The sequence below is a fragment of the Scomber scombrus genome, chromosome 11 (genome assembly GCF_963691925.1).
Source record: "Scomber scombrus chromosome 11, fScoSco1.1, whole genome shotgun sequence".
Classification (NCBI taxonomy): domain Eukaryota; kingdom Metazoa; phylum Chordata; class Actinopteri; order Scombriformes; family Scombridae; genus Scomber; species Scomber scombrus.
In genome coordinates this window covers 30,249,174-30,321,262 of record NC_084980.1, presented here as the reverse complement: position 1 = coordinate 30,321,262, position 72,089 = coordinate 30,249,174, and the positions used below count along the sequence as shown (strand labels likewise).

The following is a 72,089-nucleotide window of genomic DNA, read 5'->3' as shown; positions in this document are numbered from 1 at the left end:
TTGAGGTACTTGTACTTTACTATAGTACAGTTAGAGGTACTTGTACTTTACTGTAGTACAGTTTGAAGTACTTGTACTTTACTATAGTACAGTTAGAGGTACTTGTACTTTACTGTAGTACAGTTTGAGGTACTTGTACTTTACTATAGTACAGTTTGAGGTACTTGTACTTTACTGCAGTACAGTTTGAGGTACTTGTACTTTACTATAGTACAGTTTGAAGTACTTGTACTTTACTATTGTACAGTTTGAGGTACTTGTACTTTACTGTAGTACAGTTTGAAGTACTAGTACTTTACTGCAGTACAGTTTGAGGTACTTGTACTTTACTGCAGTACAGTTTGAGGTACTTGTACTTTACTACAGTACAGTTTGAGGTACTTGTACTTTACTGCAGTACAGTTTGAAGTACTTGTACTTTACTATAGTACAGTTAGAGGTACTTGTACTTTACTGTAGTACAGTTTGAGGTACTTGTACTTTACTATAGTACAGTTTGAGGTACTTGTACTTTACTGTAGTACAGTTTGAGGTACTTGTACTTTACTATAGTACAGTTTGAGGTACTTGTACTTTACTGTAGTACAGTTTGAGGTACTTGTACTTTACTGCAGTACAGTTTGAGGTACTTGTACTTTACTGCAGTACAGTTTGAGGTACTTGTACTTTACTATAGTACAGTTTGAGGTACTTGTACTTTACTGCAGTACAGTTTGAGGTACTTGTACTTTACTATAGTACAGTTTGAAGTACTTGTACTTTACTATTGTACAGTTTGAGGTACTTGTACTTTACTGTAGTACAGTTTGAAGTACTTGTACTTTACTGTAGTACAGTTTGAGGTACTTGTACTTTACTGTAGTACAGTTTGAGGTACTTGTACTTTACTGCAGTACAGTTTGAGGTACATGTACTTTACTGTAGTACAGTTTGAGGTACTTGTACTTTACTATAGTACAGTTTGAGGTACTTGTACTTTACTATAGTACAGTTTGAGGTACTTGTACTTTACTATAGTACAGTTTGAGGTACTTGTACTTTACTGCAGTACAGTTTGAAGTACTTGTACTTTACTATAGTACAGTTAGAGGTACTTGTACTTTACTGTAGTACAGTTTGAGGTACTTGTACTTTACTATAGTACAGTTTGAGGTACTTGTACTTTACTGTAGTACAGTTTGAGGTACTTGTACTTTACTATAGTACAGTTTGAGGTACTTGTACTTTACTGTAGTACAGTTTGAGGTACTTGTACTTTACTATAGTACAGTTTGAGGTACTTGTACTTTACTGCAGTACAGTTTGAGGTACTTGTACTTTACTGCAGTACAGTTTGAGGTACTTGTACTTTACTACAGTACAGTTTGAGGTACTTGTACTTTACTGCAGTATTTCCATGTGTTTAAAAAACAACACATTGTTAAAGATGAAACCAAACAGCAGTGTGTAGTCAGCTCACATTTCAGATGTCTATGAGTTGTTAACAGCTCCACCAAATAGTGATTTTTCCCTCTAAACTTCTCACATGCTTTCATTTCAATAAATGTTCAAATGATCCAATATTTCAGCAAAAATCAAAGATTAGAGAAAAAGTCCCAAAACTGAAAACACATTTGTGTATCAGAACTTAGTTTTTTCTTCTTTCCTCTCCCATTAATCATCTCACCACCCCTCACATGTATCTGCTGACCCTTTGGAGGGGCCCCACCCCTAGGTTGGGAACCACTGGACTAAACTAGCTAACTGTATATAAAGTAGTGTAAACTAGCTCCACCTCCAGCAGCTACAACAGTAACATGCTGCTCTAACACTGATGCTAAGCTATTAATAATCTAATGATGTCATAATAATAATATATCAGTCAGAGGACCAAACCACTACTTTACTGTAATACTGCATACTACATCACTATAATACTGCAGTACTTTTACTGTAATACTGCATACTACAACACTCATAATACTGCAGTACTGTTACTGTAATACTGCATACTACATCACTCATAATACTGCAGTACTGTTACTGTAATACTGCATACTACATCGCTCATAATACTGCAGTACTTTTACTGTAATACTGCATACTACATCACTCATAATACTGCAGTACTTTTACTGTAATACTGCATACTACATCACTCATAATACTGCAGTACTTTTACTGTAATACTGCATACTACATCACTCATAATACTGCAGTACTTTTACTGTAATACTGCATACTACATCACTCATAATACTGCAGTACTTTACTGTAATACTGCATACTACATCACTCATAATACTGCAGTACTTTTACTGTAATACTGCATACTACATCGCTCATAATACTGCAGTACTTTTACTGTAATACTGCATACTACATCACTCATAATACTGCAGTACTTTTACTGTAATACTGCATACTACATCACTCATAATACTGCAGTACTTTTACTGTAATACTGCATACTACATCACTCATAATACTGCAGTACTTTTACTGTAATACTGCATACTACATCACTCATAATACTGCAGTACTTTACTGTAATACTGCATACTACATCACTCATAATACTGCAGTACTTTTACTGTAATACTGCATACTACATCACTCATAATACTGCAGTACTTTTACTGTAATACTGCATACTACATCACTCATAATACTGCAGTACTTTTACTGTAATACTGCATACTACATCACTATAATACTGCAGTACTTTTACTGTAATACTGCATACTACATCACTCATAATACTGCAGTACTTTTACTGTAATACTGCATACTACATCACTCATAATACTGCAGTACTTTTACTGTAATACTGCATACTACATCACTCATAATACTGCAGTACTTTTACTGTAATACTGCATACTACATCACTCATAATACTGCAGTACTTTTACTGTAATACTGCATACTACATCACTCATAATACTGCAGTACTTACCCTAAAACCAAAGTAAAGAAATGAGAATGGTCCTCAGTACAATGAATGTTTGAAATCAAAATGGTCCTCAGAACGATAGACAAACAGGTACACACACACACACACACAAACAGAAGGAGTAAGTGGATGCGTTTCATTGGTAGTCCCATCCTCCCATCAGACGTAGCAGCAGACGTCACATGGAGGCCACTTGCAGAGCAGATGGAGAGTGGGCGAGGGAGAAGCGGGGGATTTAAAAGGAACACATTTGCTCTCGTAGTCAGTAATTAACGATGGATAATCGGCCACAGATGTGTGCAGCACTTCACTGGGCTTTGCAGATACTTCAAATAACTAATGATGCATTCAAGGAGGCATCAGGATATCCATCAGAGGATTTAGTAAGCAGACAATTTTAGAAAAGTCTCAGAAAAGTAGCATCAATCCTGTAAGTAATTGTTATACAGTAAAATAAACCTGGTTGGTATGTGTGTATTAGCTCCAGTCTCAGGAGGTTAAGAGTAGGCTTAAGACTTTCTTTTGTGATAAAGTTTATAGTTAGGGCTCCAGCTCCTAGTTTATGCTGCTATATGCTTAGACTGGGACATGGGACTCCCACTATGCACTTTGTTTTTAGTTTTTATTATTAGTGGGGGGGGTTTTGTTTTTAATTTTATTCTTTAATGTTTCCATGATCTAATGTATTGACCGAGTATGTCAACAAAAAGAAGGAATCAGACTCCACTTGTCAGTAGCTGTCAAGAACTTTAATGATAATACTAACTATGTGTTAATAATAAAATGTTTAATGCAAAGATGAAGCTCGAAGTCCGATTAGAAGATCTTTTCTCCTGATTATGAGATTCTGACTCTTGTTATTATGAGAAAAGTTCATGTTTTTTGTGATATCACTATTTGATAATATAGAGGCACTGCTTGATTTAATTTGATTTGAGACAATAACTGATATTAATTTCACTGACAAATGTGGATGGTGTTAATATCATTATTGTTATTATTAATATTTATATTCAACATTGTGCTGATTCTGAACATTCTGCATACTTGGGACGCAGCAGCTCTCTCTCTGAGATCTTTGACAGACGAGTTTTACAGAAGGAACAGTCAATCTTTGTTTTTAATTGTATTCTTTAATGTTTCCATGTCATTTACTGTTATTGGGTTTCATTTTTATCTTTCAAATTGTATGTTTTTTGTTTCCAATTTTTATTGTTAAATGTTTGTTTTTATGTAAAGCACATTGAGTTATGGGTATGAGAGGCGCTATATAAATAAAGCATCTCCTCCTCCCTCCCTCTATCCATCTATATCCATTTACATTCATGTATTACTAATGCATTCACTAACTATCATTTTTTCCCTGTAGTTCTCTGTGTTCTCACATCTAACAGGTGGCCCGGGGGCGTCGACGTTGGGACCTCTGGGATGTTCGGAGCTCAGTTCATTACAGCAGACAGCTGTCACACTCACCGCTGTGGGTTATATGAAAAGGTCAGAGGTCATCACCAGACCCATGTCTTCATTTATGAGGCCCTGTTGTCCAAGTTGCAGAGTTATTTAACATCGTTCACTGAGCTCAGAGCTTCATAACACTTGTGAATGTTTTAAAGGAAAGGTTCACAATGTTTCAGGAGAGACGATGATTAATACGATCATCATTTATTAGACGTGAGAAGACGTTACATAGACACAGAATCACAATAAGACATTCATTCACTTCACAATCATCATTCACACTCAGACACACAGCTTAAAGGACAGTTCACAGTGTTTTCAGTGTGTCTTAAAGCAGCAGTAAGGTTTCCATATGAACAGTGAAGAGATTTTTCCGCTCTGTAATCATTCCTCCTGTTCATACTGACTAATAAAAGATGAATGGGACTGTATCACAATGTGTCCACACAGTCATTATAAAGTATCTGATCAGCTTCTATTGAGCTTCATCAGTGTGAGTTAGTCATATCAAGTGATATCTGACACATTTACAGTCTTTTTAGCATCAGATTCCCTCTTAGTGTTTCCCTGTTGAGCTGTGGTGGAAGTATAGTAACAAAAAGACTTTGATACTAACAACACTGTAACGTTGAAACATAGAAGATGAAGATTTGACTCATTCAGACGACTGAAGCTTCATATTAGCTTCAGATCAACTTTTAAATCCATGTTTCCACAGAAGGAGGACTGTGGGTTTAGTCCTCCATCACTTCCATTGTAAACATGATGAAGGGATCTTCTAATGGTCAGTATGAACAGGAGGAATCATTACAGACAGATAAACAACTTTAATGTTCATTTAGGCTCCACCATCACAGATATCTGGCTGCTTCATGCAGTAGAAGTTGGTGTTTGATGCATTGTGTTGTTGCAGCCACTGGAGGGCAGCACTGTACAAGTTCCTGACAGCAACAGCACACAGAGGGGTTTAAAGGTCAAAGAACCAATCAAAACGCAGAGAGTCTCAGCTTTTTTCAGTCCTCGGTATCAAGATAATATCCATGACAACACAGAACAACAAATCAAGACAAAAGAAACTGTGCTGTTAGAAATATTAGACTAGAAGTTATCAGAATCTAATGTATTGACCGAGTATGTCAACAAAAAGAAGGAATCAGACTCCACTTGTCAGTAGCTGTCAAGAACTTTAATGATAATACTAACTATGTGTTAATAATAAAATGTTTAATGCAAAGATGCAGCTCGAAGTCCGATTAGATCTTTCCTCCTAATTATGAGATTCTGACTCTTGTTATTATGAGAAAAGTTCATGTTTTTTGTGATATCACTATTTGATAAGAAAGATTTAATTTGCTTTTATTTCCTCCTTGATTTGAGACAATAACTGATATTAATGTCACTGACAAATGTGGATGGTGTTAATATCATTATTATTATTATTATTAATATTTCAACATTGTGCTGATTCTGAACATTCTGCATACTTGGGACGCAGCAGCTCTCTCTCTCTCTCTGAGATCTTTGACAGACGAGTTTTACAGAAGGAACGATCAATCTTGTGCAGCTCTGATCACTTTTGGAGGATTTCATTCCTCTGCAGTCTAGATGGAGATATAGGCTACCTAGAGCATGAACAAATAGGTACACATTTTCCTTTTTTCTACGTGCAATCAATGCAACTAACCCCTAAATGCACTGCTCTTGTGGCACGACACATTCCTCTTTTTATTTTCTATTTATACACATCATACATATCAGTAATCACCTTTGACCAGGTGCAATGAGATTGATCAATACAATTTAGAGAGTATTTACACTTTATCTATCAAGAATAACTCACATTGTCACAATCATTTCATGGAAAGAGGTAAAAAAATATTTGATTCCAACTTTATGGGCGACTGTGTAGATGACAGGTTTCACTCCTTTTATACTCTACTTTTTGATACTTCTACTTTTATTCTGATCGTGATCGTTTCTTATCAAGTTTGGTTGTGCTGTACGCTGCGATGATGTTCTATGTCACTGTTTATTTATTTACTATTGTTGTGTTAGTTGCTTTTTGTACTGTCACTGGGACAATAAAGCTCCGAACTGAACGACTTCTAAGTTTTAGGGATTACTCAGACAAAACATTCTGAATGTTGAGGCTCTCATAGCGTTGTTTATAGAGAAAAAGCTGTACTGTACTCTACCTGCTCAGCACCAAACAGCAGACAGACACAGTTATCTGTAGACTAGCTGGTGAACATAGTGGAGCATTTAGATGTTTCCCTCAGGAGTTGGTAGAGAGTAAAAACAGAGCTAACAGAGAATATTGGACTTTACATTCAGCAGCTGGACAGGAACACGATGAACTAATGAATGATGATGTTGATCAGTAACTGCTGGATGTGGAAATAGTGACTAGTCAACAAAACATAGTTAATGCAGGTTAAAACGATCAGAAACTACTTTTTATAATGATGATGGATCCACAACAGTCATGAACTTTCCAGTTTAAATAATGTGCACCACTTGCTCAACTGTTTTTAAAAGAAAAACATTCAATTCAAGTGCTGTGAAGTGACCTTTGAAACCACAGAAAACATCTGGATAACTGTGACAGACGACTGTTGATTCCACATTAAATAAACAAGGTTGTGGGATTATCGTTATAAAGGACAAACCAATATCCGCCCACACACACACACACACACACACACACACACACACACACACACACACACACACACACACACACACACACACACACACACACACACACACACACACACACACACACACACACAGACTTTGACATGCACTGATAAACACCACAATGATTACTCTGTCTTTTAAAGTCTTCTTTTATTTATAACATAACTTTTCAGCAGCAGGGACATAAACGTCTTTGACCTTTTAGACAGCAGCAAAAACTAAACTGAGCTGAATTAAAACAGCTGCTTTCTGAACTTCTCGAGGTGATACAGCAAAAACAATGGAGAGGTAATGCTGCGGATTTATATTTCCTCACAACATAATGAGAAAAGATTGTTAACCTCATTCATTTCACTTGGACATCAGTCTCCTTATTTCTCTCCCTTTCTTGTGGTTTTATCATAATCAGGAAGAACTTGTGTTTATTGGCGTGTAGAGTCTCTGAATGTCCTCTTTGCCTGAACTCTTTCATGATGAAAACACTGTAGAGATTTCAGACTGCATGTTCTTGTCTTCATATGTGAGGTAGCATTCACTGGTGTTCAGTTTACTTCCTCATACAGTCACTGACCTTTACACATAAAGCCACAGACAGTTATTTAGACTGAAAACAACATTTTTAACATAAGGTTTCGGACACATTTAAATGTTGACTGGCTTCAAAACCTCTCTGCTCAGTTTCTGTATCACCTCGAGTGTTTCTGAAACTTATTTATGAAGACAGTGACTGTGGTTCTGGAGCTTACTTTAATTTGTGTGTGTCATTTTAGTTTTTCCTCTAAAATTGGAGTGAAACAGGTTCATTAACATATTTGACAAGTTGTAAAAATGTTGATATTGAATATCCCTCCCATCGACCGTGCAACTTCTGTCCTCCCGGGTCAAAATTGACCCAGTTTGGTTTGACTGTTTCTAAAGCATAAGGTTTAAATTATCACCCAGTCATTTTACCCAACTTCATTCCAACTTATCACCACAGGTTTTACACATATTATGTGGAAATTATGGCCAATAGGCCTCATTTAAATGAAACAACCTATTTTTTCTTAGTTTTTCAAAATATGATATTTACTGATATTTCAGTAAAATCTCTGCTGGTAGAAACTGCAGCAGTTTGAAAAAATATGAAAAGAAATGGCACAATATAGATTACAACAGTAGTGTTTTAGGGTTGTTTTCTCAGCACAACACAACTGAAGCTCTAAAACACATTAAGAAGGCAAGAAACTCCACCAGGTAACTTTTAACAGGACACACCTGTTAAAGCGATGGTTCAGCCGAATGGCTTAGTACAGGTGCTAACGGACCCACCAGTGTATCTCGTACATTACTCCACTAATAATGCCTGGATTGTTATCAAACTTCTACAGTAGTACAAATAGGGTCTTTACTCATAAATCCATGCATTGGAAAGTTTGTAAGTACACCAGGAGTTTATTAAAATAACACTTACCTGATGGCTTTTACTCTGCTGCTACTGCTAAAGCTGTAAACATCGTTGAAATCTCGCGCGATCACTGAAATCCCGTGTGTTCCCCCACACACCACACGGGATTTCAGATGTTTACAGCTTTAGCAGAAAAAAAAAACCCGGAGCGGGTGGTTAGATAGACGTCATGGTGCACATGACGCTAGGTGGGAATTACACCGAACCATCTCTTTAACTTAAACCAGCTGTGACGACCTCATGAAGCTGCTTCAGATATTATCAAATCATTTCCACATTAAAGTTGTTTTCAGTGTTAAAAACTGTCTGTGTTTGTCTGTGCAGGTGAAACCGGAACAGCTTGATACCTGCCTCACATCTGAAGAAGGAAACACACAGTTTGACACTTCTACACTGATTTAATTATGAAAAGGTCGAGGTGGATTTCTAAAAAGGACATTTTGGACATTTTGATGCCTGGAATCAGCACATCCAGGAGCGTTCCCTACTCTCCCTCCTCTGGGCGAGGTTGCCACACACCTGAAATGCCACTTGGTTGAGTTGTATGAATTGTTCTGTCTGGACTCTAACTTGGGACCAGTTTGCAATGGGATTTAAATTCAGGAACAACGCTACTCCCTGGAATTCTTCCACGGACCAAGAGGGTCGCTGTTCTGTTACAAGATATTATTAGATTAAGAAATCCTGAATAAAGAAACACAGATCACACGTTGGATGTTTCGAGTCACTGTTTTTTTACTTCATCAGTTTCTAAAACAGGTTCTTTTGCATCATGGTAATGACAGCCTGATGCCCTCGCCTTCAGAGCAGAACTCTGTTGAGAGAAAAACAAACATAAAGCCACCAGCTGTGTTGGATATCACAGATTGTGTGTTTCAGTCAGCACAGAGGTTTAAAGTCACCTGTCTTGGGGTCATAGTGGAAGTCTGGTTCTCCGGTGAAGCCGAGGCAGCTCGCCTGTTTCTTGAAATGTTCCAGATCCGAGTCCTTCATGGTTGATTCTCGTGCTGGAAATAAAAAAACAAAAACAGAAGATGAATGAACATGTCACATTGAGACTCATGATTTTCTCTCCTTCTCCTGTTACTTCTTACAAAACACATAAAAGACACGGCTGGTGATCTCATCTGGAAAGGGGCTGTCGAGCTTCATCAAGCTGAGGAGCTTGCCGAGGTTTCTGGCCGTTATGTTGATGGCGAAGCTGAAACAGTCAGAGCCAATCTGCAGCACTTGGGAGGTCGAGGTGACGTTATGCACTGAAGACAGAAACAACCACAGTTTCATTTTAGCTGCTAATATATTTGAAACACAACAAACCAACACTGTAAACAGGATGTACAGCAGACGTCAAAGGACCTGAAAAATGAGAACCATATACACTCAACGAGCTCTTAAAATAAAAAGGAACACCTGTGAAATCTAAGGCAGTCAAATACCACGGCTCTGCCATCAATTCTACTTTCATGAAGCTTATACATTCTCAGTTTTTTTTTTATATTGTTGTAAATGTGATCATTGTTATTTGCCTCATTAACATAAACAAGTGCAGCAAAATATTAGGAACACTTCAATATGCCAAGTGCTCATGTGGGAATGTCGGATCTCTTTAAATTCAATTAGAGAGTACGGTCTAGACCTGCTCTGTGTGTAAAGTGCCTTGATTGATTGATGATGCACTCTGGTACACCACCACCCACTATGACCTCAATAATAATCATAAAGTAGAATGATCACCTTTTTGACGATATCAACAAAGACTAAAAATGCTTCATAAAAGTAGAATGTATGGCAGAGATGTTGTATTGGATTGCATTAGATTTCACAGGTGTTCCTAATAAAGTGCTCACTGAGTGTATCAGAGTCATTAATACAAGCCTACCAATGAAACTCCAGGTCTGTGTCATGTGACTCCAGAATGACAGAGGGGCGTTTTCTAGTCTGGCGCCTCTATCAGCAGTAACACCCTGCATGTGGTCAAGTTACTACTATACTACCTGACCTCCCTGCTAGCTTCTCTGACTAACACACATGTAGAAACTGCAGTTTCATGTCAGATCAGGTAACTCACTGTCCGTAGTTAGGGTGTCGCCTTGGATGTTTGCTTTGGTTATTATGCCAGAGCAGGTCCCATTTCTGAAAATAAAAAGTCAAAGGATGAGGTGATTCTGACTCATAAGAAAATGTATACAAGTATTATTTGTTCTTAATTAAGACATAAGTCTAATTCACAGTCATTAAATGTTCTAAACTCACAGTCTGTTCTCATGAGCCATTAAAACACTGCTGACATCATCCGGTGACGGACTGATTTTCACCCAGGAGCTGCCAGTCACTTTCAGGACGGAGCCATGTGCTTCATTATCAGCGAAGCCCATGATGAAGTTCAACCTGCCGTATATCTGCACACAAACATGCAGTCAGTCAGTGACAACAGACACAAATAACTCATTAATGGAGCTGAACATGAACATGTTACTGAATACATATATTACTGTTTTTAATTCTTTGAAATCAATATTTGTTTTAATATTTAGTAAATAAATCATGACGTGGGCTTATGTGGAGCACACATGGGCTTAAATGGTGTCACAGTACCAATGAAACCAATGAAACCAATGAAACCAATGCCAGATTTTCATCAAATATCTTTATTTTATATTCCAAAAGTCATTGAAATAGTTACATTACATTTTAAATAGAGTAACTCTGTAATCTATTACATTTCCAAAATAACCTTCACAACTCTGAACATGCAGAAATCAGCCAGATATTGTGAATCAGAGGAGGGTTTACCACGCTGGGGTCGCTCAGGGACAGAGGCTTGACCAAACCTTGGCACTCTTCAGGTGTCGGAGCCGAGCTGCTCAGGTACAACCCTGCAAACAGGAAATGAACGCTTAACCACAGATTCATGGTGACGAAAGACGAGCAGGAGACCAAAGTAATGAAGCCAGAGCCACATTCAGCCTTTATAAACGCTGCTGGTGACTACGGGGTTTCCTGCATTTGCACAAAGGGAACTGTTTGTTGCCAGTTTCCAGCATTGTGCAAGAAACGTTTGTAAGATTTCATGTCCATCAATCATTTACTGAAATGTTGAATCAGCAGCAAACCAACAGCATCTGGTTTAACCCGGTAGGGTAGGTACAATAAAATGTATCCCCTTGGGAGAAATGTAAAAATGACACAGCAGTAGCCCTGTAATGGTGAAAGTGAACAAAAAATAAAGTCACAGGGATCAAAGGTCCAAATGCTGCACTAATGTGACAAATGACAGTGAACGCAGAAAAGTGAGGACATGAAAAGGTTTGGACGAATTAAATTACATCAAATCAGTGGACAATTATCTTTCAACAGTGTATAATATTGAACACACTGATCATCCAACAAACAGTGATGGAATACATTCACATAAATAGTTTTATTTTATTTTGCCAGAATCACATCTATCATATAAATAAAAAATAAGACATATGCATAATTTCTCTGTGGCATAATGCAGTACTTTGAGGTATTTGTACTTTAACTTATACTTCACTACAATTTAGAGCAAATTATTGCAGGCCCACATTTTACATCCTCCACACTAAAGTCCAGTTCATTTCGGAGCAATATGAAGCTCAGTTATTACTGCTACAAACGTTTACCTCACAATTTGACATGTCGCCCATTTTTAACATCAAGATCTGATATTGTGACTGTCTGAAAGTAAGGAAAAGCATAATAGGTCCCTTTAAACCCAGACACCAACAGTCAGTCGCTTCACCCCTCACCTACAGATGTGTTGGTACTCTTCCAGCTCAAAATAAACTTAATTCCTCCTAAAAACAATCCAGTTAAGATCAGTTGTCTCGTCTATACCTGAATCCCTTTGGTATGTCACAGAGTAAAGCAAAGGAAGTGTGAAAAGATCAATTTCTGCTTATTCTACAAAGATATTCTCAACTGGCTGGGACAAGTTTGTTGGTCCCCTCCCCTAGAAAAGAAATAACTAGATAACAGTGATTTTCTTGACTTATTGTAACACACGTCTTCAGTCATTCAGCCTGAACCTGGACCACAGAAAGTAAAGGAAGCAGGTTAAAAGTAAAGGCTTGTAAGACCGTCTCTGTGTAACTGAAAACAACAGCAGACCCTAAAACAACTGTTAGTGACATCAGCAACAACCTCCAGAGGGCAGGAGTGAAGCTATCAGAATCTACTGTTCGCAGAAGACTTCATGAACAGAAGTATAGACGCTACACCAGAAGATGCAAACTACTCATTAGCAAAAAGAATAGGAAGGCCAGGATGGATTTTGCCAAAAAAGTACAGAGACAAGCCTCAAAACGTCTGGGACAAAGTTTTATGGACTGATGAGACAAAGATTAACCTTTACCAAAGTGATGGAAAGGCTAAAGTTTGGAGAAAGAACGGATCTGCTCATGATGCATGGCTTCTTCTGGGACTGGCTCATTAATCTTCATTGATGATGTAACACAGCAAAATGAACTCAGAAGTCTACAGAAACATTTTGTCTGTCAATTTAAAGAAAGATGCAAACAAACTGATTGGGAGATCCTTCATCATGCAGCAAGATAATGACCCAAAAAACACTGCAAAAACAACAAAGGAGTTCATCAGGGGCAAGAAGTGGAAGGTTTTAGACTGGCCAACTCAATCTCCAGACTTAAACCCTATAGAGCATGTATTTTACCTGCTAAAGTAATTGCAAGCAAAGGATTTGCAGCTAAATATTAAGTCTTATTCACTTTAATCTATTTTAAGTCTATCTCTTCCAATACTTTTGCTCACCTAAAAATGTGGTGTCCCGTTACAAATAATGCTATCTCTAAGTTGTGTATCAGATTCAGATGTGAATACCTGGAAATAAAAGCTGAAATGTTGATCTCTTGTCTCATATTCATCTTTTGATGTCAAACCCAAATGTTTTTAGTCTACAGCAAAAATAAAGAAATTGGCCTCACTGTTCCAATACTTTTGGATGGGACTGTAAGAACATAAAAACATGAATATACATGTATATAGAACAGACATTAAACATTGGTACATTACAACAATGCCATCCTAAAGAAGGATTTTTAATGCTGACTCAGCTGTCGACAGTAATCTCTACAGGAAATGCACTCCACAGTTTGGAGGTCCTGACAACAAAAGCCTGATCCTCTCTGGTCACCAAACTGGACCTGGAACCAGCTAGAAGTAACTGGTCAGATTATCTAAGACCACGTTCAGGCTCAGAGGATGTTGAGAGGTCTGAAGATCTTCCACATTCACACAGGCGGACCTTCATCTGTCCACAGTGATGAACACAAACATCTCTACTTTCACTGGCAGTGGAAATGAGCAAAGGAGAGGAAGGAAACAGCTGCAGGCTGCATCTGTACTGATATCCAACATCAAGAGTGCCCTCTAGTGGAGGCTCCTGTTAACCTTCAGCCATCACTGCAGGTTGTTATAAACTGTTTCAAGTCCAACTGAAATCTTATTTAATCATCTGTCTTTATGATAATGGTCATATCGTCGTTTTCATAGAAAAAGCTTTACATTTTAAAAAAGCCACTGTACTTTACCTGCTCAGCACCAAACAGACAAACAGACCCAGTTATCTGTAAACTAGCTGGTGAACATAGTGGAGCATTTAGATGTTTCCCTCAGGAGTTGGTAGAGAGTAAAAACAGAGCTAACAGAGAGAATATTAGACTTTACATTCAACAGATGGACAGAAGCACGATGAACTAATGAATGATGATGTTGATCAGTAACTGCTGGATGTGGAAATAAGCAGCTATATGTTAACCAGTTCAACATGTTAACTTAAATCTGATTATATGACAGAGTCACGCCCGCCGATAGGGGGGGACAAACGGGTCTGTTGTCCCGGGCCAAGGGTAGGGGGGGGGCCCAGAACTGGGCCCACATTAAATTATGGAATAATTTTTTCAAAATAGGCCTATTTGTGGAAAAAATTGTTAATAAATTTGTAATATTTGAGTTACATAAAAGCTTTTAATTGTTTTCTTCCTAATTGCTCTTGAAATAGTGGTCAAGAACCCCCCCACCCCCAACACAAAAATGGTTTGGCCACTGATCAAAATTTGATGTTGTCATTTGAAGTTCAGTACGCTAAAAATGTCCGGTCAGCCCAAGTCCGGTGCTCAGAAAGGGAAAGAAAAGAGAAGAAGAGAAGAAAAAGAAAATAGAGGTCTTAGAGATTTTTCTAAACAAATATTTTAAAAAAGGTGGTGACGGTGAAGCTGGAACTAGTAAAGTCAACGTAGAGCAAGGTAAGAAACAGCTCAGCCAACGTTTACCGGCAGCCTTGTAACGTTACCTAACTGGCCAGCTCTAATGTTAACGTCCATTAGCTTGTATAAAAGCCTGACACACAACACGTTATCTCTGACAGAAACAGTTGAGTTTGGTAGCTCCGTCAGAGAGGAGAGAGATCCAGCTGCAGTCAGGTGACAGAGAGAGTGATGCGGGAGAGCTGCCCCGCAACGGAGGGACAGAGTCAGGCTACCGGTGAGAGAGAAGAGAGAGTCACAGTGGAGCGGGAGGGGCTCGCCGCCCCCCGCAGAGAGTCTGAGCAGGATGGATCAGAGACTGATCAGACATTTAATTTCAGCGATCCTGCATTATGGCCCATTAAAATGACCGAGTCTGATAGAGTAGGAGTAGGAAGAGCAGAGGAGAGGCAGTGTCGGTTAGACTTAAACTACATGTAGTTGAACTACATAGCTTAACTACAATTAGCTGTAACTTGCTGGTATTTAAACTACATTCATATGTTGTGCTGCGTCAAGTATTTCAACTACTTTTTGGGTCATTTTTTGCAGTTAAACTCAATTTACGAACTACAATTTTGGTCAATAATATGAAATATTATTATTTTATTTTTTTAAGATTTTGTTGGCATGGACGCCTTTATTTAGCAGCGTATGGCATGTGCTCTAACCACTCGACCACCTGCACATGAAATATTTTTTATAAAAAAAAGACCTATATAATATAAATGTTGTTTAAAATTTTTTTTGGAAAAAATGCATGAATCATGTCATGACATGCCAACATTGTTGTTCAAGACACACTGATCTAGAATATGTCTACCTCTTTGGGTTTTTTATTACATTTTTTGTAGACTGATTTACATTTCTGATTGTGGGTATTGGGGTAGGATTTTCATTTTCTCTTTATATTACCCAACATGTCTATAGATTACCCAACATGTCTATAGATTACCCAACATGTCTATAGATGACCCAACATGTCTATAGATTACCCAACATGTCTATAGATTACCCAACATGTCTATAGATGACCCAACATGTCTATAGATTACCCAACATGTCTATAGATTACATGTCTATGGTGAACCTACAGTATGTTGACCAGCTTTTTTTCTTTAAAAAAATTAAACTGAGTTGAGAGGCATATTCCTGCTGGAATGTGAATTTTAAGGCTATTATATTTAGTTTCATATACACCACATGTTGATTTATTTAACGCTGAGTTAAATGAGTATAATGAGTATAAGTAGTTGCTAAAGCTACTTTTTTTTAGCTGTAGCTTTACAAACTACATTTCTCCAGGAGTAGAAATGTAGTTTGTTCAAACTACTGCCAGGCTGAACTACATGTAGTTTTACAAGCTATGCTTGCAAAGTAGCTTCCCCAATGCTGAGGAGAGGAGAGGAAGAGCAGAGGAGAGAAGAGGAGAGGAAGAGCAAGGGAAAAGGATAGATCCGGGTGCATGGGGGCCCATCTAAGATTATCTCGTCCCGAGCCCAGGCAAGACTGTCAGCTGGCCTAGTTACATTACAACATTGGCACCCAACTACAACGCTGTGGGCTGAGAGGGCACAACATAATCTGCGACCCCACCCACCCTTGTAATGACCTGTTCAACTCCCTGCCAAGTGGACTGTATCAATGAACTGAATGCTTCAAACCTCACTCACTAGCACCTTATTACACTGAACAAAAATATAAACACAACACTTTTGTTTTTGCTCCCATTTTTCATGAGCTGAACTCAAAGATTAAAACATTGCCTAAATCTGTGTTAGTGAGCACTTCTCCTCTGCAGAGATAATCCATCCCACCTCACAGGTGTGACATATCAACATGCTGATTAGACAGCAGGAATATTGCACAGGTGTGTGTTAGGCTGGCAGCAATCAAAGGCCACTCTGACATGTGCAGTTTGGCTTTATTGAGGGGTCAGAAAACCAGTCAGTATCTGGTGTGACCACCATTTGCCTAACCCATCTCCTTCACATAGAGTTGATCAGGTTGTTGATTGTGGCCTGTTCCTGCCAATATCCAACACTTCACACAGACATTGAAGAGGAGTGGACCAACATTCCACAGGCCAATGTTTTAGATCTTTGAGTTCAGCTCATGAAAAATGGGAGCAAAAACAAAATGTTTGCATTTATATTTTTGTTCAGTGTATTACACTATGCAATGGCACCTTACCAGTATGTCATAGACAGTATATGAACCTGGAAAAGAAACTGCACTGACTGACTTTACCAATAATAAACTGGACTGAGAAGGAATGAACTGGAATGGGTTTTTTTTGTTTAATTTTCACTCTTTGTACAGTACTGCCTTTACAACACTTATTGCTAATTTCGTTGTACATTGCTCTACTATGTATGATGACAATAAACAGTATTTAAGAATTTGGTGGGTTGGAGCAGCACATATGGTTTACTTTATTTTGTCATAATAGTATGGTGAAAATAAATTAAATATGATAGAGTATGTGTTTCAGGTAATATTCCTGTAAATTCTTTAATCAATTTTGTTGTGCATTTAATGTTTCATACACTATCAACATTTTTTATATATTTAGAGTGGAGTGATGGGTATTTATCTTTGTTATGTGTGTCTTGTTTAAGAGCATAATAAAGAAGGGAGGCTCACACGGAAACAGCTTAAATAAATGAATAATTTATGAACAATGGCTAAACTGAACACAATCAAAACCCAAATAAAACCAAACCGAATACCTGAAAGGCACCATTCTTCCAGGAGGAAGAGAGAGAGAGCCATCCAACCTTCCCACCAGACATTTCCACCGATCAGTGCACTGCCTTCCTGAGGCCTGCACTATGAAGCTGGATTTTCTCTTATCAAGGTAACTTCAGGGTTAACCCTGGGTTTTCCATCCTACGACGCTGGTTCACTTCTTACTGAGGTAAATCACCATGGTAACTTAAGCTGAGCGGCTAACCTGCTCCGGAGAAGGTTATGTTCTGGATAAGAGATCAACGAGTATAAAACCACCGCCTCTTGGAAAATGGCCTGCCCATTCTTAGAAGATCCTGTCGACATTGGCGCACGGATCGTGAGAGGAGCGCTTAGAAGAAAAGAGTTTTTAGGAATAGATGCAATTTTTTAATAGACCAAAATATATTTTTTTTAAATAATCCTTGAGTCACATGAGGGATATTATTCTGTATATTATACAGTTGGTTTTACATCCTGAGATCAAAGGGTCAGGGAGCATAATAACTTTATTTATTTATTGTAATTGTAAAAAATTGACGAAAAGATATATTTGTAAAATAATCCTTGAGGCACATGAGGATATTAGTTTGTAATACATTTGGTTTGACATCATTCACTGAAATGGTTGAAGCGCATAATAGGTTTGTATTTTGAATGTTGAATATTAAAATAAACTTAATGTCGCAACGAAAGGAAGGGCACTGAGGAAGTGCTCTGCCTGACGCATCTGTGCCGTAATAAAGTGAAATTGAGTGATCAGAGTGCTGTCCGTTTATATTGTCCGATAAATTAATATTGTATAATCTCACAAATGTACGCATTAACAGAGTCGGCAATGTTCTGCCAGCATTCCTTCCTGGCTTTTGCTGCAGCAACAGTGTTGCTTTTGGCCTGATGATGTGTTTGAATTCTTCATATTTGTGAAGAATAATTGTCTGCTCCTCCATGGTAAAGTAGGATGCTCTGCAGGGTTTCTCCATGTTTGCGATTGGTCAGACGCTGCAAACACCTTTAACCCTTTTATGTGAACGCGCACTGATCAAGATTGGAAAACCCAGGGTTGAATTACCGAGTTGATAACCAGCTTCGTAGTACAGTTTATCAGGATTGCGAATGTCTGAGTAACTCAACCCAGGTAACGGAGAGATATCCAGGGTATGTTAATCCAGCTTCATAGTACAGGCCTCTGGACTTCTTCAACTCTAAAATCAACACCATTCACCAATAACTGGCCTCATCCACCTCCTCCAACGATCCAACCTGGATGATCACCACTGGCCAATCTCTCATCAGCTCCCTCTCCGATTTCACCCCAGTATCAGAACACACCATCTCTGAACTCATCCGCAAAGCCAAAGCCACCACCTGTCAGCTTGATCCTCTTCCCACCTCCCTTGTCAAAGCCTGTCTGCCATCCATTTCGCCCTTGATCACCAACATAATCAACTCCTCCCTCACCACTGGCACTGAAACCCCACTCTCAAACTGGCTGCTATCACACTCATCCTGAAAAAACCCAGTGCTGACCCAACAGACCTTAACCTTTACCGGCCCATCTCCAACCTTCCCTTCATCTCCAAAACACTTTCAATCCGGTTTCCGTCCAAAACACAGCACTGAAACAGCCCTGGGCAAAATCACTAACAACCTCCTCTGTGCAGCTGACTCTGGACTACTTACCATTCTCATCCTCAGTGCAGCATTCGACACCATCTCCCAGGATTACAGCCACACCCGCACCCTCCGCTCAACCTCTGCTGGTCTATTAACCATCCCCACATCACGCCTCAGAACTATGGAACTCCCTCCCCCCACACATAAGACAGTCAGACTCAGGGACGGACTGGCCATCTGGCATACCGGGCATTTTCCCGGTGGGCCGACGTGCTATTTGGGCCGACAGTCCCGACACTTTAAAAAAAATGTATATTGGTCTGACCGGCCCATAAAACCAGTAGTAGCGGCCCGATTGACACTGGGCTGGCCCAATCACATTGTTAAACACTTTCGCTTTGGTCCTGCCTGCGTATTGAATTCGGCAAAAAAAAGTTATTTTTAAGATTATTTCTTTAAATCTTTAACTCACTTGCTTTTATTTTGAAAGCGCAATACAGCGTCTTGTCACCAAGCCCCAGAAGCGGGAAACACAGGCAGCGGCCTGCAGCTGGCGACAGGACACAGGTTAAGATAAAAAGACAGCAGCAGCTCAGTTTAAGTGATTTCTTTCTCATGGGGAAGGAAAGAAAGAAAGGAAATGTGAGTTGGTAATAATTTTGTCCAGAAGGATAATTATATGTTCTGTCTAACTTTAGGCTTGTTGATGTTAAGCTGATGTTGTGATTCAACAACTAGTACACTCTGCTAGGTAAACGTTGTTACTATTAACGTTACTAGCCAACGTTGGCTGGCGAAAATATGGCAGACTTTCTAAAAGCGATTTGACATTAAATACAGTATGGTTGTAAAAGAACATGATTTTTCTATGAACGTAGCTCATGTAACTTGAAAACAAGTAATGTTACACATCTCCCACAACTAGAAAGGAGTTAGTGTTTTTCGCTTGTTCTTGACATTCCCATCATCATTCCCGAAAAGGTGTGCGTTATCGAATGTAGTGGGCCGATCTGGTCCAAAATGCCAGGGCCGATTTTTTTTTTTTCACAACATTCAAATCCAAACTCAAAACACACCTGTTCTAACTTTGACACTGTGCACTACACTTGTTTTTAGGTTGATGTCTGGTTTTAATAATGTTCGTTGTTTTATTCTCTGTTTTACTCTCTGTAGGGTGACCTTGGGTGACTTGAAAGGCGCCATCAAATAAAATGTATTATTATTATTATTATTATTATTATTATCTTGGAATAACCAGGCTTATAAAGGCTCCATCAGAGGGAATCTGTACGGAGGAAAGCAGAGGCAGGCCAACACAGATACTGTCATAAGGCCTAAGCCTGTCACAATCATAGACTGTTAACAAAGTATTGGACATAGCCACCATGATGTCACTCATTGGTTTGTGGACTCCTGTTTTGAAGTCTTGTGTTTGCATATTGACTGTCACCATCTTAGATTTCTGGAGCCAGAAGTGACCATATTTGGATCAAAGAGTAGAGCTCAACTCAACTTTATTTATAAAGCACTTTAAAACAACCACAGCTGTCTCTGTGCTGTACACAAATAAATAAAACAACACAGGAACATAAAACAATTAACAAGAAATAAATACTAAAATAATTGTTTATTGTTTTTAAAACTAATTAAAAACAATAAAACAACTAAAAACAAACCATAAAACACTAAAACAGGAGCAGAGTCTCATGCATAGTTTTAAGACGAGTTTTAAAAACGGACAGTGAGGAGGCTTGTCTAATGTTAAAAGGAAGCTCGTTCCATCATTTTGGAGCAGCAACAGAAAATGCTCTGTCCCCTCTGAGCTTCCGCTTTGACCTCGGTACCTCCAGGAGCAGCAGATCAGCTGACCTGATGCACCGAGCAGGAGCGCGGTGTGGAAGGAACTCAGAGAGGTAAAGCGGGGCCAGACCATTTAAAGATTTACAACAAATAAAAAAAATAAAAGAATCTTAAAATGGACTCTAAAATGCACAGGCAGCCAGTGGAGGGAAGCTAGGATGGGAGTAATGTGCTCTCTCTTACGTACTGAGCTGAGAGAAGTAGAGAGAATGTTATCTTCCATTGTTAAATGTGTTTCGGCGGGAATACATTTATTAAAAGCTACTTTGCAAGCGTAGCTTGTAAAACTACATGTAGTTCAGCCTGGCAGTAGTTTGTAAAGCTACAGCTAAAAAAAAGTAGCTTTAGCAACTACTTATACTCATTATACTCATTTAACTCAGCGTTAAATAAATCAACATGTGGTGTATATGAAACTAAATATAATAGCCTACAAAAAATTCACATTCCAGCAGAAATATGCCTCTCAACTCAGTTTTATTTTTTTAAAGAAAAAAAGCTGGTCAACATACTGTAGGTTCACCATAGACACGTTGGGTAATCTATAGATATGTTGGGTCATCTATAGACATGTTGGGTAATATATAGACATGTTGGGTAATCTATAGACATGTTGGGTAAAGAGATAAATATATAATTATATAAACACAAAAGTAGAATTTCACTGTTTATTTTACAAAATCTTTGATTTATGGTTGATCAGAAGAGCCTTATGTGTTAGAAATCAAATGTTTTTATAGTTGTTGCAACTATCGTGCAGCATTGTACAGTCTGCCTGCAGTGAGAATGAAGGACCTGTGGAAGCGCTCCTTCTTACACTTGGGGTGTTTGAGTCTGTCCCTGAAGGAGCTGCTTAAGGCCTCACAGTTTGATGCAGAGACATAGACCTTCAGGTTCTGTCAGTCCCACTTCTTAGGAGCTTCTGGTTAGAGTATTGTAGTGTTACCTCATGTAGTTTTAGTCCAGACCTCCTTTAAATATAATGACTGTACCATCATCACACAGCCATGTCTGCTCCATCATCTGTAAATCTTTACACTAATAGCAGGAATGACACACACAATGTCCCATTAACAGTCTTTATTGGACTAAAGCTGCTTCTCAAACATATGCTCACATACAAGTTATAAACTCCATCCAGGCTTTTAAACACATCTACATCACTGCAACAGACCAACACACACAACTTACATGTTACTGTAATGTTCTTGTTCTTATTTCCTCCCAATCATTCTAAATAATGGGAATATTTACACCAAGTGAATGCTGCCCTTCTGAGCTGCCGTACATGCGAGCAGTGATAGAACCGTAGCACGTAGCACCTGGCTACTGGTGTTGGTGATAGCCTTGTTACAAGGCAACCGTACATGTAAGAGTAGAAAGGAATGCGTTTGGTTATTAACAATGACTAATAATTATCATAAGAAATAAAATAAAAAAATCCATACTAATGTTTAATATGGGGCACCACTGGGAAAAAAACGGAACTATAACCAAACTGTCTGATTAGCCTTAATCAGTCATAAAAGTAGAAAAAGGGAAGGTGTGAACTCTGAGCTCTGACTATTTTGATCAGCCACTTAGATAAATAAATAGCCATTTATTGTCCCCATAGGCAAGGCAGTTTTATTTATATAGCGCATTTCATACACAGTGGCATGATGCTTTACATAAAACAAACATTTAACAGAAAATTAAAAAAAACAAAACATGGAATTTGAGAAATAAAAATAAAACCCAATCATAGTAAACACATACATACCCCCCCCCCGCCCCAACACACACACACACACACACACACACACACACACACACACACACACACACACTGTAGCACTATATATATATATATATATATATATATATATACATATATATATATATATATACATATATATATATATATATATATACATATATATATATATACATATATATGTATATATATATATATATTTACATATATATATGTAAATATATACATATATATGTATATATATATATATATATATATATATGTATATATATATATATATATATATGTATATATATATATATATATATGTATATATACATATATATGTATATATTTACATATATATATGTAAATATATACATATATATGTATATATATATATATATATATATATATATATATATATGTATATATATATATATATATATATATATATGTATATATATATATATACATATATATATATATATATATATACATATATATATATATATATATATATATATATATATATATGTATATATATAGATATACATTCAGGAGGGCTGGGTCCATATGAGGTTATTGAGTGCTGAGATGGCAGACGGGACCAAGCTCTTGCTGAAGCGTGCCCATCTCCATCTCAGAGTCCTGTATCTGCAACCACACGGGAGCAGCGTGAAGTGATGGTAGACAGGGTGATCTGGGTCGTTAGTTATTGCTTCCACTTACAAGCTGAGTGCTGTTTCCCCTTCTGCACATTTCATACGTGCTCATTGTACACACTCTATGGTCACACCATTTCTGAGAAATCAGGCTGATTCTCTGCAGCAGCTACTTCCTCCTCATAAAGAATAAAGAGAACGTGATGTTTGTCACAGAGAATATAAAGATAGAAACCACAGAGCGCTCTGAAACATTTCTGCAGTATACAAACAGGAAGCTGCTGCAGCAGTTTCTTCCCACAGTAATGATTTACATGTTTGAGTGTTGTAAGTTATTTGATTATTTTACAAAAGGTTTATTTTAGAAGAAATAACACTTCCCACCAGGTAGGTTGTATTGGTGCATTAATGCTGGATATCTTTGAGTTTTGGACTGTTTGTTGGACAAAACAAGACCTTTGACGATGTCATCCTGTCCCTCAGTGATACTTTCCACCACTACTGGTGTAAATGTCATTAGTTTTGCAGGTCATAAACCAAAGTACTGGCATATTAAAGTTTTGACCAGATGATGGTATGAGATAAAAAGGCAGAGGATCAAATGTATTATAATTCATCCTGAGAGAAACATGAATGTGTGAAAGTAATTTCTTGACAACCCATCAAAGTGTTGTTGAACTATTTCCTAGAATAAGTGAAAACTGTGTGCTCAAGGTAAAGTCAGAGGATTCATGAATTTCTGTACAACATTTTCAAACCAGTTGAAACTCTTTTCTCACCTCTGACCTCTGTCTGAAGAAGAAGACCACAAGCTGAATGCTGTTTCCTCTTCTGCACATTTCAAACGTGATCAATATACACAGTTTATGGTCACACCATTTCTGAGAAATCACCCCAGTTCAGTCCAGCAGTTACATCCTCATCTGAAAGGTGGAGTTTGTCCCTCAGAGAGAATATAAAGGTAGAAAGCACAGAGCGCTCTCAGAGCATCACAAACCTTTCTGCTGTAAGTACACTGATTCTGTTTTATTGTTGTTTTTCCAGATTAGAGCTGCAGGGTCTCTAAACTCATTCAGGTCAACATGATCTTAGTGAAGTGAAAGATCAAGATATTCATGACTGTGTGTGAGAGCACTGTGGCTGCAGATGTTTCAGAGAGATAAAGAGAGTTTCTTGCTGCTGTTATAACCAAACTGATGATGTGAATCTCCTTTGTTGGACGTCACTGTACAGCTGCAGAAACACAAAGAACAGCTTCAACCTGCAGGAAACTCAAACCAAACATAAATCAGGTAAGACCTCCAGTAAAATCATTAGAAACACTTGTCTCTCTCTCCTGTCTCTGTTCTACTTTTTTACTAGTTTAGTATTTTATCTTTCCATGAATGTATATTTAGTAAATACTATCAAACTTTATAAGATGTGGATGCAATTTATAAAAATTATAATTTACCTACGACTATAAGATTTAGAGGCATCAGCTAAATGTTTTTCACAGCATCTAAACTGAATGAGAGTCTCTATTGTGTTTTACCATATATGGTCACTCACTCACTCACTCACTTACTCACACTCACACACACACACACACACACACACACCCGCGCACGCACACACACACAGGTTTCCATATTGGCAACTTTTAGATAATCAAATGTGGGGACCACACAACAAATAACATACAGTATTATTGTATTTGTTAAAAAAAACTGTTTAATCTACAACTAAGTAGAATCAAAAGATACAGTAATACATTATTACTGTATCAGTACTACAGTTCTACTGTGTCTTTAAATTAAATGGTTATTGTAATAGTAGTATTACCACAGATTTTGATGTTTGACTTATTCTTATATATTTTCTTCGGTTTGATAGGAATATTGGTGTGATTGTGAGTATTAACAGATGATGCAGTGAACAGATATATCCATTCATGTACATAGGATTGAAAGAGCAGTGAATTATTTCCTGGATATGTGCTTACCTACATATCATACATTCTTTAACTTACAGTCAACCACCCAGCCTTAAGTAACTGCTACCCAATAAAGCTACTGCTAACAACTAATTGAAATTCAAGACAGTCAACTCAAATAGCAGAATTCAAGTTTTAATGAGTAACTGACATTTGTGGCTATTATTGGCGCTTCAGAGCCAAACAGTGTCATGCAAAATGTTCATGATTTTTAAAAGGTAGGAAATTTGTGTTACCAAAAGTGAAAACCCCTTTGTGATTCCTCATGTTGTTTAAGTCCAGACTTCCTTTAAATATCATGACTGTACCATCATCACGCAGCCAAGTCTGGCCCATAATCAGCAAGACACAACAGTTAATGTTCTTATCAACATTTTGGCTCCATAGGATAAATCCATCTACCGTAAAACCTGGTGTATAAGTCTCAGTCTATTTTGAGGGTTGTCATGCTGGGAAAACACTTTTCTATTAAAGACTGGTTTATTTGAATGCACCAGTAGTTATTCATTCATAAACACATATGTTTATACTCCAAAACTTTCTCAATTTACTTTTATTCATTTCTTTTTTTTTCAACTGAACTGGACCGCTATGTTAACTCATAGCGGGTTCAGGTTAGGTTTTAAAAGAACATATTAACTTACATATTTAATACAGTCTTGCTGTGTGTTTACATACTGTATCTAATACTCAATTTAAGAGAATTTAAGGCTCTTAAGACTAAACCTAGCCACTGCCACTACGAGCAATCACGATGCATCATGTTGAACTCTCGAGTTAACACGGTCACTTGTTAACCTAAACATGGCCTAACGTTCAACATAGCATACTCGCTGTGCACAAATAGACTACTGTACCCGAGTCGCACCTCAACATCAGTTTGGTCTGTAAATACTGAAACATCACAGCAGCTAGTGTCTGAAATACTTCTGATCAACACACAATCATTATAACGTACAACATACAGCGGTAACGGCTCTATTTTCATTAGCTGCTGAGACAGCTGGATCATGCAGCGCGTGCTTGATATTGCTATTTGTAGGACGTTATAGTTCATAAGTGTAGACGCTCACATCGTTGTGTTTAAAGTTATGGTTATTTTCATAGTTATTGTTCTTAGTGTGGATGGGAAAGTGAGGTGCGTCTTATACACCGTCTTATACACCCACTGAACACTGTTCACGCACTCTTTCTACCGATACTTCAGACGACAACATGTCTTCTATGACTGAAGTAGTTTGTTAGTTAGTTTGATGAATACATTTTATGAAAATCGACATTGTCTTCTCATCTATTATTTACTGTAGAAATTCAGAATGTATTACTTGATGATCGGCTGAAACCGACTTCCGATTCATATGCTGTTGTCCATTTTTTCCAGTTCACACTGAGCAATGGATGTTGACGCCATGGAGACGATGGAGGTGGCAGCTCTCGGCCGACCTTTCAGCCTCGGGATGCTGTATGACTGCCGTAAAGACTCACTCATCCCCGGTAAACACTCACATGTAGAAATATTTAATGCATCACAACAACCAAAATATTCTGGACACTGAAACTTGTTGGTACACTGCTTTGGAAGAAAAAGGTTTATTTTGTCCAGTGTGTGATCTGTGAGGAATAGAAAATGAAGATCTTTTGTCTTTTGTTTAGTGTTATAAAGGATAAAAGTGAGCTGTTGGAGATGAGAGACTCATATTTTCTGAGATGGATGTTTGAAACAGAGACTTTTAAATCATCAACTTATTTAGTGAATGCAGTGGAGATGAGGAGTAAAAACATATATTAGCAAGGATGCGGTACAGCTGCACCGTGGCCTCTGGAGCTGTTTGCTGCCTCTCTAATAAACGATGTGATCCAACCAGGAGAACCGCGGCACGTTTCAGCAGCGGCTCTTTGTGCCGCAGCGCTATGAATCCACAGCAGGTCTTTTTGACGGAAGTCGTTTCAAAGTTTCATCAAACTCAACAGAGCAGATTGCAACAGACAGGAAGTCACACAATCAGCAACACGTGCAGACTCCAGATTGTATTTCAGCAACAAACTCAAATAAAAAACAAAAATGACCAAATCAACTAAATTTGAGCAAGTTAACAAAATCAGACATCAGTTTAGTTGTGCTGCTACTACAGTAATTACGGTAGCCCAAAGGTGCTCGTTTGGATTTAACTGGGTTGCTGTAATTACTGTATTAACAGTACAACATAATTTAGAAGATGGATTGCTTGCCCAGAGTACTTTCTGCTCTGCTGCTGTGACGCTCCCGGTGGGGTAGAACACCAGTCAGACGACGGAGCAAAACCTTGGTGCAGCCGTACCGCAGCATAGCTGCTTTCAGTGGAAACCAAGGGTAAGACGTAAAGCACAACCAATTACTGTTTATTGTTAGTTGATCACCTGGACTGATTTGTGATCAGCAGTGATCAGTTATCTGTTGTACGACATCTTTTAAAAGGGTTTTATATTCACATAAGGGATCAGACAGGAAGTGACAGAACACTGATTCATTCATAAAGGAAGCTGATGTTGATTTTTGCTTCTTCTTTTGCAGGCATCACATTGTGGGACCTTAACGATCTGAAAAATGATCTACGAGAAAAACCTCAGCACTACAACAATTTTGACATAGTTGCATCTGAATCAATTGCAGATAAATCTTCAGCATTAAACGTTGAAGCCTCCCTGAAGGCAAGTTTCTTATGTGGACTAGTAGAGGTTGGAGGATCTGCCAAATACCTGAAAGATAGTAAAACATCCAAAAATCAGGCCAGAGTAACACTGAACTACCAAGCAACCACAAAGATGCAGCAACTGTCAATGAATCAACTTGGAAAAGTCAAGCATCAAAATGTCTTTGATAAAGGAATAGCAACACATGTAGTCACAGCTATCCTTTATGGGGCACAAGCCTTCTTTGTCTTTGACCGTGAGGTTTCTGATGAAGAAAGTCATCAAGACATTCAGGGCAACATGAAGGTGATGATCAAGAACGTCCCCAGCCTCGCAATAGGGGCAGAAGGGTCCCTCAAAATTGATAAAAAGGACACTGAAAAGGTGGAGAAGTTCTCCTGCAAATTTCATGGAGACTTTTTACTGAAGAAAACTCCAACAACCTTTCAGGATGCCGTACAAGTCTACCAAAGCCTGCCACAACTGCTGGGAGCCAATGGAGAAAATGCTGTACCAGTGAAAGTCTGGCTGCTGCCACTTGAGTTTTTAGATTCTAAAGCTGCTAAACTCGTCCGTCAAATAAGTTTAGGATTAGTGCAGAAATGTCAGAGTGTCCTGGAGGACTTCACTGAGCTGGAAATGAGATGCAATGATGCAATAAGAACCACCACTGCACAGCAGTTCCCACAGATTGGTGAAAAATGTAAGACTTTTGCAGATTTTTGCCTAAAATTAAAGCTTGAACTCAAACAAAACTTGGCAAAGATACTTCCATCAATCCGGGGAGGAGGGGAAGAAGAGGCTGTGCTGGCAGATATCCTGAAGAAGAGACATTCTTCTCCTTTCAACAACACAAGCCTGAACAAGTGGATGGACTGTAAAGAGAAAGAAATCCGCATCTTAAAATGTTACACCAAAATGATGAAAAACACCAAGATTGTCCCATCTCAAGGTGTGCTTGAAGAGGAAACTCTGATTGCAGAACATGCTGTGTGTTTTGTTTTCACCTCACTGGGCAGTGCTGAACCGTACCTCTCAGCTTTATCAAACTACTTAGAAGAAAAACCCAAACCAGACAACCTTCAAGATCCACGTTGTCATGACATAGAGAAAGAACAATGGTACGCCTCTAAAGAAGTATCAGATGTAATGAGGATCAAAGCAAAGCTGTTCAGTGATTTTGCAGAGGCCAACAAAGAGAATAAGAACATAAAGTTCCTGACAGTGGGTTTAACAAATGAGACACAGAAAGGTTCAAGCATCTACGTTTATAAAGACGTCTTTACTGTCAGTGAGATCTTTGAGCCGCCTTCAAAGCCTGAAACAGTGACAGCAGGTGATGTAACCCACAACAGTGTGACACTGAAGATCTCTACACCAAGATTTGGAGCAGAGAACATCACCTCCTACTCTGTGGAGTATTGTGTCAGTGGAGAGGATGGATGGAAACAAACAACAGCAGCAAAAGCTGAAGAAGTCACAATGAGCAGTCTAACTCCTAACACAGAGTATATGTTCAGATGCAGAGCAGTGACCTCAGTAGGTGTTGGACCAGCTGGTGAAGTCAGTGGTCCCATTAAAACTTTACCTTGCAGCCCTCCTGGAAAACCTCAAGTTGAAACAAACTCAAGTGAGATATCAGTTAGCTGGGAGAAACCTGCAGAGATTGGACAAGATGTCCACATTTTGAGCTACATTGTGGAGTACGCCCAAACAGACAAAGAGGTGAAAGACGAAGATCTCCAGTGGAACCAAACGGTGTCAAGAGCTGAAAAGGGGATAATTTCAGGTCTTCAGTCAGAGACAGAATATGCAGTCAGGGTCAGGTGTGACTGTGGTGAAGCTGGTAGAAGCAAAGGAAGCATCACTGTGAATGTCTGCACAACAAAACATGGATTGAAACACTTCCCTAAATTCCAGAAACGGAGGTCTTTTCAAGGGCTGATTGATTTTGTGAAAGAAAAAAGCACACTGCTGAAACCACAGACAGGGTCTCTCCCTGTTTATAAAATTCCCCTCAAAGAGGAACAAATCAATGTTCCTGGGTGCAAGCGTTTAAGTTTTGGGAACGAATCAACCAAACCTAATCGTACCATCATGGTTCTCGGAGCAACTGGTGCTGGGAAGTCAACTCTGATCAATGGAATGATTAATTATATTTTAGGTGTTGAATGGGAGGATTCATTTCGGTTTAAGTTAGTTGATGAGGGTCAGTCGAAATCACAAGCTGAAATTCAGACTTCTGAAGTCACTGTGTACAAAATCAACCACCAGGGAGGCTTTAAAATTGAGCACTCTCTGACTATTGTGGACACTCCAGACTTTGGAGATACAAGAGGAATAGAAAGAGACAGAATGATCACAGAGCAGATACATAATCTCTTCACTGCTCAGTCTGGTGTCAGTGAAATTGATGCTGTGTGTTTCGTAGCTCAAGCTGCTTTAGCACGACTCACACCAATACAGAAGTATGTCTTTGATTCTGTACTTTCAATCTTTGGCAAAGATGTGGCAGAAAACATCAGAGTTCTGGTGACATTTGCAGACAGCCAACGTCCACCAGTTCTAGAGGCAATCAATAAAGCAGGTGTCCCATGTCCTAAAGCAAAAGACGGGCTGCCTGTTCACTTCAAATTCAATAACTCAGTGTTATTTGCAAACAACAAATCATTTGCAGCAAACAGCTCAGATGATGAAGATGATGAAGATGGAAGATTTGATCAGATGTTTTGGGACATGGGGACAAAAAGTATGAAGAGGTTTTTTGTTGCTCTGAATGTCATAGAAACCAAAAGCTTGACAATGACGAAGGAAGTCCTCAGAGAAAGAAAGCAGCTCGAGGTTTCAGTTGAAAATTTGCAGCAGCAGGTTAAAGTTGGGTTAGCCAAGCTTGAGGAGATAAAAGAGACGACTGAAAAACTGAGAGATCATGAGGCAGAGATCAACAGGAATGAGAATTTTGAGTTTGAAGTCACCGTCACAAAGCCTGTTCAAGTAGATAGTTCTGGTACTAGAAACTACATGACCAACTGTCAGCAGTGTCGCCAAACCTGCCACCAAAATTGTCCCTATGGAAATGATGCAGATAAATATAAATGCCCTGTAATGGGACGAGATGGACGCTGTACTGTGTGCCCTGGCAAATGTCATTGGTCTTCACATTTTAATCAGAAGTACAGATGGGAGTATAAGGAGGTGACAGAAAAGCGAACAGTGAATGAGATGAAAGAAAAGTACCTAAAAGCCTCAGAGGCTAAGGTGACTGTTTGGGATTTGATTAATAAATTGAAGGCTGAATATGAATGTGTGCAGGAAAAGGTGAAGAAATTGATGGAGGAGTCTACAAAGTGTTTAAACAGACTCAGAGAGATAGCACTGAAGCCAAATCCTCTCTCCACTCCAGAGTACATTGACATGCTTATTGAGGGAGAGAAATCTGAGGGCAAACCAGGATGGATGCAACGAGTTCGGGCCCTGATTGACATGAGAGAAAAAGAAGAGTTAAAGGCTAAATTAGAGAGAGGAGAGAAACTCCTCAGATAATTATGCCTGAAACACCATTTGTATCATATTTGATGAACGAGTTTCAGAGACCTTTACATCATCAACAAGTGGATCTTCAGAGTAATGCAGGAAACAGTGATCCCTTATTTCAAGCTGGCTGCCGCTGAGTTGTGTCACATGACTTAACCACACTTTTTACTATTTTTTAGTCTCCTTCATATTCTAAGATGAGCATTTGCTGGATTAAAGCAGCATAAAAACATTTGTTTATAATGTTGAAAATGTTTGAATCAAATATGATACTGTTTTAGTATCAAATTAAACCAATTAAAGATGAAAATGTCATCTCTTCACAGTGGAGTTATGTTATTGATGAATAGATTGACTCTCTTGTTTAGTATAGAAGAAGAACGTGTACTTTCCTCGTACACACTGAAACACCAAGCTGCTGTTTTAGATTCAAACAGTCTGGAGAACGTCTCAGAAAAGCTCAGTTTTGGGTGAGAAAAATGCAGTTTTAGTCTGAACTGAGGGCTGAAACACAGAGAAAAAGATGTGTTTACAAATGAACCGACGCAGTGTGGACGTACTCTGATTCAATGATACATCTCACATATATACACAACACCAGATGAACAGTCACAACTACACCTGCTGGTTTCTCATGCTTCATATCTGAAATATTAAATCACCTTGTTGCTTTGACATGTTCTATTAAATAGTTGATGATTTAAACTAGTTCTTAATCGGACAGTATCACATATATATTGTGCATGAAGTTATATAAGCAGCTATATATGATATGTACTCATGAATGATGTTTTTATAGATTGACTCTCAGTTTTATTCCTGTTTGATTGTATTGATTGTTGAAGATTTTTTAAGGACAAAGAGTTGTGATACATTTTCTCCAGTTGTTCTTTTCCTCTTATATTGATTGCAGCTCTATTATGTATGAAGTGTTTTATCTGTTTGTCTCGTTTTAGTCGTGTCAGGACTGCAGGTGCAAATTAACTATTGAGCACATTTACATTGACTTTACATTGTTAAAATGTCAATGTTTACACTGACTCTGTGTTTTTATGGCTGCACCACTATAACTTTTATCAGTTTTTCCTGATTTTATTTGAGTTTAAATTTTTCTGGAATTGTTTTTATCTCATTAAAAAATGCCTATGCCTTTGCCAGCATCTTTGTCAATTATTTTAAAAATGTGTTCTCTTTTTAATTATTTTATTCAATTATTTCATGATTTGTCTGTTTGTTATAATTTGGATTTTGTAAACTGAAGTGCTAAATATAAACTTCATTATTATTGTTACTCTTATAAATGAGGAAATATACATCAAGCACACTTTCCTTATTTGGTTTCTACTGTATATTTCATAATCTTTGTTTTCTTTGTATTTTGTGATTATTGAAATCGTGATAATTGAAAAATTCCCTCAAATACAACCTGTAACTGTTTTTTATTCTTGAATGAATTAAGAGAAATAAAGCAATAAAATGTTAACATATTTGAATGCTTTCATTGCGTCTGTACACATTATTTTAATTGTCCATTTTATCTTTAAATTTAAGAAATACAGCTTTCATTGACGTGTAAATATCAGTGTCGGCTGACTCAGTGATCTCTTTTAATCTTCTTAAAACTTTTTTTCCTGATTTTATTTGAGTTTTGATTTTCCTTGAATTGATTTTATCTCATTTAAATAAGTGTTGTTTATTCTTGCCTTTCTGTTATATTGATTGTTGTTAATTTCTCCTCTTTTAAAACTGAATTATTTCATGATTTTTAAAAATTTGCTGCCATGTTTGTTTTGAAATTTGGATTTTGAGATCTGAAGTGCTTTGTAAATAAAGTTCACTACTATTATTATTATTATTATACATGAGGAGATGAAAGATTAAATATGAATTTAAAGCTGGATATACAGGATTTTCTACTGTATATTTCATTATCTATACACTTCTATCGATATACATATTTTGTTTTTGCAATTATGAAAAATTCCCTAAAAAACTAATAAAGACATAACAACAGCACATCTAATAAACATGTTGATCATGTTTTCCATTATAGTTTATAATGTTGGCATGGTAACATTTACTAATTACAGCACTAGACACACATTACAGGTATATAAAACCAAAGTAGGTTAAGCAACTGACTGGATGATGGCACAAGATCATCAGCCAACAATTGACTATTCAACACTTTAACAGCTGCTGTATAAAATCTGATCAGAAGCCAGAATGAATCCTGATAACAAGAAGAAAAGTTGCTTCTTCTTCTTACTGTTACCATCAGCAGTCCCACAGGAGAAGTTCAGTCCTGACAGCTGAGAGGTTTCAGGTGGACGCGGTGAGAAACATGAACTTATCAGCTCCTCCACAGTCTGATCAGCTGGTCGGCTCTAAATGATGCTCGAGTCACTTCTGCAGGAACAAATCTAACAGCTTTTATATAAATATAAAAATAAATATATAAATATCATGTAAGACAACAGCTGCTAATTCAACTTCTGCTTACACTGAAAAACTTAATGACCGAAAAAAAGGAACACGTGTGTGTATGTGTCTGTATATATGTGTGTGTGTTTAAACAAGATGTTTAAAGTCCGTGTAAAGTAAGAATAAATATGTGTTCTGAGTTTGACATACCACAGAAAAGTGTGTTGTTAACCACCCTGCCAAATTTGAATGATTAAAAAAATTAGGCTTCAAAGTTGTGTAATAGTCTGCCTATTTCTCTTCTCCCAAACGCTGTGGGAGTGGCTGCCGAGTCCGCTGAAGCCCCGCCCCCTACCAAGTGTCACCTGTCAATCAAAGTCACCACCTCTACCAGAAACATGGACGCTAGGTCTGAGAGCTTTCTGTTGCTAACTCAGCTGCTAACTCGGTGGCTAGCTCGGCGGCTACTGTGGCTTGGCGGCTGTAGTAGTACTGTGCGCTGAATGTATTTATACCGACAGCAGCAGGGGTGGGTTTATGCTCCGGTGTGTAACCGTGCTATTGGCTAACACCGCCGTAACGCGGCGGTGATTTTCAGACCCGCCCATTAAATCCAGACACAGAAATCTTAAAACACAGTTTGTGAAGCCTAGCTCCACAATTGAAATCTAAATGGTTGAAATGCTTTTTAACCTTTTATAGAAATACATTTATGACCTATTTAATGTGTTTAGAAGAAAATGTCTGAATTCACTTTACACAGTCTTTAAAGAACGATCACCTTAACTGTAACTACATCCAGCATAAATCACATCAGGCAACTTTTTCACAGCAGACGTTCAGACTTGTCAGAGCAGGAAAACACAGCTGAAAATATAAAGGACAAGACTTGGACCCTGACGAACCCCATAACCAACTACTGACATTATCAGTGTGTCTAGTTCTTTCAGCCTCTAGTGGTCACTGCAACAGATGTTAAAAACCCTCCCTAGAGCACCAAATGTGGATTCATTTGCTACTGAGAAATGAATAGTCCCCAACAAATGCCCGATTTATCCCTATTGTATATGTACGTATTCATTAGAAAACTATGAGTATCACCAACCTCCTTCTACCACACTGATTCATTGATTCTGATTGGTTTTACTTAATCGCACTGTTAAACCATTTGCTGATTTATTGTCCAATAGTTTAACTTGTTAGCAAACAGCTGTTTATTTCCACATGCAGCAGTTACTGATCAACATTTTCATTCATTAATTAATTATCCATAAACCATGACGGTCTGACAGTGAGTCAGCATGTTACCAGGACCCTGAAACTGAAAAATGTAATGATTCACGGCTTCGCTTTTCCTGTTAAATGTCTTTCATGATAAAAGTCGGTAGTTTTGATACCTGACTACATGTTTGGTTCACTCCTGAATCCTCCAGCAGGCTGCTTCCAGGAACGGTTCGTTCTGTCAGTGTGTAATCTTGTTAAAGTATCTATGCCATATATTTCTGATGGTTAATCTGTCCTTCACTGCTGATTCCTGTAGTTTTTAGTGTGTAATGCATTTGATAGCGTCGTTTTCATAGAAAAAGCTGTAAAAAAAAAAAAAAACTGTACTCTACCTGCTCACTGTACTCAGCATCTTACTGGCACCAACAGGCGTATGAGGAGCTTTATTCTTTTCTTTCTATGGATGATTTTAAAGATACAATAGACAATTAAAATAATGTGTACAGTCACAGTGAAAACATCCAAATATGTTGTTAACATGTTTTATTTCTTTATTTGTTTTAATTCATTCAGTAATAAAAAGGAAAAGGTTTATAAAACAGTTTCAGGTTGTATTTGAGGGAATTTTTCATAATCACAAAAAAAAAAACAAGGATAATGATTTATATAAAGTAGAAAACAAATATAGAAAGTCTGCTTTAAATTCATATTTACTCTTCAGTCTCCTCATTTATAATAATGATAGTAATAATGATAATTAACTTTATCTATAGAGCACTTCAGCAAAAGAAAATCACAACATAATTAAGTATTAAAAGAAAACAAATAAAACAATTTGATGAGTAAAAATAATTTCAATGTAGGAAAAAGGCAAAAATAGAAAAAACATATTTAAATTAGATAAAAGCAATTCAAGAAAAATTTAAACTCAAATAAAATCAGGAAAAACTCTCCAATCTGTCAGGTTAAATTTCAGGAAATACGTTTAAAATAATGAACAAGACATCTAAACTTTCTCTATATTATATAATGGTATTCACACATAATAGAGCTGCAATCACTATAAGAGGAAAAGAACAACTGGAGAAAATGTATCACAACTCTTTGTCCTTAAACAATCTTCAACAATCAATACAATCAAACAGGAATAAAACTGAGTCAATCTATAAAAGCATCATTCATGAGTACATATCATATATAGCTGCTTATATAACTTCATGCACAATATATATGTGATACTGTCAGATTAAGAACTAGTTTAAATCATCAACTATTTAATGTAATAGAACATGTCAAAGCAACAAGGTGATTTAATATTTCAGATATGAAGCATGAGAAACCATCAAAGTCCATGTCTTCTTCTTTCAGAGGCAGTTTGTAAAGTGAAGAGAATTTATGCTTCACTTCCACGTTTGAGGATTTCTGCGAGTTGAGTAAATTTAGTTGTGCAGACATTCAGTGATGCTTCCTTTGCTTCTACCAGCTTCTCCACATTCACATCTAACCCTGACAGCATATTCTGTCTCTGACTGAAGACCTGAAATTATCCCCTTTTCAGCTCTTGACACCATTTGGTTCCACTGGAGATCTTCTTCTTTCACCTCTTTGTCTGTTTGGGCGTACTCCACAATGTAACTCAAAATGTGGACATCTTGTCCAATCTCTGCAGGTTTCTCCCAGCTAACTGATATCTCACCTGAGTTTGTTTCAACTTGAGGTTTTCCAGGAGGGCTGCAAGGTAAAGTTTTAATGGGACCGCTGACTTCACGAGTTCAGCTGTTGCTGATAGTTATTGTGTATTTGCTCTTCTTTCTCTTCATGGATTTATTGATTATTTGATTTTATTGCTCTCTCTGCCATTTGGAATAAGACTCGAGAAAAAACAATTGGCCTGATTTCAGAAGTAACGACATTATATCAGAATTCTGAGAACATTTTGCATGAATAAAAAATTCTGCTGAGAAGTTGAGAAGTTGGCTTAATCAAAGCAAATATGTCACATCTGTTTAGTTTCATTTTGGTTTGAGACATTTGGAAATAGTTGTGTCTTTAAGTAATGTAAATTATATTGTTGTTAGTTTGTTTTAAATGTTTCATCAAAACTCAAAAATAGATGAAAGAAACACACCAGATTGCCTACAGAGAGGTTACCTTAGTTTGCCATGTCCACAGGTAAAGGTAGAGTCAGATGACTCAACTTTAACAAAGATAAAATTTGGACCCACAATCTTTAGGATTGATCTGATAACAAAATGAAACACACAGCAGGTCAAACATAAGAAAAAAAAGAATGCTATATATTCTTAACAGACAATCAATGAAAAGGCATTTGTATCTTTCAGGACATTCACCATATGCTAATTACACTACTTTACGTTCATCAAGGTATCTTGAATTATTTCTTTCCATTAAACATGAGATAATTATCTCATTGATTCAGAAAAGCATTTCTTCCATAGCTTTTTCCAGTTTGAACATTTATATTTCTCATCTTCTCAGGAAGCTTGCTGACCTGAGAACAATAATCTTTCGTTCATACTTTTACTTTTTTATTCTTTTGTCACCAGTTCCTCCTGCTGCGCATTTGTTCTTCTTTCTCTTAGGATTCGTTGTTTCTCCTTGTGAATCACTCTGTCTGTCTCCTGGAACATTTCATTGGTGTAATGATTTTTTCCATTATTCTCTGTTGTATTTCTGATCTTCTTGAGCAGCTCGCTGACCTGAGAACGATCCTCCAGGTTATTATTGAAGGCGTGATACTGACCGTCACATTTGGTCAAAAGTTCTTGCAGATCTTTGTTGTCCTTCAAGAACTCCTCGATAGGTTTCTCTTTGAGCAGATCACCACCAGTAAAGAGAACCATGCAGTATTTGTCGACTTCCTTACCAAAGATTTCCTGAATCTTCTGCAGCGTCTGCTTGTCTTCCTCTGTGAATCTGTCCAGTTTGATGACAATCAGGACAATATGAGGTCCAGGAGAAGCATAAGCAATGCACTGGGCAAGAATATCTTCCTCTGTTTTATCTTCATTGTTTTTGGTGTCAGTCAAGTCTGGAGTGTTGATAACAGCAACCTTTTGTCTGTCCACCTTACCATCAGCCTTTCCACAGCATTCTGTCATTCAACAAAAAATACCCTGAATCCTGAACCATGAATGTTTGCAGTCCAACGCAGAGTTGGACTGCACACGTTCAAAGCACTTTCTTCCTATAATGATATTTCCTGTTATACTTTTCTCAGCTCCACTGGTCCCCACCATCACAATCCTAATCTGATCGTTATTGCTGTAGATTGTTGACCTGGAAACTGAAAGAAAAGACAAACAATCAGTGCTATGTGTGTTCATAAAGTGTGTTCAATAAGTCCACATCAGTTATGACAATTATGGCTGGAAAAGTCTGGCTCAGGTTAAACCCTGTTTAAAAAAAGAAGAATCTATTTCTGGGAAATCAGACATTTATCCAGATGAAAGTACTACTTGTTTGTTTTGGCACTTTCAAACCAGTGTGTTTCCCCTGTAATCCAACAGATCCAGACATATGCCTGAAGTTACACTAGTTACTTACCGTTTATTGATATTAGCTACTTGTAAGGTAAAAAAAAAAAATGTTAAGTTGCAATTGTGAAAAGTACTATAAAGCACTATTCACTTGACTTGCCAAACCATAAAACATAATTATTTTTAGCACTGATTTTAACGGTTTCAACATTACTGCAGATGGAGGCAGCATACTGGAATATTCTCCTATAGGCAGTTCTGTAGTGCATGGACAATCGACCCATGTGGTTGTTTAATGATAAGGATGTGTTGGTCAGCAGAACCGGTAACAGCTGTTTTACATTGATTAATGTGGGACTCTTGTCCACTCTCAGCAAGTTTCTCTCATCTAACTAATATCTCACCTGAGTTTGCTGGTCCAACACCTACTGAGGTCACTGCTCTGCATCTAAACATATACTCTGTGTTAGGAGTTAGACCGCTCACTGTGACTTCTTCAGCTTTTGCTGCTGTTGTTTGTTTACATCCATCCTCTCCACTGACACAGTACTCTACACTGTAGGAGGTGATGTTCTCTGCTCCAAATCTTGGTGGAGAGAACTTCAGTGTCACACTGTTGTGGGTTACATCACCTGCTGTCACTGTTTCAGGCTTTGAAGGCGGCTCAAAGTTCTCACTGACAGTAAAGCCGTCTTTATGAAGGTAGATGGTTGAACCTTTCTGTGTCTCATTTGTTAAACCCACTGTCAGGAACTGTATGTTCTTATTCTCTTTGTTGGCCTCTGCAAAATCACTGAACAGCTTTGCTTTGTGTCTCATTGCATCTGATACTTCTTTAGAGGCGTACCATTGTTCCTTCTCTATGTCATGACAACGTGGATCTTCAGGGTCGTCTGGTTTGGGTTTTTCTTCTAAGTAGTTTGATAAAGCTGAGAGGTACGGTTCAGCACTTCCCAGTGAGGTGAAAACAAAACACACAGCAAGTTCTGCACTCAGAGTCTCTTTGTACAGATGACTCTGAGATGGGACAATCTGGGTGTTTTCCATGTTGTCGGTGAAAGACTGTAAAGTTAAGATTTCTCTCTCTTTACAGTCCATCCACTTGTTCAGGCTTGTGTTGTTGAAAGGAGAAGAATGTCTCTTCTTCAGGATCTCTGCCAGCACAGCCTCCTCTTCCCCTCCTCCCCGGATTAATGGAAGTATCTTTGCCAACTTTTGTTGGAATTCCAGTTTGAACTCAGAAAAAACTTCTTTAAAAGTTTTAAGTTTTTTACCAATCTGTGGGAACTGCTGTGCAGTGGTGGTTCTTATTGCATCATTGCATCTCATTTCCAGCTCAGTGAAGTCCTCCAGGACACTCTGGCATTCCTGCACTAATCCTAAACTTATCTGACGGACGAGTTGTGCAGCTTTAGAATCTAAAGTCGCAAGTGGCATCAGCCAGACCTTCATTGGTACAGCATTTTCTCCATTGGTTCCCAGCAGTTGTGGCAGGCTTTGGTAGACTTGTACAGCATCCTGAAAGGTTGTTGGAGTTTTCTTCAGCAAAAAGTCTCCATGGAATTTGCAGGAGAACTTCTTCACCTTTTCAATATCATTGTTCTCCATTTGGAGGGACCCTTCCCCCTCTATTTTGATGAGAGGGATTTTCTTGATCATCACCTTCAAGTTTCCCTGAATGTCTTGATGACTTTCTTCATCAGAAACCTCACGGTCAAAGACAAAGAAGGCTTGTGCCCCATAAAGGATAGCTGTGACTACATGTGTTGCTATTCCTTTATTAAAGACATTTTGATGTTTGACTTTTCCAAGTTGATTCATTGACAGTTGCTGCATCTTTGTGGTTGCTTGGTAGTTCAGTGTTACTCTGGCCTGATTTTTGGATGTTTTACTATCTTTCAGGTATTTGGCAGATCCTCCAACCTCTACTAGTCCACCTAAGAAACTTGCCTTCAGGGATGCTTCAACGTTTAATGCTGAAGATTTATCTGCAATTGATTCAGATGCAACTATGTCAAAATTGTTATTGCACTGAGGTTTTTCTTGTATATCATTTTTCAAATCATCATGGTCCCAAAATGTCATGCCTGCAAAAGAAGAAATAAAAAATCAAGCTCACAAGTTCTTCGGTAATCAAGTGGTATGCCATGTACTTACAAATCATGTCAAATCATTAATCAATGTTCTGCCATTTCATGTCCCATCCCTTATAGGATTATAAGACACTTTTAAAAGATGTACAGCAGAGAACTGGTCACCAGGTGATCCAATATTAAAACCCAGCAATAATTGTTCACACCTTACGTCTTATTAATACAAGGGTTTGTTCCTGAACACCAGTGCATTAACTATAAATAAGTTGACAATTCAAAGTTCTCTTTTTCAAACAACCATCTCAGACGATGTGAGTCTCTCATATCCAACAACTCACTTTTATCCTTTATATCACTACACAAAAGACAAAATATAATTTTCTATTTCTCACAGACCACACACTGGACAAAATCCACTCTTTTTCTTCCAAAGCAGTGTAACAACAAATTTCAGTGTCCAGAATATTTTGGTTGTGGTGATGCATTAAATATTTTTACATGTGAATGTTTACCAGGGATGAGTGAGTCATTACGGCAGTCATACAGCATCCCGAGGCTGAAAGGCCGGCCGAGCGCCGCCACCTCCATCGTCTGCTTGTCGTCAGCAGCCATTGCTCAGTGTGAACTGGAAAACATGGTCAACAGCTTGTTAGTTCTTCTTGTTGTTTGTCACCTTGTAATGTGGCTTCAACACAGACGTACTGTAGAACCTATCAACACTAAACCATAGACATACACTTATAGGATAAATATTCTTTGAGATATCCCAGATACAGAGAATTTTAGAACATTAAATGTTCTGCATATAATATCTCAAAAAATACTAAATAGATTGACATTTGTTTTACAGAAATTTGAGTTACCTAGAGAATGATCCCGAATCCTCTGACTTTTCCTCTAGAACAAAGTTTTCACTTATTGTGAGAAATATTACTTTAACTGTTAGATGGTCAAAGCAAATCTGATAAATAGGTAGGACTAAGACAATTAAGAGCTTTATATGCCAAAAAAAGATCAATTTTGAAGCAAACAGGTAGCCAGTGTAGACACTGGTGTAAGGTTTGCCATCTTTCTGGTCTTCATCAGCACACATGCAGCTGAGTTCTGAATTAATTGTAGTTGAGCTATATTCTTTATTAGGAGACCAGAAAGCAGAGCATTTCAGAAATCAATTCTGCAGGTCATAAAATCGTGCATTAATTTTTCGATATTGCCTTGAGAGGAACGGCCGTACTCTGACAGTGTTTTTCAAATGATGAAATGCATTCCTGGTGACAATTCTAATTTGGGGGGGGGGGGGGGGGGGGGGTTGTCTGTGTTGGTGTGTTTGTATTTGTGTGAGACAGAGAGAGACCGAGAGAGAGAGAGAGCAAGAGAGCGAGAGAGAGAGAGAGAGAGAGAGAGAGAGAGAGAGAGAGAGAGAGAGAGAGAGAGAGAGAGAGAGAGAGAGAGAGAGAGAGAGACCGAGAGAGAGAGAGAGCAAGAGAGAGAGAGAGAGAGAGAGAGAGAGAGAGAGAGTGCCTGTGTGTGTTAAATAATACCAGAGTCCTGATGGGTTCGGCTACCCACGAGTACGTGACAAGTGTTTTGGTTCTATTTGAAGGAGGTTTGGTCGGGTATGTTCAGATGCCATTTCAAGCACAGCGGGTATGGGATGGTGCAGATTTACAAAACAGGACCTGTACAGGACTCTGAATACTTGTCCCCAAACTAAAGTATAATTTCCCATGGTATAAAAGTTGGTTGTATCTGAAATATAAAGTGGTCTTATTTGTAATATATTGATGGTGGTATCTTCTTTCTAAACCGCTCAGAGAGTGGTGTACCCCAGAGAGGGGTAATTTTTTCATCTGTCCCCAAAGTATCCCTAAACAAGTTTGTGTGTGTGTGTGTGTGTGTGTGTGTGTGTGTGTGTGTGTGTGTGTGTGTGTGTGTGTGTGTGTGTGTGTGTATGACCATATATGGTAAAACACAGTAGAGAATATAGGCAAAGTTCTTTCTTGTTCATTCAGTTTAGATGCTATGAAAAACATTACCTGCTGCTTCTGAATCTAAACAATTGAAATATAGATTATAGATCATCAGTCTCTACTGACACAGTATGAACTTTCCTAGATAAACAAACACGTTTTTATGATGTTACATCCTTCATTTAACAAGCTGGGTTGTAACAGATAAAAAACTGAACTCTTTTTTTTAAAGGTAGAACAGAAGCTGTAGATATAACCATAAGTAGAATATTAGTATATTATAAACTGCAGACTGAACATTGTTGGATATAACATAGACCCACCAATAAACCTTTTCACTAATAATCAATACATTTCAGTTAAATATCCTAACCTATCCTAAATTAATAAGATTGATTAAAAAACTCTGTATGAGTACAATTATTGATTATAATTATCCAACTGATCAAATCACTCAAGTGTTAATCATGTTTAAGCTTTCTCCTTATTATGCATCAACAAGTGTTTCTAATGATTTTACTGGAGGTCTTACCTGATTTACGTTTGGTTTGAGTTTCCTGCAGGTTGAAGCTGTTCTTTGTGTTTCTGCAGCTGTACAGTGACGTCCAACAAAGGAGATTCACATCATCAGTTTGGTTATAACAGCAGCAAGAAACTCTCTTTATCTCTCTGAAACATCTGCAGCCACAGTGCTCTTACACACCTGGAGAATATCTTGATCAGAACTCATCAATAACACAAGTGCTGATCATGTTTAAGCTCTCTCCTCATTTTTCTTTCACTTCACTAAGATCATGTTGACCTGAATGAGTTTAGAGACCCTGCAGCTCTAATCTGGAAAAACAACAATAAATCAGAATCAGTGTACTTACAGCAGAAAGGTTTGTGATGGTCTGAGAACGCTCTGTGCTTTCTACCTTTATATTCTCTCTGAGGGACAAACTCCACCTTTCAGATGAGGATGTAACTGCTGGACTGAACTGGGGTGATTTCTCAGAAATGGTGTGACCATAAACTGTGTATATTAATCACGTTTGAAATGTGCAGAAAGGGAAACAGCATTCAGCTTGTGGTCTTCTTCTTCAGACAGAGGTCAGAGGTGAGAAAAGAGTTTCACCTTTTTTAACTCTCCTTTTTCATCCATGACACCAAGGATGTAGGTGTGGTTTTAACATTTGGTTTTTTGTCATATAAAAATATGCACAGTGGTATATAGACATGCTCTCTATGTCACACACACATGTATGTACATGCACATGAACACGTCTTCACCTCTCATTTACTGGCACTCATTGGTAACAAACAGCTCTGAGGTTAACAGCATCACGTTTTTCTTGATGGACACGACACACTGTGATGTTAAGACACATTTGAGAGATATTTGACCTGAGCCAGATTCCAGCTTCAACAGAGGCCACAGGGATAACTGACAACAGCCTCGTGAGTTTCAAACTCATCAAACTCTAACCTAAGCAGCATTGTTTTTAACATATCTGCAGCTTCACTGCTGGACTTGTACTATAAACTGAAATCCAGACTAGCTATCTAACTGTTTGATGGATAGTCAAGAAATGTGTTTCACATATTCATCGTCCCCTCAGGATGAACTGTAATAACTTTGATCCTCTCACTTTTTATCTAGTGACATCATGCAGTCACAATTTGAATGTGTCCAACACTTTAATTCATGACCAAATACTAGCAAAACTAATAATATTTGTACCAGCAGTGGTGGTAAGTTGCTGAGGGACACAGTGACATCATCAAATGTTTTGTCCAACAAAAAGTCCAAAACTCAGATATCCAGCACAAACCATCCCATCTGGGTGGTTGGTGTTTTTTATATTTTCTTAATTTTATAACAATTTCTTTTTTTTAAATAATCAAATAACTTACAACTCTCACAAACATGTAGATCATTATAGTGTGGGACGAAATGTTGCAGCAGTTGTTTGTTTGCTGCAGAAACGTTTGTGATGTTCTCATAGTGCTCTGTGGTTTTTATTTTTATATTCTGTCTGATTAACATCACGTTCTCTTTATTCATAAAGAGAAGCAAGTAGCTGCTTGTGAGAATCGGGGTGATTTCACAGAAATGTGTGACCAGTATGATGTTTGAAACGTGCAGAAAGGGAAAACCACACTGAGCTGACTATACTTCTTTACCCAAGAGAAAATAATATATACTTATTGTATATGTTATATATTTTAGTGTACTTTAAAAATATATATATATTAAAAAAAACATTACTTAAGTTGCACTTTAAAAAACATTAGTGATAAACTTTAGAAAAATATATATTCATATGATTAAAAGTACATTTTAAAATGAAGTACACTTTTAACAAATGTACTTAATTACAGTTTAGGCGGGTGCACAAAATAAGGTGTCTGGGGGGGTCCTCCACCATAAAAATGAAAAGATTTTTGAATTCCATATCCTGTATTTTATACATACTTTTAGGGACTATGGTGATATAAAATCCAGAAAATAATTAAACTAGTCAAAATGATATATTCTGCCAGAAAGTATATTAGCACCTAACCCTAACCCTAACCCTAACCCAAACCCTGTTTCCCTGTTGAGCTGTGGTGGAAGTATAGTAACACAAAGACTTTTCTACTAAAAACACTGGAACGTTGAAACATAGAAGATGAAGATTTGACTCATTTGGACGACTGAAGATTCATATTAGCTTCAGATCAACTTTTAAATACATGTTTACACAGAAGGAGGACTGTGGATTTAGTCGGTCCGGGGGTGGGGTCGATCGGTCTAATAAACGGCTACGCGGTTACGCTTTGCTCTCACACGTGCTGCATTTATAGTCACACAAACACAAACACACACACACACAGTAACTCTGTAGTGCACGCTCTTGCTCGCTCACTCCAGATTCCGGGAGATTGTGTCTCATTTATTGTGTACTCTCATGGTACAACCAAGAACCTGAAATGAGGCCAACGTGGAAGTAACTTAAAACTGCATTCTATCAAAAGGCCACCAGGGGGCGACCGTTTTGGTGTCAAAAGGACTTCCGTCTCTATACATGTCAATGGAGAATTCACCAACTTCTCACTTGATTTCTAACCTCAGTAAACGTTTTCAAAATGTGTTTATGGTCTCAATCGCTAGTTTAAAGCCTTCTTCAATGCAGTATGATGTTCATTTGGGACATTTTGGCCTCCCTGATTTTATATTTGACGATAAAGCAGGGTATGCATTAGGGCGTGGCTATGTTGTGATTGACAGGTTGATTGGTTCACAGGTTCAGGAGGGCGCCTCATGCCCATATAAGTAGAATCCCTGTTTTTATTTTTCCCAGCATGCACCTGAAATTGTCAAGATGGCGCTGCCCAGATCCGAAACTATTGGCTTCCAAGCAGCAGTCCACAAACCAATGGGTGTCAATATTGAGCAGCACATATCCTACAGACAACCATTAAAAAAAAAAAGGTACTGACAAATAATGTAAAATGTGTCTTAAAAAACATAGTGTTGTTAGTTCACATTTATTTTCTTGTATATAATCAGATTTCTGTGGGAAAAAAAATATTGGTTACACCAATGTCACTGGGTTCGTCACGTTATTGACCCTAATATAGTTCTACAGTGATGACTTTTAGTAGCTTGTGTTATGTGTGGTCTCAATAAGCCCTTATAATACTATCATATATTCAGTTTAGCCGGGGTTCATCTAAATCACAGTTTAGCTCATCAAGTGCTAAGTGCCACAGCAGTAGCCCCCAGAAAAAACTAACATAGACAGGCTTTAATACTACAGTTGTGACAGTTTGTTTTGTGTTGTTGTTGTTGTTGTTTTCTTGTGTGTTGAGATTTCAAACCAGAAGAGAAGAGCAGCTTCTATATTACCTGACGGAGGATCACAACAGCATTTCAGTGTTTCATGAGAAACTCATCACAGTGAAAAAAAACATTTATTTAATGTGAAGCAGAAAGCTAAATAACTAATTTTAACATGGTTTTCATTTAATTATGAGACTGTAAATGAACAAAACTGACTTTAACTAACTTTTAACATCATCAGAAGCTAAATGTACTTATTGTTTAGTGTTAGTCCAGCTATTGAAAGTACTGTCTGGTTGATTCTGATGACAGATATTTGGTTAGCCTTTGGTTTATGTTTGGATCACACATTTGGCCTTTCAGTAGCTTTAAACTCCAACGAAAAGATTGTCACACTGTGTGATATACTTAAATCATTTATAGCAGTGGTCTCCAACCCTGCTCCTGGAGAGCTACTGCCCTGCATGTTTTAGGTATCTCCTCACTCTAACACACCTGATTCTAATAATCAACTCGTTATCAAGCCCTTTGACGAGCCTCAGCTGCTTGATAACGAGTTAGAGTGAGGAGATACGTAAAACATGCAGGGCAGTAGCTCTCCAGGAGCAGGGTTGGAGACCACTGATTTATAGTATGATTTCTTTACTGTTTAAAAATCTGCTCTACCAAATAGTTGAATTGCTCTCATGTGTTTTTTTTATGGCAGCAAAGTGGTAATACATAACTGGAATAAGCTATGATAGCCTTAACATGTGTGTATATAATGCCTTTCCCAACATAAGGAGTTAAAAGTTCACAAATATAGGTAGGCGCTGCTTAAAAAACAAGCAGTAAAATCTTAAAATCAATTCTAAAACTCACAGGTAACCAGTGAAGGGCAGCAGGGATTGGTGTGATGTGGTCTCTTCTCCTAGAACCTGTTAAAAACCTGGCTGCAGCGTTCTGAAACAGCTGCAATCTTTTGATGTTTCACCTACTGATGCTGATGTTCAGTCTAGTGGTGATGAAAGCGTGGATTACCTTTTCTAAGTCTGCTGTTAAAAGAAAAGACCTGTGTATCAAAAGACAGGACGGTGTCAGATATAACACCCAAGTTGTGAGCCTCTGTACGGATGTGATTGGATAAAGCACCCAGACTAGAGACATGACACGTGAAACATCCAGGCTTTAACGGAACATAACATTGGGTGTCATCTGCATAGCAATTGAAGTTACTAACTAATACTTAAGGTTTTCATGGGCATCAGCAGTGTCAATCATTCAGTGAAAGTTCATGGACTTCGAGACAAAGGTTAGCAACATGTCAAAGACAGCTCTCACAGTTTCAGTCAGTCTTCTTGAATGATTTGACTGTTTATACACAAATTCAAATATAGGGTCAACACAAGGCCACTGATTAAACCAAAAAGACCTCTGAAAGTCACAGAACTAAGTTAGAGATGTTCTAAAACTGTTACATTGGATGATGTACATTATTGGTTCAGATAAGAGACAATTTCCTACTTAAGACCGGATGCTATTTTTTTTATAGTAAGGCAAAACTAAAAAATCTTGAGGTTATATTTAATGATGCATTCAGAATCTTGCTGAAGCCTCCAATGTGGACGAGTGCAAGTCATATGTTTGTTTCTAAAAATGTCCCCAAGTTTCATGCTCTGGTAAGATTTTTAATATACAAATGTATGGTTCAGTTCAATGAAAAATCAAAAAAATGAAATTATAATGGCATTAACTCAGCCTTCACACAGTGACACAAGGTACTCCTCCTTTTTTCGGAAGCACTGGAATACATGTGTGTATGTCCTTTAACCAGTACTTTCATGACTCTGTATATACTGGCTTGTCCTTGAATTATAAGCTTTTTTACCTCATCAAAGTGCTTATTTCTCAGTTTTATTAGATATGTCATGGATGCTCCCTCCATGTCTTGTGCTTCCTAGTGTTTCTCTTTCCCCAATGTTTCTGTTCCATTCCCTGTTAGTCTCTGGTTGCTGGCTCCAGCTTCTTTCACCTGGGTGTATTTTCACTCTCAGTCAGCAATCATACTCACCTGCTCCTCATTAACTCATCAAGCTGCAGTATATCTTCCCCAGATCTTCAGCTACTTGAAACCATATTTTTTTCGACTTACCTTTGTGGGTCATGTGCATGTCGTCCACCAGTAACCAGAGCAGTTTCCCCCTGTTTGCAGTGTTTGTGCTAAACTAAGCTAAACACATAGTGGACCTGTCTATGTACTGACATTTTTATATTTTTAATTTCTTTCACCGACACATTTAGTTTTCTTGCTTTGACTCATTTCTATAAAACACTTCTGCAGCTCTGCTCTGTTGTTACTTTAGTGACGTAGAAATAAAATTTACCAAGAAAGTCAGACTTCTTCATGCATCACATTTATTGTTTCACAAAACATTCAAGCTTCATACATGAAGACAGCCATATGTTACATGGTGACAAATTGTAATTAAGCACATTAACCACAAAGAAAACAAAGCTAATGAAATATTCTGGAGAAAAAAAATATAAAAGTCTCATTTAAAAATATAATAATATAAACACTTCAATCTCTTTTGTTGTGCTGTTTCCAATCTGTCAGGTTAAATATCAGGAAATAAGTTTAAAATAATGAACAAGACATCTAAACTTTCTCTATTTAATATAATGGTGCAGCCATAAAAACACAGAGTCAGTGTAAACATTGACACTTTAACAATGTAAAGTCAATGTAAATGTGCTCAATAGTTAATTTGCACCTGCAGTCCTGACACGACTAAAACGAGACAAACAGATAAAACACTTCATACATAATAGAGCTGCAATCAATATAAGAGGAAAAGAACAACTGGAGAAAATGTATCACAACTCTTTGTCCTTAAACAATCTTCAACAATCAATACAATCAAACAGGAATAAAACTGAGAGTCAATCTATAAAAACATCATTCATGAGTACATATCATATATAGCTGCTTATATAACTTCATGCACAATATATATGTGATACTGTCCGATTAAGAACTATTTAAATCATTAGACATTTTAATGTTTACTTGATTAAATTAGATATTAAATCTATAAAAAGGAAAACATATTATTAAATGCACAATAATGATGATGATTTAGGAGTAAGGAGATGACATTTTAATCTTTAATTGGTTTAATATGATACTAAAAGAGTGAAATTACCAGAAATACAAACTGTATCATATTTGATATAAAAACAATTACACAATGTTTTTATGCTGCTTCAATCCAGCAAATTCTCATCTAAGAATATAAGTAAAAAATATTAGTAATATGCAGTTTGGTAAGTCATGTGACACAGCAGGCAGCCATGAATTTGGTAATAAGGGACCTCTGCTTCCTGCATTGCTCTGATGATCCACTAGAGGGCAGCTAACATGAGCCCTTATTTATCTGAGGAGTTTCTCTCCTCTCTCTACTTTAGCCTTTAACTCTTTTTCTCTCATGTCCATCAGGTCCTGAACTCGTTTATTCCATCCTGGTTTGCCCTCAGATTTCTCTCCCTCAATAAGCATGGCAATGTACTCTGGAGTGGAGAGAGGATTTGGCTTCAGTGCTATCTCTTTGAGTCTGTTCAAACACTTTGCAGACTCCTCCATCAACTTCTCCACTTCTACCTGCACAAGATCATATTCAGCCTTCAGTTTTTCAATCAAAGCCTGAGCAAATGTCTTAGCCTTTGTGGCTTTTAGGTATTTTTCTTTCAGCTCTTCCACTGTTTGCTTTTCTTTAACCTCCTTATACTCCCATCTGTACTTCTGTTTAACATGTGTATCCGTCTTACATTGGCTTGGGCAGGTAGTACATGGTTGTGGCATTGTGAAAAAAAAATCACCAATCACTTCAAAAAATGAAGCTAAACCATCCTCTGGATATTGTGAAGAACCCCAGCAGGTACGTTGACACTGCTGACAATTGATGGCGTACTTTCCAGAAATACCTACTTGAACAGGCTTTGTGACGGTGACTTCAAACTCAAAATCCTTATTTCTGCTGATCTCTGCCTCATGCTCTTTCAGTTTTTCAGACGTCTCTTTTATCTCCTCAAGCTTGGCTAACCCAACTTTAACCTGCTGCTGTAAATTTTCAACTGAAAGCTCGAGCTGCTTTCTTTCTCTGAGGACTTCCTTCGTCATTGTCAAGCTTTTGGTTTCTATCTCATTCAAAACAAGACAAAACCTTTTCATACTTTTTGTCCCCATATTCCAAAACATCTGATCAAATCTTCCATCTTCATCATCTTCATCATCTGAGCTGTTTGCTGCAGATGTTTTTTTGTCTGTAAATAACGCAGAGTTATTGAATTTGAAGTGAACTGGCAGCCCGTCTTTAGTTTTAGGACATGGGACACCTGATTCACTGATTGCCTCTAGAACTGGTGGAGGCTGACCGTCTGCAAATGTCACCAGAACTCTGATGTTTTCTGCCACATCTTTGCCAAAGATGGAAAGCACAAAATCAAACATATACTTCTGTGATGCTGTGAGTTGTTCTGAGGCGGCAGGAACTACAAAACAGACAGCATCAATTTCACTGACAAACTCAGCAGAGAGGAGATTATGTAGCTGGTTGGTGATCTCTTTGTCTCTTTCATTGTCACTTGTATCCCTAAAGCCTGGAGTGTCCACAATAGTCACAGAGAAGGGGATTTTAAACCCGTCTTGGTGGTTGATTTTGTACACAGTGACTTCAGAGGTCTGGCTTTCAGCTTGTGATTTCAACGGATCCTCATCAACTAATTTAAATCTGAAATCATCCTTCCACTCTACACCAGCAATGTAGTTGATCATTCCATTGATGAGAGTGGACTTTCCTGATCCGGTTGCTCCAAAAAGCATTATAGTACGATTTTGCCTCATGTTTTCTTTGCCAAAGTTATACCTCTGGCAACCATCTATGTCCATGTCTTCTTCTTTCAGAGGCAGTTTGTAAAGCGAGGGGGATCCATAATTTATGGTTTCACTTTCACGTTTGAGTATTTCTGCAAGGCGCGTGTATTTTGTTGTGCAGACATTCACAGTGATGCTTCCTTTGCTTCTACCAGCTTCTCCACAGTCACACCTGACCCTGACAGCATATTCTGTCTCTGACTGAAGACCTGAAATTATCCCCTTTTCAGCTCTTGACACCGTTTGGTTCCACTGGAGATCTTCTTCTTTCACCTCTTTGTCTGTTCTGGCGTACTCCACAATGTAACTCAAAATGTGGACATCTTGTCCAATCTCTGCAGGTTTCTCCCAGCTAACTGATATCTCACTTGAGTTTGTTTCAACGTGAGGTTTTCCAGGAGGGCTGCAAGGTAAAGTTTTAATGGAACCACTGACTTCACCAGCTGGTCCAACACCTACTGAGGTCACTGCTCTGCATCTGAACATATACTCTGTGTTAGGAGTCAGACTGCTCATTGTGACTTCTTCAGCTTTTGCTGCTGTTGTTAGTTTCCATCCATCTTCTCCACTGACACAGTACTCTACACAGTAGGAGGTGATGTTCTCCGCTCCAAATCTTGGTGGAGAGATCTTCAGTGTCACACTGTTGTGGGTTACATCACCTGCTGTCACAGTTTCAGGCTTTGAAGGCGGCTCAAAGTTCTCACTGACAGTAAAGCCGTCTTTATAAACGTAGATGATTGAACCTTTCTGTGTCTCATTTGTTAAACCCACTGCCAGGAACTGTATGTTCTTATTCTCTTTGTTGGCCTCTGCAAAATCACTGAACAGCTTTGCTTTGATCCTCATTACATCTGATACTTCTTTAGAGGCGTACCATTGTTCCTTCTCTATGTCATGACAACGTGGATCTTGAGGGCCGTCTGGTTTGGGTTTTTGTTTTAAGTAGTTTGATAAAGCTGAGAGGTACGGTTCAGCACTTCCCAGTGAGGTGAAAACAAAACACACAGCCTGTTCTGAACTCAGAGTCTCTTTGTACAGATGACTTTGAGATGGGACAATCTGGGTGTTTTCCATGTTGTCGGTGAAAGACTGTAAAGTGTAGATTTCTCTCTCTTTACAGTCCATCCACTCGTTCAGGCTTATGTTGTTGAAAGGAGAAGAATGTCTCTTCTTCAGGATCTCTGCCAGCACAGCCTCCTCTTTCACTCCTTCCCGGATTGATGGAAGTATCTTTGCCAACTTTTGTTGGAATTCCAGTTTGAACTCAGAAAAAACTTCTTTAAAAGTTTTAAGTTTTTTACCAATCTGTGGGAACTGCTGTGCAGTGGTGGTTCTTATTGCATCATTGCATCTCATTTCCAGCTCAGTGAAGTCCTCCAGGACACTCTGGCATTTCTGCACTAATCCTAAACTTATCTGACGGACGAGTTTAGCAGCAGATGAATCTAAAATTACAAGTGGCAGCAGCCAGACCTTCATTGGTACAGCATTTTCTCCATTGGTTCCCAGCAGCTGTGGCAGGCTTTGGTAGACTTGTACAGCATCCTGAAAGGTTGTTGGAGTTTTCGGTAGTAAAAAGTCTCCATGGAATTTGCAGGAGAACTTCTCCACCTTTTCAGTGTCCTTGTCGTCCATTTTGATGGAACCTTCCCCCTCTATTGAGAGGCAGGGGATTTTCTTGATCATCACCTTCAAGTTTCCCTGAATGTCTTGATGACTTTCTTCATCAGAAACCTCACGGTCAAAGACAAAGAAGGCTTGTGCCCCATAAAGGATACCTGTGACTACATGTGTTGCTATTCCTTTATCAAAGACATCTGGATGCTTCACATTACCTCTTCCAAGATGATTCATTGACAGTTGCTGCATCTTTGTGGTTGCTTGGTAGTTCAGTGTTACTCTGGACTGATTTTTGGATGTTTTACTATCATTCAGGTATTTGGCAGATCCTCCAACCTCTACTAGTCCACCTAAGAAACTTGCCTTCAGGGATGTTTTAACATTTAATGCTGAAGATTTATCTGCAATTGATTCAGATGCAACTATTTCAAAATTGTTGTAGCACTGAGGTCTTTCATGTATATCATTTTTCAGATCATTAAGGTCCCACAATGTCATGCCTGCAAAAGAAGCAAAAATCAACATCAGCTTCCTTGATGAATGAACTGATGTTCAGCAATTTTATATTGCATCCCTTGAAGGATTATAAAACACCTTTTAACAGAAAGACAACCTGTCCCTCCAGGAAACTGTGATTTTGTCATCACAAGAATTAATGCATATTCTAGCAAAGTCCACAAAATTTGCGAGACTTTGCAATTTTGCAAATTTCCCCCAATAATGCCGCAAAAATGTCACTGAACTTAAAAGTAGGCAGGGATGGATATTATGCACTGTGGCAGTCCCAAAGACTCTTACAAATAAGTTAAAAGAGAACTTGAGTATAAGACAGCTTTTAGTGCACATAATGGCTCTCCACTGATATGACTGTGTGTGTGTAACATGTCAGAGTCAGAGAAAACTTGGACTTCAGACTCTGACTTGCTCTTATTTTGTGTCTGGCTTGTATTTCTAAGCAGAGCAGTTTCTAGTGTTTCAGGTTTTCGCACAAAAGCCTCAAACATTTTTGCACAGCAGCAGTAAAACCTGATCTGTCAGGATCTGACTGTAATTAACACAGGTCAGCTGTTACACTCAGATTAATGTTCATATGTGGGATTGTTTACAATAAAACTGCTCTGATGGATGAATCCTGAGGTGCAATTTTACCACAAAAACCCCAACTCAAATTACATTGCAATTTTGAGAAAACTTACTGCAAAATCAAGCAGTTCTGATCACAACAATCACAAACAACAACAGAAAACTGGTTACTGCTCATCACAAATCAGTCCAGGTGAACTAATAATAAAAAGCAACAGTAATTGTTCATGCCTTACATCTTAATAATACAAAGTTTTATTCTTGGGTTTTACTGCAATGCATTCACTCAATAGGTCGACAATTTAAAGGTCTCTTTTTCAAACAGTCATCAATGTGAGTCTCTCATATCCAGCAACTCATTTGAATCCTTTATAACACGAAACAAAAGACATACAAACTCCTCATTTTCTATTTCTAGTAGATCAGATCAGATTTTTCTTCCAGAGCAGTGTACCAATCTATGTTAATGCTAAGAATGTTTTTATTATTGTTGTGATGTATTAAATATTTCTTCATGTGAGTGTTTACCAGGGATGAGTGAGTCTTTACGGCAGTCATACAGCATCCCGAGGCTGAAAGGTCGGCCGAGCGCCGCCACCTCCATCGTCCCCATGGCGTCAGCATCCATTGCTCAGTGTGAACTGGAAAACATGGACAACAACTTGTTAGTTCTTCTTGTTGTTTGTCACCTTGTAACGTGGCTGCAACACAGACGTACTGCAGAACCTATCAACACTGAATAAAATATATAGACATATGATTACTGAGGCATGTGTCACGTCTTTTCTTCTTACTTATCTTACTGACAGTGTTTGTAATGACAGCGATAAAAAAATGCTAAAACCTTTATACATTTTATATAACTTTATTCTTCCATCCCACTACATTACAGACTAAACTAGCTAACTGTATATAAAGTAGTGTAAACTAGCTCCACCTCCAGAAGCTACAACAGTAACATGCTGCTCTAACACTGATGCTTCACTATTAATAATCTAATGATGTCATAATAATAATATATCAGTCAGAGGACCAAACCACTACTTTTACTGTAATACTGCATACTACATCACTCATAATACTGCAGTACTTTTACTGTAATACTGCAAACTACATCACTCATAATACTGCAGTACTTTTACTGTAATACTGCATACTACATCACTCATAATACTGCAGTACTTTTACTGTAATACTGCATACTACATCGCTCATAATACTGTAGTACTTTTACTGTAATACTTCATACTACATCACTCATAATACTGCAGTACTTTTACTGTAATACTGCATACTACATCGCTCATAATAGTCAAAGTCAAAGTCAGCTTTATTGTCAATTTTTTCACATGTTAAGGCATACAAAGGAATCAAGAAGACGTTTTTCACTATCCCACGGTGGAACAGATAAAGTGCACAGGCACAACAGATAAGACAGATGTTTCCTAACACTAAGAGTAAACATTAAAGTGCACAATGTTTACTCTTAGTGTTAGGAAACATCTGTCTTATCTGTTGGACAGTGAGAATACTGCAGTACTTTTACTGTAATACTGCATACTACATCACTCATAACACTGCAGTACTTTTACTGTAATACTGCATACTACATCACTCATAATACTGCAGTACTTTTACTGTAATACTGCATACTACATCACTATAATACTGCAGTACTTTTACTGTAATACTTCATACTACATCGCTCATAATACTGCAGTACTTTTACTGTAATACTGCATACTACATCGCTCATAATACTGCAGTACTTTTACTGTAATACTGAATACTACATCACACATAATACTGCAGTACTTTTACTGTAATACTGCATACTACATCACTCATAATACTGCAGTACTTTACTGTAATACTGCATACTACATCACACATAATACTGCAGTACTTTTACTGTAATACTGCATACTACATCACTATAATACTGCAGTACTTTTACTGTAATACTTCATACTACATCGCTCATAATACTGCAGTACTTTTACTGTAATACTGCATACTACATCGCTCATAATACTGCAGTACTTTTACTGTAATACTGAATACTACATCACACATAATACTGCAGTACTTTTACTGTAATACTGCATACTACATCACTCATAATACTACAGTACTTTTACCACATTAAGTATCTGAATACTTTTTCCACTGCATTAATTTGATGTTTGGTGTGTTTCATTATTTAAGTTATTTAGAAGCAGAGGGTTACGAACACTGAGCTGTCTGCAGGACTTTGACCTTTGACCCAGTGATGTGATGCAGTTTTTATTTCTTCTTGTTCATATTTGATGTTTTTTATTGACAGTTTGATCCTCAGTGTGTTTGGTGCTCTCCTTTAGATTATCAGCTTAATTACAGTGTTTCAATATTTAAGAGTAGCATTAGAATAATAAAGTGTATTATTTCCTTATGTTAATATTTGCATTTGGTAGCCACAGTAGAGCTTCTGTCTGTTTTGTTCTTCATACTGTGGAATTAATGTCTCTTCATTTTCATTTCAGTGTTTCAGACCACAAACAATCCTGTACAGTAGTTATTAATAAAGAGGTTATTGTATGAAGCCATTAACCAGCTCATATGTACAGTGACCTCATGTTTATATAATTACACTACATCTTTATTTACAGTTCTGATGTGGGAGAGGTGGACGTCACTTTTTCTGTTTATTAGAATTGGAATTAAACTTCATTGTCCGCCAGTTTTTAGCTCTCCAAATTATAAAAGTGAGACAAAAACATGCAACATGTACAAGCATATATAACCAACACAAAGCAGAAACCTCACTGGTCACATACCTGCTTTTTGAATGGGTCTAATCTGTTATAAATTCTACTTCATCATGCATCACTCTTTCTCATTTCTTATATCATTTTATAAACTTAGCCACAAAAAGAGCTTTTAACAACTAGCATCAACAAGTGTTTCTAATCATTTTACTGGAGGTCTTACCTGATTTATGTTTGGTTTGAGTTTCCTGCAGGTTGAAGCTGTTCTTTCTATCTTTATATTCTCTCTGAGGGACAAACTCCATCTGATCTATAATCATTAACAGGTGTGGAGAAGAATCACTCTGATTTCTCAGAAATGGTGTAACCTGCATGACACTGAAGTAACCGTAATGATATATTATATTTGAAGCACCTTTCATTACACTCAGTGACATTTTAAAACCAAACAACACCAATAAAATATATCCAAACCCAGACACGACGCTTATATACTCACACTCACAATAAAAACAAATTAATAAAACATCCTGAAAATTAGGAAGTAAAAAAGAACCTTCTCACTATGATGGAGAAGGAAAGGCCAGTCTGAACAGGTGAGTTTAAAGTTGAGATTTAAATGAATTAACTGATGTGCACTGTTGAATACTCTGAGGAAGAGCTTTGAAAAGACAATGACCCACCACACTGAAAGCCCTGTCACACAGTGTGGTGCCTTGATAAGTAGGAATCAGAGGAAGTGTGTAATGATGGAGGAGGTTAGATAGGCCATAGACTGATTTATATACAAGAAGAGGAACCTTGAAACAAATACAGTATTTATCTGGGAGCCAGCACAGTTGTTGGAGGGTGGAGGTGATGTGATATCAGGGGTTAAGGGACAAGTTGAGGGAAAAGTTAAGGGAAAACATAAGTAATGACATTTAGTTAATGATTCTATGTTCTTGTACCACTTACACATATGAACAGCTGTTACAAATCAAAGCAAAACGCTTAACACTGTTTAAACCCACTTTCAGATTTGAGAAAACTCAAATCTGGACATTAATCACTATATTTACGAAAACAGAAAACATTCACTGAAATATATCATGTTTCTGTTTTCATGAGCAAAATAAAGGTTTCAAAAATCTCAAAGTGGGTTGAAGCAGTGTTGAGAGCTTTTTTACGATGTCAAACACTTGTTCATATGAGTAAATGGTGCAAAAATAGAGAATCTGCCACTATCATTATTCATGTTTGCCTTGACTTTTCTCCTTCTTCTCTTTCTATGGATGTTTTGGTGACAACAGTGATTCTGGTATTCATCTGACCGTTAAACTTTATTCTATTAGGTCAATTGAAAGATAACATGGATTATCAAATAACACCTTTCATTCATCTATTACCATGGACCATACTTTAAAACACCACACAGTTCATTGTAAAAGGTTTATGGCTGCTATCATTAACAGAAGGAGGTGTGGAGAAGAATCAGTCTGATCTCTCAGAAATGGTGTGACCTGTATGACACTGAAGTAAACTACTGATTGCATGAAAGTCAATGGCGTTCCTCTTGAGATGTGTCCTCTCACCACTTTTATCTGTTTTCTATGATCTTTCATCAGAAGCTCAGGAGTTTTAATATTGACACTACCTTCATGACAATGTTTTATTCTTGTTTCAAATCTCCTCTTTAATGATCATGTTTGGGTCACTTACCTTGTAAAGCAGGAGCAGGTTAGAAGGAATAGTTAAAATATGCAGTAAAGTTGCAGTCACAAATCTTAATTATCTTAACATTATGTAATTCTAGGTTTTATTTAAGTAGTTTATGTGGATTGTTGAGGGTGATTATATTGTTTTCACTGCTGGCTCTGACAACAAAGCAGTGAAATCTCCTTTTTTCTGTGTTTATTTTACAAAGTTTGAGACAAATTTACATTTTGGAAAACATTTTTACATCTTATAAAAACAACATTACATTAGCAAAACACTTATACCAGTCCTGAAACAAATTAACAAATGACACAAACCGGAAAGGAAATCAACAAAGTAAAAAAAATGAAATAAAGAAAATAAAAACAAAACAAATAAAAAACAAGGGGGACAAGAAGACCCATTTAGATTTATGAGCTCTGAAAGATGCGAACAGAACAACAAAAACAACAAATTAATAAGACAACAAATAAATAAGACAACAAATTAACAAGGGTTGAGACAAATTTACAAGTGACACAAACCGGAAATGGAAAGTACCAAATACGTGACGTGGAAGTGATAAAATGAGCGATGACAGTCTGTACCCGCACACCAGTATGTTTACTCAGCTGTTTAATAAACCACACACACATATAATATTTGTGTATGAACTAAGCTAGCTGCTACTGTCATGCTATACAACACTGACCGCTTAGTTATCTTCTTCTCTCGAAACTTTCACAACTAATGTCTTACTGACTCTACAGCACCACCTGGTGGCGGAATTTATACAACGCTTTACTCATGAATGAACCAACTGCAACGCAAATTAAACCATTAAATGAACTAAATTACTCACAAATTACCCACAATTGTATCTTAGAGAAGCACAGTTTGTGTTCAACATTAACTGTTGTCAGCAGCTCCAGGAGTTTATGAGAAATACATTTGTTTTGTTATGTAATGTTTTCTTTGACAGGGTTAAATAAAACCTACTGTGATCTCTGTCTTTACTTGTTAACCAAAAACCTCTAAGTTTGTATTTTTTGTGAGTAATTTAATTAATTTAATGGTTTAATTTGCATTGCAGTTGGTTCATTCATGAGTTAAGCGTTGTATAAATTCCGCCACCAGATGGTGCTGTAGAGTCAGAAATCAGTTGTGAAAGTGTCGAGAGAAGAAAACTCTGTTCAGTGTTGTACACAGCATGACAGTGCTGGCTCTGAAAGAATTGCCCCTCAGGGAAAGTTAAGGAAAACATGAAACCTTTATTTTATTTGCTGTTAGACATCATAAAAAAAAGCCTTAAAACTGTTTAAACCCACTTTCAGATTTGTGAAAACTAAAAAAGCCATTTTGCCATTTCTTTCCCCATCCAGACCACATTAGATTAACTACTCTGTTTGTGTTTATAGACTAAATAAAGGTTTCATAAAATCTGAAGGCAACAGCTGTTCATATGTGTAAGTGGTGCAAAAACAAAGAATCAGCTGCTAAATATTATTATTAATGTTTCCTTTAACTTCTCTTCTCCTTCTCCTCTGTCTATAATAGTGACATTAACCTGACTATTAAAGCTTTACTGAATTTGTTCAATTTAAAGATAAAATAGACCCAAAAAAAAGCAATACACTTTTTTCATCTACTATTATGGATCACACTTTGAAACTTAACACATTTCAGTGTAAAATGTTTGTTTTTATAATAAAAGTCACGTAAAGTAAATGTTCAAATAACTCCAAAAACACTGAATCCTTTAAAATGAAGACACAGTTTAGGTCAAAGGTCAGCAGGTTCAACAATGGTCCAGTTTTTCTCAGCTCTGCTTACTGAGGGAGTCGATGTTGTACAGACACAGTGAAAACATCCAAATATGTTGTTAACATGTTTTATTTCTTCATTTGTTTTAATTCATTCAGTAATAAAAAGGAAAGGTTTATAAAACAGTTTCAGGTTGTATTTGAGGGAATTTTTTTTATAATCACGACATACAAAGAAAACAAAGATAATGAAAAATACAGTAGAATACAAATATAGAAAGTCTGCTTTAATTTCATATTTACTCTTCAATCTCCTCATTTATAATAAAATGCACTTAAATTCACAAAATCCAAATTACAAAATGTTTCAAATAAACAAAAATAATAATAAAATAAGGTTTTAAATGAGAACAGATAAAAAACAACTTGATGAATAATAATAATTTCAATATAAGAAAAAGGCAAAAACAAACAACACATATTTAAATGAGATAAAATCAATTCAATGAAAATTAAAAATCAAATAAAATCAGGAAAAAAAACTCTGATAGTTTCAAGAAGATTAAAAGAGATCACTGAGTCAGCCGACCTGATCTCCTCATTTGTTGTGCTGTTTCCAAACTGTCAGGTTAAATTTCAGGAAATGAGTTTAAAATAATGAACAAGACATCTAAACTGTCTCTATTTAATATAATGGTGCAGCCATAAAAACACAGAGTCAGTGTAAACATTGACATTTTAACAATGTAAAGTCAAAGTAAATGTGCTCAATAGTTAATTTGCACCTGCAGTCCTGACACGACTAAAACGAGACAAACAGATAAAACACTTCATACATAATAGAGCTGCAATCAATATAAGAGGAAAAGAACAACTGGAGAAAATGTATCACAACTCTTTGTCCTTAAACAATCTTCAACAATCAATACAATCAAACAGGAATAAAACTGAGAGTCAATCTATAAAAACATCATTCATGAGTACATATCATATATAGCTGCTTATATAACTTCATGCACAATATATATGTGATACTGTCCGATTAAGAACTATTTAAATCATCAACTATTTAATGTAATAGAACATGTCAAAGCAACAAGGTGATTTAATATTTCAGATATGAAGCATGAGAAACCAGCAGGTGTAGTTGTGACATCTGGTGTTGTGTATATATGTGAGATGTATCATTGAATCAGAGTACGTCCACACTGCGTCGCTTCATTTGTAAACACATCTTTTTCTCTGTGTTTCAGCCCTCAGTTCAGACTAAAACTGCATTTTTCTCACCCAAAACTGAGCTTTTCTGAGACGTTCTCCAGACTGTTTGAATCTAAAACAGCAGCTTGGTGTTTCAGTGTGTACGAGGAAAGTACACGTTCTTCTTCTATACTAAACAAGAGAGTCAAACTATTCATCAATAACATAACTCCACTGTGGAGAGATGACATTTTCATCTTTAATTGGTTTAATTTGATACTAAATCAGTGAAATTACCTGAAATACAAACTGTAATTCAGATTAAAACTGAATTCTTCTAAAGAAGACAAGAAACTTTGAAAAACACTGCCATTGTTCCTCAGGAAACAAACTCGTTGCTCCCAACCTGGTTTGGCCTCAGATTTTTCCGCCTTAATAAGAATGTCAATACACTGTTGAGTGGAGAGAGGATTTGGCTTTAGTGCTATCTCTTTAAGTCTTTTTGACCAATTTCCAGAGTTGTCTATCAGTTTCTTCAACTCTGTCTCCACAAGATGCTTTTCATTCCTCAGTTTTTTAATCAAAGTCCAAGTGTCCTTTTTCTCTCCAGCTTTTAGGTACTTTTCTTTCAGCTCTTTCACTGTTCGTTTTTCTTTAACTTCCTTATACTCCCATCTGTACCTCTCATTAACATGTACACTCCAGGAACAATTGCCTGGGCACACAGTACAGTATTCATCTGGTCCCATTACAGCACAGCTTCTTTTATGTGTGATTTTGAGTGCTCGACAGGTACATGGATAATGACAGGTATGATCACACTGCTGACAATTAGTGGAGTTAAGTCCAGAACCAGAAATATGTTCTTGAGCAAACTTTGTGATTGTGACATCAAACTCAAAATTCTCATTTCTGCTGATCTCTGCCGCATGCTGTCTCAATTTGTTGGACGTCTCTTTTATCTCCTCAATCTTACCCACCATAATTTTCATCTGTTTCTGCAAAGTTTTCACTGTATTGTCAAGCTGCTTTATTTCTCGGAGGACTTCCTTTGTCATATTCAAGCTTTTGGTGTCTATGTAATTAAGAGCAGCAAAAAACCTCTTCACGCCTTCTGTCCCCATGTTCCAGCACATCTGATTAAATCCTCCATCTTCATCATCTTCATCTGAGCTGTTTGCTGCAGATGATTTGTTGTCTGCAAATAACACTGAGTTATTGAATTTGAAGTGAACTGGCAGCTGGTCTTTTGTTTTAGGACATGGGACACCTGATTCATTGATTGCCTCTAGAACTGATGGACGTTGACCGTCTGCAAATGTCACCAGAACTCTGATGTTTTCTGCCACATCTTTACCAAAGATTGAAAGCACAAAATCAAACATATACTTCTGTGATGCTGTGAGTTGTTCTGATGCAGCAGGAACTACAAAACAGACAGCATCAATTTCACTGACGATCTCAGCAGAGAGGAGATTATGTAGCTGGTTGGTGATCTCTTTGTCTCTTTCATTGTCACTTGTATCCCCAAAGCCTGGAGTGTCCACAATGGTCAGAGAGAAGGGGATTTTAAACCCGTCTTGGTGGTTGATTTTGTACACAGTGACTTCAGAGGTCTGGCTTTCAGCTTGTGATTTCAACAGATCCTCATCAACTAATTTAAATCTGAAATCATCCTTCCACTCTACACCAGCAATGTAGTTGATCATTCCATTGATGAGAGTGGACTTTCCTGATCCGGTTGCTCCAAAAATAATTACAGTGCGATTTTGTCTCGTGTTTTCTTTGCCAAAGTTATACCTCTGGCAACCATCTATGTCCATGTCTTCTTCTTTCAGAGGCAGTTTGTAAAGTGAGAGGGATCCAGAATTTATGGTTTCACTTCCACATTTGAGGATTTCTGCAAGGCGCGTATATTTTGTTGTGCAGACATTCACAGTGATGCTTCCTTTGCTTTTACCAGCTTCTCCACAGTCACACCTGACCCTGACAGCATATTCTGTCTCTGACTGAAGACCTGAAATTATCCCCTTTTCAGCTCTTGACACCGTTTGGTCCCACTGGAGATCTTCTTCTTTCACCTCTTTGTCTGTTTGGGCGTACTCCACAATGTAACTCAAAATGTGAACATCTTGTCCAATCTCTGCAGGTTTCTCCCAGCTAACTGATATCTCACTTGAGTTTGTTTCAACTTGAGGTTTTCCAGAAGGGCTGCAAGGTAAAGTTTTAATGGGATCACTGACTTCACCAGCTGGTCCAACACCTACTGAGGTCACTGCTCTGCATCTGAACATATACTCTGTGTTAGGAGTCAGACCGCTCACTGTGACTTCTTCAGCTTTTGCTGCTGTTGTTTGTTTCCATCCATCCTCTCCACTGACACAGTACTCTACAAAGTAGGAGGTGATGTTCTCTGCTCCAAATCTTGGTGTAGAGATCTTCAGTGTCACACTGTTGTGGGTTACATCACCTGCTGTCACTGTTTCAGTCTTTGAAGGCGGCTCAAAGTTCTCACTGACAGTAAAGCCGTCTTTATAAACGTAGATGCTTGAACCTTTCTGTGTCTCATTTGTTAAACCCACTGTCAGGAACTTTATGTTCTTATTCTCTTTGTTGGCCTCTGCAAAATCACTGAACAGCTTTGCTTTGATCCTCATTGCATCTGATACTTCTTTAGAGGCGTACCATTGTTCCTTCTCTATGTCATGACAACGTGGATCTTGAGGGTCGTCTGGTTTCTGTTTTAAGTCGTTTGATAAAGCTGAGAGGTACGGTTCAGCACTTCCCAGTGAGGTGAAAACAAAACACACAGCATGTTCTGAACTCAGAGTTTCCTTGTACAGATGACTTTGAGATGGGACGATCTGGGTGTTTTCCATGTTGTCGGTGAAAGACTGTAAAGTGTAGATTTCTCTCTCTTTACAGTCCATCCACTCGTTCAGGCTTGTGTTGTTGAAAGGAGAAGAATGTCTCTTCTTCAGGATCTCTGCCAGCACAGCCTCCTCTTCCCCTCCTCCCCGGATTGATGGAAGTATCTTTGCCAAGTTTTGTTGGAATTCCAGTTTGTACTGGGAGCAGAATTCTTTAAAAGTTTTAAGTTTTTCACCAATCTGTGGGAACTGCTGTGCAGTGGTGGTTCTTATTGCATCATTGCATCTCATTTCCAGCTCAGTGAAGTCCTCCAGGACACTCTGGCATTCCTGCACTAATCCTGAACTTATCTGACGGACGAGTTGTGCAGCTTTAGAATCTAAAGTCACAAGTGGCATCAGCCAGACCTTCACTGGTACAGCATTTTCTCCATTGGTTCCCAGCAGCTGTGGCAGGCTTTGGTAGATTTGTACAGCATCCTGAAAGGTTGTTGGAGATTTCGGCAGTAAAAAGTCTCCATGGAATTTACAGGAGAACTTTTCTACCTTTTCAGTGTCCTTGTCGTCCATTTTGAGGGAACCTTCCCCCTCTATTGAGAGGCAGGGGATTTTCTTGATCATCACCTTCAAGTTTCCCTGAATGTCTTGATGACTTTCTTCATCAGACACCTCACGGTCAAAGACAAAGAAGGCCTGTGCCCCATAAAGGATAGCTGTGACTACATGTGTTGCTATTCCTTTATCAAAGACATACGGATGCTTCACATTACCTCTTCCAAGTTGATTCATTGACAGTTGCTGCATCTTTGTGGTTGCTTGGTAGTTCAGTGTTACTCTGGACTGATTTTTGGATGTTTTACTATCATTCAGATATTTGGCAGATCCTCCAACCTCTACTAGTCCACCTAAGAAACTTGCCTTCAGTGAAGCTTTAACATTTAATGCTGAAGATTTATCTGCAATTGATTCAGATGCAACAATGTCAAAATTGTTGTAGCACTGAGGTCTTTCATGTATATCATTTTTCAGATCATTAAGGTCCCACAATGTCATGCCTGCAAAAGAAGCAAAAATCAACATCAGCTTCCTTTAATGTATGAATGAACTGATGTTCAGCCATTTTATATTGCATCCCTTGAAGGATTATAAAACACCTTTTAACAGAAAGACAACCTGTCCCTCCAGGAAACTGTAATCATCACAAGAATTAATGCAACTTCTAAAAAAGTCCACACATTTTACAAACTTTAAAATTTTGCAAATTTCCCCCAATAGTGCCGCAATAATGTCACTGAACTTAAAAGTAGGCAGGGATGGATGTTATGCACTGTGGTTAAAAGAGAACTTGAGTATATGACAGCTTTTAGTGCAGATAATGGCTGTCCACTGACTGTGTGTGTGTGTGTGTGTGTGTGTGTGTGTGTGTGTGTGTGTGTGTGTGTGTGTGTGTGTGTGTGTGTGTGTGTGTGTGTGTGTGTGTGTGTGTGTGTGTTCAGAGCTGACGGCATGTCATTGGTCACTGAACATGTTAAATACTGAATGAGTCAGAGAAAACTTGGACTTCAGACTCTGACTTGCTCTTATTTTGTGTCTGGCTTGTATTTCTAAGCAGAGCAGTTTCTAGTGTTTCAGGTTTTCGCACAAAAGCCTCAAACATTTTTGCACAGCAGCAGTAAAACCTGATCTGTCAGGATCTGACTGTAATTAATGTTCAGTGTTTTTCTGCACATGTACACAGGTCAGCTGTTACACTCAGATTAATGTTCATATGTCTGTCAATCAATCAATCAATCAATCAATCTTTATTTGTATAGCGCCAAATCACAACAAAGTCATCTAAAGGCACTTTACACATAGAGCAGGTCTAAACTGAACTCTTCAGGTTTTAATTTTAAAGAGACCCAACATTCCCACATGAGCAGCACTTGGCGACAGTGGCAAGAAAAAACTCCCTTTTAACAGGAATCGACATGGTTGGGTAGAGAGGCGAGAGAGGAAGAATAATGTATGAGAGATTGTTTACAATAAAACTGCTCTGATAGGGTTTTCCGGTTAAGCGGCGGCTAAGATGGCAGCTTAAGAGAGAGTCTCCCCCGACTACTAAGATTTAAGTGCCCATTAACTCGACGAACTTTGCGAGACAGGCAAAGGAAAACCAGATCTGGGAAATTTTCACAGAATACCGAAGCACACGGAAAACAGAGTCCGGAGTCGTCTCAAGCTAGCTCGGCTAATGATAGCGGAGAGGAAGACGAACCTAACATGGAGGCTAACCTGAAAAGCATTCTCGCTGAGATAAAAGATTTCCGACAAGACAATAAGCAACAACTCCAGGAAATCAAAGAGGAGATCGGCAAAACCAAAAAGAGACTTGACGAAGTAGAAGATCGTGTTTCTAACACGGAGGAGAGAATGCAGTCACTAGAAGAAGTGACGGAGGAGCTAATAAAACTACAAGCACACCTGGAATAAAGACAGGACGACCAGGAGGGAAGATCCAGACAAAATAATATCAGAGTCTATTCCATCCTGGAGGGGTCAGAGAACGAGTCCTCATCAATGATAGAGTTTGTCGGAAAACTGCTAAAACATGGCTTGTCTCTGACGGAAGACGTGGATCTTCATATTGAACGTGCACACCGGGCACTTGGACCCGCGCCAAGAGAAGGAGCACCTCCGAGATCCATAATTATTAAGTTTCTGAGTTACAAGACGAAAGAGAAAATCCTACGAACAGCGTGGCAGAAAAAGGGCTTTATGTGGAAAAATAAACAAATTAATCTGGACAATGACTATGCACCGAGTGTGTTGAAGAAAAGGCAACAGTACATGGAAGCTAAGAGGGTGCTGAAGGAAAAAGGGATCCGCTTTCAGACACCCTTCCCGGCCAGACTTCGAGTTTTTTACGCGGAAGGGACGCGCACCTACAACACGGCCGAGGAAGCAATGAAGGAGATGGCAGAGAAGGGGCTGCCGGTCACAGTGCTGAAGCCACCCGAGGTGCTGCTGGAGCGGATCCGGAGGCTGTCATGGTCGGTGAGCGGCAGACGGGAACGTACACAGACACACACACGCCGAGGACAGACGGTCAAAGACAAGCTCCAGAGATTCACCTGGGACCCGGAGCAGAGAGGTCAAGATACGGCCGAGTAGAAAATGATCACGCAAGTATTGTTTAAAAGGAGTTCGATTAGATTTGGGCGTTTTTGATTTAAGCTTGGACATTGTTCGGCTATCTCTGAGAAGCAGAAACTCACTTTTTTTTTTTTCATGTAACCATGTAACACACGTAGCCTAATTATTACATCAAAGTGAAGTATATAGGTGGGAGAGCGTAAAGGTTATTAATAATATTATTTTTATTTTTTGTTTATTTTTCTGGGGCATATTCTCTGTGCAAAGCTTCCCTTTTTTGGCTTCATTCAGTTTTCAAAGAGCCTAATCTAGGGTGATTGATATGTCGAGGGCACACCTGTGGATGCGATCTTGGCTGAATCCATTACAAATGAGGGCCCTCTTGCAGAAGAGAGGCTTTCCCTCTCCAGGGCCGCACTTAAACACCTCACACAGGGTTTTTCTTTTAATCCCACCTTTGGAAACCCTAACGAATGTTCTCAGTTTATAAGAGTTCAAAACCTCATTGGTTGTTGTTCTGTTCATGTGTTTGCTGCAGTTCAAAGCAGAAATAGAGATGTCACACAAACTCTATCTAAAAACTGGAAAACAAATCTTAGTAATGGTACTGGCAAGTAATATGTTGAAAGTGGTCTCCTTCAATGTAAATGGATAACTTAATCCTATTAAGAGAGGCAAGATACTGTCAAAACTGAGGTAGCATTCCTTCAGGAAACGCATTTATCTGAAACTGAACATGCAAAACTGAGACGAGGAGGCTTCAAACATGTATTTTATTCATCCTATAAATCAGGACATAGAAGAGGGTCTGCCATTCTTATTTCAAATCAAGTCCAATATAAACACATTTCAGAGAATAAAGACAAGGAAGTCCGATATGTAATGATAACGGGAAGGATCGAAGGGCTGATGGTAACTTTGTTTAGCATATATGCTCCTCCTGGGAGTGATTGGACCTTTTATAAAAAAATATTTGATATGATGTCTGCGGAAGCTCAGGGTGTGCTTATATGTGGAGGAGATATGAATATTAGATTATCCAAAATGGAATCTTCCACCTCCAATTTAGGACATAACAAATCCATGATTAATAAAATAAACTTAGTAATGAAAGAAATTGGCATAGTAGACGTTTGGAGAGAGTTTAATCCCACAGCCCGTGACTACACTTACTTCTCTGCACCTCAATCTACTTATTCAAGGATTGACTATTTCTTTGCATTTAAGAGAGAACGATTGAGAATTCAGTCATGTGATATTGGAACAATAGATCTAGATCTAGATGTCTGATCATGCACCAATATTAATGACAGTTGATATTGGTAATAACCTAAAGTCTACACTATGGAAATTGAAGTATATTTATATATATTATATAAAGTATATTGAATAACCCCCAGGTAAAAGAAGAGTTAGAAAAGGCTATAGATACCTATTTTAAAGAAAACAATAATGGAGAAGTGTCTCCTCTTATGGTGTGGGATGCATTTAAGGCAGTCCTGAGGGGGAAAGTAATTTCTATTTCCTCATCACTAAAAAAACGTAGACAGGAGAGGCTCAATTCTCTATACACCAAACTCAAAGAATTACAAAAAGAACATCAAGCTAAACCAGGGACCAAAGAAGTATCAATTAAAATTAAACAACTGCAAAACGAGATAGATGACATAACCACAGAAGAGATTAAAAAGAAACTGGTATTTTCTTAAACAGGGGTACTATGGGGCAGGTAGCAAGGCAATGAAATTGTTATCATATAAATTGAGGAAACAACAAGCAGACGCCACTATTAATAAGATAAGATGCCCCCAGACTAAGAAAATACAGCATAGATCAGAACAAATTCAACAAAGTTTTGAAAATTATTATAGGGAGTTATATTCACAACCAAAATTAGATAATGAAGACGAGATGAAGAATTTTCTCGAATCCCTAAATCTTCCCACAATTACACAAGAACAAAATAAGGTCTCGATTGAGGATATCACTGAAATAGAAGTCAAGGCAGCAATATCAAGACTCAAACCACATAAGAGCCCGGGTTCGGACGGCTTCACAGCCGAATGGTATAAGTCTTTCAAGGATCAGTTGATTCCAAAACTGTGCCAGATATGTAACGGAGCACTCAAAAAGGGAGAGATCCCCCCCTCATGGAAGCAAGCTATAATCTCGGTAATACCAAAGGAAGGCAAAGATTCATTAGATTGTAAACAATATCGACCCATCTCAGTGTTAAATCTAGATTATAAAATTTATATGTCAATATTGGCTAGAAGAATTGAAAATGTTTTGCCATCTCTCATTCATTTTGACCAGACTGGATTTATCCATGAGAGACAGACCCAAGACAGTTTGAGGAGGACGCTACATATTATGTGGCATATCCAGCAAAACAAGACACAAGCTATGTTAATAGGATTGGATGCAGAGAAGGCGTTTGATTCAGTAAGATGGACTTTTCTGTATAAGGTGTTAGATAAATTTGGTTTTCACTCTACTCTGATAGAAGCTTTCAAAGCTGTATATAATAATCCAACAGCAAGAATAAAAAATAAATGGCAGCCTCTCAAATTCTTTTGTTTTGGAGCGTTCCTGTAGACAGGGTTGCCCCTGTTCGCCACTTCTTTTTGCCCTTTTTATAGAACCTCTCAGTCATTATGTTAGGCAAAACAAGCAAATTAAAGGTATAAATATAGCAGGACAGGAACATAAAATATCCTTATTTGCGGATGACGTGTTAATATTTTTATCCCAACCATCAACATCCCTAACAACTTTAATGTCGTCTCTGGATGTGTTTGGTAAATTATCAGGCTATAAGATAAATATTAAGAAAACTCAGCAAAGAAAGCTATAACAAGGAAATGGCTACAACCCAACGCACCGACACTGGAAGACTGGCAAGGGACTGTTCACCAAATCTACATCATGGAGAGACTGACATTTGCTCTAAAAATGCATTCGGAGAAATTTAAGAGTTGGTGGTCTAAGTGGATCAGATATATGAGACCACGGAGACCTGAACTGCTTTAAATACCTCTATTACAAGGCTTGAAGTACCAGTCCATTAATCCTGATGGAAAAATGAGTAAATGTGACTTCTTTTGTTCAAATGTTCTTATTTAAAACATTGTAAAATGAAAGGGGGAGTAATAGCTTGGTTGATCTGTATGAGTGTAATGGCGCTGAAATGACTTTGTATGTTTCTCCCTGATAAAAACAAAATTAAAAAAAATTTAAAAACTGCTCTGATGGATGAATCCTGAGGTGCTATTTTACCACAAAAACCCCAACTCAAATTACATTGCAATTTTGATAAAAATTGCTGCAAAATCAAGCAGTTCTGATCACAACAATCACAAACAACAACAGAAAACTGGTTACTGCTCATCACAAATCAGTCCAGGTGATCCAATAATAAAAAGCAACAGTAAATGTTCATGCCTTACATCTTACTAATACAAAGTTTTATTCTTGGGTTTTACTCCAATGCATTCACTCAATAGGTCGACAATTTAAAGGTCTCTTTTTCTCTCTTTCATCAATGTGAGTCTCTCATATCCAGCAACTCATTTGAATCCTTTATAACACGAAACAAAAGACATAAAAACTCCTCATTTTCTATTTCTAGTAGATCAGATCAGATTTTTCTTCCAGAGCAGTGTACCAATCTATGTCAATGCTAAGAATGTTTTTATTATTGTTGTGATGTATTAAATATTTGTACATGTGAGTGTTTACCAGGGATGAGTGAGTCTTTACGGCAGTCATACAGCATCCCGAGGCTGAAAGGTCGGCCGAGCGCCGCCACCTCCATCGTCCCCATGGCGTCAGCATCCATTGCTCAGTGTGAACTGGAAAACATGGACAACAACTTGTTAGTTCTTCTTGTTGTTTGTCACCTTGTAACGTGGCTGCAACACAGACGTACTGCAGAACCTATCAACACTAAATAAAATATATAGACATATGATTATTGAGGCATGTGTCACGTCTTTTCTTCTTACTTATCTTACTGACAATGTTTGTAATGACAGTGATAAAAAAGTGCTAAAACCTTTATACATTTTATATAACTTTATTCTTCCATCCCACTACATTACAGACTAAACTAGCTAACTGTATATAAAGTAGTGTAAACTAGCTCCACCTCCAGCAGCTACAACAGTAACATGCTGCTCTAACACTGATGCTTCACTATTAATAATCTAATGATGTCATAATAATAATATATCAGTCAGAGGACCAAACCACTACTTTCACTGTAATACTGCATACTACATCACTATAATACTGCAGTACTTTTACTGTAATACTGCATACTACATCACTCACAATACTGCAGTACTTTTGCTGTAATACTGCATACTACATCACTTATAATACTGCAGTACTTTTACTGTAATACTGCATACTACATCACTCATAATACTGCAGTACTTTTACTGTA

General features: G+C 37.8%; 4 protein-coding genes and 1 long non-coding RNA gene across 5 annotated transcripts; 2 read left to right on the top strand and 3 right to left on the bottom strand.

Annotated features, from left to right (window-relative positions):
- The first annotated feature begins 7,232 nt into the window (after positions 1 to 7,232).
- On the top strand, positions 7,233 to 9,248 carry LOC133991221 (uncharacterized). The gene is made up of 2 exons (XR_009926987.1): positions 7,233 to 7,381; positions 8,865 to 9,248. It is a non-coding gene; the product is annotated as an uncharacterized LOC133991221 (long non-coding RNA).
- Positions 9,249 to 9,257: 9 nt separating this feature from the next.
- LOC133991182 (uncharacterized) lies at positions 9,258 to 11,502 on the bottom strand. The gene is made up of 6 exons (XM_062429671.1): positions 11,334 to 11,502; positions 10,794 to 10,939; positions 10,609 to 10,673; positions 9,635 to 9,796; positions 9,443 to 9,547; positions 9,258 to 9,354 (listed from the first exon to the last, which is right to left on the bottom strand). Exons 1-6 carry the CDS (start codon positions 11,451 to 11,453, stop codon positions 9,311 to 9,313), a joined length of 642 nt encoding a protein of 213 aa, XP_062285655.1. The 5' UTR covers positions 11,454 to 11,502; the 3' UTR covers positions 9,258 to 9,310.
- Positions 11,503 to 26,803: 15,301 nt separating this feature from the next.
- LOC133990146 (uncharacterized) lies at positions 26,804 to 31,826 on the top strand. Its single transcript, XM_062428321.1, has 2 exons — positions 26,804 to 26,903; positions 27,961 to 31,826. The coding sequence occupies exons 1-2, from the start codon at positions 26,804 to 26,806 to the stop codon at positions 31,620 to 31,622; spliced, it is 3,762 nt and encodes a 1,253-aa protein (XP_062284305.1). The 3' UTR covers positions 31,623 to 31,826.
- Positions 31,827 to 37,810: 5,984 nt separating this feature from the next.
- On the bottom strand, positions 37,811 to 41,466 carry LOC133990145 (cytolytic toxin-alpha-like). The gene is made up of 3 exons (XM_062428320.1): positions 41,367 to 41,466; positions 39,166 to 40,848; positions 37,811 to 38,376 (listed from the first exon to the last, which is right to left on the bottom strand). The coding sequence occupies exons 1-3, from the start codon at positions 41,464 to 41,466 to the stop codon at positions 37,811 to 37,813; spliced, it is 2,349 nt and encodes a 782-aa protein (XP_062284304.1).
- Positions 41,467 to 49,009: 7,543 nt separating this feature from the next.
- LOC133991095 (uncharacterized) lies at positions 49,010 to 57,268 on the bottom strand. The gene is made up of 3 exons (XM_062429564.1): positions 57,221 to 57,268; positions 54,779 to 54,891; positions 49,010 to 53,667 (listed from the first exon to the last, which is right to left on the bottom strand). The coding sequence occupies exons 2-3, from the start codon at positions 54,876 to 54,878 to the stop codon at positions 50,045 to 50,047; spliced, it is 3,723 nt and encodes a 1,240-aa protein (XP_062285548.1). The 5' UTR covers positions 54,879 to 54,891; positions 57,221 to 57,268; the 3' UTR covers positions 49,010 to 50,044.
- Positions 57,269 to 72,089: the final 14,821 nt, after the last annotated feature.

What these genes read in the sequence shown, in the direction of transcription:
- LOC133990145 (XM_062428320.1), bottom strand. Translation starts at nt 41,466, where the DNA reads ATGGCTGCTGACGACAAGCAGACGATGGAGGTGGCGGCGCTCGGCCGG. An exon ending in TAATGACTCACTCATCCCTG is followed by an intron (nt 40,849 to 41,366) that starts GTAAACATTCAC and finishes CTTCTTTTGCAG; the next exon opens with GCATGACATTTTGGGACCAT. An exon ending in TGTTGGACCAGCAAACTCAG is followed by an intron (nt 38,377 to 39,165) that starts GTGAGATATTAG and finishes GTTGAATGACAG; the next exon opens with AATGCTGTGGAAAGGCTGAT.
- LOC133991182 (XM_062429671.1), bottom strand. Translation starts at nt 11,453, where the DNA reads ATGAATCTGTGGTTAAGCGTTCATTTCCTGTTTGCAGGGTTGTACCTG. An exon ending in CCCTGAGCGACCCCAGCGTG is followed by an intron (nt 10,940 to 11,333) that starts GTAAACCCTCCT and finishes GTTTGTGTGCAG; the next exon opens with ATATACGGCAGGTTGAACTT. An exon ending in CGACACCCTAACTACGGACA is followed by an intron (nt 9,797 to 10,608) that starts GTGAGTTACCTG and finishes TTCTGTCTTCAG; the next exon opens with TGCATAACGTCACCTCGACC.
- LOC133990146 (XM_062428321.1), top strand. Translation starts at nt 26,804, where the DNA reads ATGGATGTTGACGCCATGGAGACGATGGAGGTGGCAGCTCTCGGCCGA. An exon ending in TAAAGACTCACTCATCCCCG is followed by an intron (nt 26,904 to 27,960) that starts GTAAACACTCAC and finishes CTTCTTTTGCAG; the next exon opens with GCATCACATTGTGGGACCTT.
- LOC133991095 (XM_062429564.1), bottom strand. Translation starts at nt 54,878, where the DNA reads ATGGATGCTGACGCCATGGGGACGATGGAGGTGGCGGCGCTCGGCCGA. An exon ending in TAAAGACTCACTCATCCCTG is followed by an intron (nt 53,668 to 54,778) that starts GTAAACACTCAC and finishes CTTCTTTTGCAG; the next exon opens with GCATGACATTGTGGGACCTT.